Source organism: Pollachius pollachius, assembly GCF_949987615.1.
Source record: "Pollachius pollachius genome assembly, chromosome: 15".
Classification (NCBI taxonomy): domain Eukaryota; kingdom Metazoa; phylum Chordata; class Actinopteri; order Gadiformes; family Gadidae; genus Pollachius; species Pollachius pollachius.
The window spans coordinates 452,037-524,125 of NC_136948.1; the positions used below are offsets into that span (position 1 = coordinate 452,037).

The 72,089-nt window shown below is 44.5% G+C and overlaps 3 protein-coding genes across 5 annotated transcripts in view; 1 reads left to right on the forward strand and 2 right to left on the reverse strand.

Moving 5' to 3' along the window:
- Positions 1-1,936: 1,936 nt before the first annotated feature.
- Positions 1,937-8,878, reverse strand: LOC307086842 (thyrotropin receptor-like; the record flags this gene model as incomplete). Its single annotated transcript, XM_079752190.1, has 7 exons — positions 1,937-2,077; positions 4,873-5,887; positions 6,170-6,358; positions 6,751-6,819; positions 7,747-7,821; positions 8,204-8,278; positions 8,754-8,878. The coding sequence occupies 7 exons, from the start codon at positions 8,876-8,878 to the stop codon at positions 1,937-1,939; spliced, it is 1,689 nt and encodes a 562-aa protein (XP_079608316.1).
- Positions 8,879-28,684: 19,806 nt separating this feature from the next.
- On the forward strand, positions 28,685-30,961 carry dio2 (iodothyronine deiodinase 2). The gene is made up of 2 exons (XM_079752847.1): positions 28,685-29,151; positions 30,373-30,961. Exons 1-2 carry the CDS (start codon positions 28,873-28,875, stop codon positions 30,946-30,948), a joined length of 855 nt encoding a protein of 284 aa, XP_079608973.1. The 5' UTR covers positions 28,685-28,872; the 3' UTR covers positions 30,949-30,961.
- A 23,131-nt stretch (positions 30,962-54,092) lies between these two features.
- Positions 54,093-72,089, reverse strand: part of nrxn3a (neurexin 3a) — a gene marked incomplete at its 3' end in the record, with an annotated part of 139,230 nt that continues 121,233 nt past the window's right edge. For 2 of the 3 annotated variants that reach the window (XM_079752065.1, XM_079752064.1), the window contains 2 exons: positions 62,593-62,674; positions 54,093-54,697 (listed from right to left, as the gene is read on the reverse strand). In XM_079752065.1, coding sequence (XP_079608191.1) covers positions 54,093-54,697; positions 62,593-62,674 — 687 coding nt within the window. The remainder of the gene's footprint in view (positions 54,698-62,592; positions 62,675-72,089) is intronic. The other variant, XM_079752066.1, reaches the window with a different exon arrangement.

Consider the following 72,089-nt stretch of genomic DNA (forward strand, 5'->3'; position numbering starts at 1 on the left):
TTCGATTCATTGAAAATCAAAACAAGCCGTAAACGATATTGACATAATGGTTAGGGAAGGCTGGATGTACTATAGAGGTGGGGTTGATCTCTCAGTGCTCTTAACTCTCCACTAGCGGGCGATGCTCATAACTCTCCACTAGAGGGCGACGTTCATAACTCTCCACTAGAGGGCGACGTTCATAACTCTCCACTAGAGGACGACGTTGCCCCCTCTTGTTCCGATACCAGTTTGGTCACAAGGTTCTCACGTACATTGACATGTAAAGAGGGCACAATTGTGTTTATTACCCTCTAAAACGAATTATGGAACTTTGATTAAATGCTTGCTACATTGAGGTAGCTCAAAAGTTAAAGTTTGATGCTAAATATTGTTATGACAAACAATAAGCTAGTTAGCAAGTGTGTTATATTACAGTAGGCCTACAGGACATTGTATGAGAAAAACAAACTAAACTGCACTTTGCTTTTAGCATGACACATTAACCTAAAGTCTTAAATTGTATTTTTTTAAAATACGTGACATATCCACTGAGAATTCAGAGTAAACAAATGTGTAGCTCAAGTATGGGTCTGTAACTGTATTGGGCTATCATGGACACAACTATTGAGGTAGCCACTCATGTTCTGGTTGGGTTTAATAAGAAAGTTCAATGTTCATATTTCATGTAAGTTGTCTAGTAAATGTGAAACATTTTCTGATTAAAAACTGCACCAACCATACTAATCCAAAGGCTAAAATGCCTGTATATATAAAAAATCTCTCCATCTGGCTAAATCTCACAGATGTACACAGATCACAAGATGGATAAGATGTATAATTGGATATATAATTGCTTTCAATCAAATGATTACCTCTGCTAACTTAAAGAGATTCCATCCGACTACAAGACAGAATCCTTCTAGTATTCACTTCGGGGACAGAGGCACAACTCAGTTGTCCTTCAAGCAAATTACAATTCCAAGATGGAAGAGTATTGGGATGATATATTAACTCCTATATTAGAGATAGTGACATAGTAGTTACTGTAGGTGAGATACAGTTGTTACTCTAGGTGAGATAGTGTCCTGTTGACAGTAGTTACTGTAGGTGAGATACAGTAGTTACTGTATGATAGTGTCCTTTGGAGACAGTAGTTACTGTAGCTGAGATTGTGTCCTGTAGAGACAGTAGTTACTGTAGGTGAGATAGTGTCCTGTAGAGGCAGTAGTTAATGTAGCTGAGATACAGTAGTTACTGTATGATAGTGTCCTGTAGAGACAGTAGTTACTGTAGGTGAGATAGTGTCCTGTTGACAGTGGTTACTGTAGGTGAGATACAGTAGTTACTGTATGATAGTGTCCTTTGGAGACAGTAGTTACAGTAGCTGAGATTGTATCCTGTAGATACACTAGTTACTGTAGGTCAGATTGTGTCCTGTAGAGACAGTAGTTACTGTAGGTGAGATAGTGTCCTGTAGAGACAGTAGTTACTGTAGGTGAGATAGTGTCCTGTAGAGACAGTAGTTACTGTAGGTGAGATAGTGTCCTGTAGAGACAGTAGTTACTGTAGGTGGAACAAGAAGTACACTACTGTATAGGGGGTCATCCCTATGTTCCCCAGGTCCTATGTTCCCCGGGTGCAAAGGGTAAGGGTCAGGTTTAGGGTTATGGTTAGGGTTAGGGTTAGGGTTAGGGTGAGGGTTAACCCTCACCCTAACCCTAACCATAACCAATCGGAGGAGAGCCATTCTAACCGATCACAGGCGAATCAGGGGTGAAAAACGGGGTACTTGCCCCTACCATCCTACGAAAAAAAGATTTGCTCACAGGGTCTATGGTCCCCGGTCACACACAAAGGGGGGAACATAGGAGCCGGGGAACATAGGACCCGGGGAACATAGGAGCCGGGGAACATAGGTACGCTCCCCTGTAGAGACAGAAGTGTAGGGGGGGCTTCAGCAGAGCGGTGCCTGCGGCCTCCACAGCCCGATCCGGCTCAGCATGGCCGCGGCGTCCCACTGGAAGGCCCGGGTTAGCAGGGCGTACAGGAAGGGCTGAGTGCAGGAGTTCAGAGGGAAGAACAAAACCAGCAGCACCTGGGGGACCAAGGTTAGCATGGACAGGGTTAGCATGGACAGGGTTAGCATGGACAGGGTTAGCATGGACAGGGTTAGCATGGACAGGGTTAACATGGACAAGGTTAGCATGGATAGGAGTGAGCATGGACAGGGTTAGCATGGACAGGGTTAGCATGGACAGGGTTAGCATGGACAGGGTTAGCATGGACAGGGTTAACATGGACAGGGTTAGCATGGACAGGGTTAGCATGGACAGGGTTAGCATGGACAGGGTTAACATGGACAGGGTTAGCATGGACAGGGTTAACATGGACAGGGTTAGCATGGACAGGGTTAACATGGACAAGGTTAGCATGGACAGGGTTAACATGGACAGGGTTAGCATGGACAGGGTTAACATGGACAAGGTTAGCATGGACAAGGTGAGCATGGACAGGGTTAACATGGACAGGGTTAGCATGGACAGGGTTAACATGGACAGGGTTAGCATGGACAGGGTTAACATGGACAGGGTTAACATGGACAGGGTTAGCATGGACAGGGTTAGCATGGACAGGGTTAACATGGACAGGGTTAGCATGGACAAGGTGAGCATGGACAGGGTTAGCATGGACAGGGTTAGCATGGACAGGGTTAGCATGGACAGGGTTAGCATGGACAGGGTTAACATGGACAGGGTTAGCATGGACAGGGTTAGCATGGACAGGGTTAGCATGGACAGGGTTAACATGGACAGGGTTAGCATGGACAGGGTGAGCATGGACAGGGTTAACATGGACAAGGTTAGCATGGACAAGGTGAGCATGGACAGGGTTAGCATGGACAGGGTTAGCATGGACAGGGTTAGCATGGACAGGGTTAACATGGACAGGGTTAACATGGACAGGGTTAGCATGGACAGGGTTAGCATGGACAGGGTTAACATGGACAGGGTTAACATGGACAGGGTTAGCATGGACAGGGTTAACATGGACAGGGTTAGCATGGACAGGGTTAGCATGGACAGGGTTAGCATGGACAGGGTTAACATGGACAAGGTTAGCATGGACAGGGTGAGCATGGACAGGGTTAGCATGGACAGGGTTAGCATGGACAGGAGTTAGCATGGACAGGGTTAGCATGGACAGGGTTAACATGGACAAGGTTAGCATGGATAGGAGTGAGCATGGACAGGGTTAGCATGGACAGGGTTAGCATGGACAGGAGTTAGCATGGACAGGGTTAGCATGGACAGGAGTTAGCATGGACAGGGTTAGCATGGACAAGGTTAGCATGGACAGGGTTAGCATGGTGAACCCTGACATTAGCATGGTGAACCCTGGGGTTAGCATGGTGTACCCTGACGTTAGCATGGTGAACCCTGACATTAGCATGGTGAACCCTGGGGTTAGCATGATGTACCCTGACATTAGCATGGTGAACCCTGGGGTTAGCATGGTGTACCCTGACATTAGCATGGTGAACCCAACATTAGCATGGTGAACTCTGACAGAGTTACGAGGTGAAACCTGTCCGCCTATTTAAGAAAGGATTAAAGGTGATTTAAGAGCTATTATTTCTTTGCAATTTGCTAAAAATTGAATAGCCATCCTTCAGCTATCATTGAGGGAAATGTGCTGTGAAAATATCAGTTTTGAGTTGACGGCCCTTGCCTTTGTATGAGGCAATTTGGATTTAGACCACTCCCGGCATAGTTCTGTCCAATCAGGGCATATCTTCACTGATTATTATGGTTATTATGGTATACTGGTTATTGCATCCCTCCTGGCCTCATTAAAACATAAATTACCAAAGTAATTAGGCAATATGACTAAGTATATGACTATGAGTAACTAAATGACTCGCCACCCCAACAACGGTACAAGGAAGACCATTTCCACTGAGAATCCAGTGGAGACGCTCCGATGGTCTGATCACAGACATCACTATCACTAACTCACCTTGGGTCAGTGATGGTCTGATCACAGACATCACTATCACTAACTCACCTTGGAGTCAGTGATGTCTGATCACAGACATCACTATCACTAACTCACCTTGGAGTCAGTGATGGTCTGATCACAGACATCACTATCACTAACTCACCTTGGAGTCAGTGATGGTCTGATCACAGACATCACTATCACTAACTCACCTTGGAGTCAGTGATGGTCTGATCACAGACATCACTATCACTAACTCACCTTGAGTCAGTGATGGTCTGATCACAGACATCACTATCACTAACTCACCTTGAGTCAGTGATGGTCTGATCACAGACATCACTATCACTAACTCACCTTGGAGTCAGTGATGGTCTGATCACAGACATCACTATCACTAACTCACCTTGAGTCAGTGATGGTCTGATCACAGACATCACTATCACTAACTCACCTTGGAGTCAGTGATGGTCTGATCACAGACATCACTATCACTAACTCACCTTGGAGTCAGTGATGGTCTGATCACAGACATCACTATCACTAACTCACCTTGAGTCAGTGATGGTCTGATCACAGACATCACTATCACTAACTCACCTTGAGTCAGTGATGGTCTGATCACAGACATCACTATCACTAACTCACCTTGGAGTCAGTGATGGTCTGATCACAGACATCACTATCACTAACTCACCTTGGAGTCAGTGATGGTCTGATCACAGACATCACTATCACTAACTCACCTTGGAGTCAGTGATGTCTGATCACAGACATCACTATCACTAACTCACCTTGAGTCAGTGATGGTCTGATCACAGACATCACTATCACTAACTCACCTTGGAGTCAGTGATGGTCTGATCACAGACATCACTATCACTAACTCACCTTGGAGTCAGTGATGGTGATGAGCGGCCGGTGGAGCGCCGACAGCCCATAGAAGGAGATGGGCGCCACGCACAGGAAGTTGGTGAAGATGAGCACGGCCATGCGCTGGGCCATGCTGGCGTCGTGGCGGCTTGACTGGTGAAGGGGGTTGTGCACCATGCAGTAGATGTGCAGGTAGCAGGCGACCACCACAGCGAAGGCCAGGATGTTGAAGGTCAGCACCAGGACCACGTAGACGCGGGCCGCGGCCGTCTCCACGTCCATGGGGAGGCAGATGCTCACCCGCTGGTAGCTGCTGACGCCGACCAGCGGCAGCAGCGCCAGCGTCAGACACAGCAGCCAGCCGCCCAGCATGGCGGCGGCGGCATGGCGGAGCCGCAGCCTGCGCTCGGGGCTCATGGCGAAGTAGATGGCGTGCCAGCGCTGCAGCGTGATGGCGGTGAGCGTGTAGACCGACAGCTCGCAGGAGAAGATGGACAGCGTGCCCGCCAGCTGGCAGCCGGCCCCGGTCTGCCAGGCGATGGCGTGCTTGTAGTAGTGGGAGCGCGTGTAGATGTCCACCGCGGCGATGAGCAGCAGGTACACGCCCATGCAGAAGTCGGCGAAGGCCAGGTGGCAGATGAGGAAGCGTGTGATGGAGAGCCGGCGGTGGCTGGTGAGCAGGACCACCAGGACCAGCAGGTTGGCCAGGATGGCCAGCAGGCTGACGGCCCACACCGCCACCCGGAGGAAGCCCTGGCTCATCACGTCCTCGCAGGGGTTCAGCGCGTCCGGCTCGGGCACACAGGCCACCGCCCTCTGGTGGGCGAGCGGGTCACTGCACAGCGCGTAGTCGAAGGCCTCCTCCGGCGGCTCGGTGGGCAGGTCCACGAGGTACGGACCCTCGTTGGGCCACAGCGCGGGCGGACGGAAGCGGTCGCGGCAGAGGAAGTGGTGGTAAGGGTTTGCAAAGGTCTGGAGACTGCTGTTGTGCAGAAACTCCTCCTGCTGGGTGATGGTGTGTCTCCCAAAGCGCCTGGGGGATCCCCCCTGGGGAGACCTCGGTCCCAGAGTCTTCGTCAGGTTGCAAATTACTTCTTCTGTTTGTCTTTGATATTAACAGTGAGGGTAAGAGGCCGTTAAGTGCTTATTTCGTAAAAGTATAGACAAGAAATCCTAATATTTATGGTTTGTTCAATACTTGATTCTGACCTCTAGTAGAAAGAGCTACTGGAGCTTTTTTCTGGTAAAAAATTCAATATTGAAGATATCCAGTCAGTACTGTGAGTGTGAGGGGCAGAGCTTCTTTCTGACTCACCCTCTCCAACGCTTCAGCTTCCAGAGGCCGCAGCAGTGGCTCGGGAAGGTCAGCTCAGCACTCTGGAGATGCAGAAACGCTGCAAGGGGGGGCAGTTGCTTGAGGCCCCAAGTGTTTTTAGCTTGGAATTTCTCCACGGCTCCCAGTCCCATTGAGGGTAAAGTGGTCACCCTGGTCTCTGAAAGGTCTCTGAGGATCCATACAGAGGCAAGTTCACTTCAGAAGGAGACAATACTGAGATTGTTCCTGGAGGTTGTTTGAGTTCAATGGAACACATTGAACTTTTTTTGTGGTAGGCATTGGGGAAACAAATTGCATGCTGCACTAACATTCTTGAGTTTCTTGTAGTAGTAAACATGTTTATGTTCAAACACACAATATATTTCAGCATCTTACAGAAGTGTTGGACCGTGAATGACTCCAGAAAAGGCCAAAGCGTCAACTGTTTCCAAATCCACATTCCTGTTGAGATACCTAAACAAATAGAAATCAGAAAAGAGTGAGTCCCCCATTCCAATATTTCTGTCATTTGTTAACGTGCTGTACGTGCCCACTAAAGGGCCACATGGTGAAGGGCCTACACTTCCTCCAGGCGGCTCTCGTTGAAGGCAAACGGCTGAATGCTCCGCAGGCCGTTACCATTCAACATGCTAATACGAGACAAAAGAAGATGGAAAAGTGTTACAACTCTTTAAACAAAACAATTCAAGTAATCCATACATTATTGATTATAATTATTATTAGTGATATTTTAGTAAGAAATTATGGTTGACTATGAAAATGTATGGATAGATGGTGTTGTCAAAGTATCACTGAATCCCATAATAGGTATTTGAAATCAGTTTAAAAACAACTTGACTCAAACCACCTGCGACTGAAAACACATGTTTTGCAGTTGCTCTTGCGGCTCTATGCAATTGCTTGAATGGGTGATATCCATGGGGTTTGCTTTTAGCTTTCGGATACACTTCAAGGCTTCCAGGGGGCATTTGACTGAAGTGTTGATTCTTGAAATGTATATCAATAACCCCAACTAGTGATGCGTTCACATTGAAACTGAACCATCCCACCGAAAATATAGAAAACGGGGGATATTTCTATTGACCTTTATTTAAAGAATTAAGTTTTTCTTTATTGAGAGTAAGCTAATTAAAATGCTATACTAGAAGCAAAAGACAGGGAAATGGCTGAAAGTGTACTTACATTGTTAAATAATTCTCAGATAATCCATTAAAAGCATTAGCAGGTATCACTTCTAATAAAGTATTATCCACAATCTCCCTGGAAGAAAAGATAGAGATAAGGTCAACACGACACCTGAGCATCAAAAATTGAACATTAAATGTGTACAGTGTGCAGTTGAATGCTTTCCATACAAAACAAACTCCGCTTGCACTGATAGGATGAGTTTAAGGGCAGGGAAGAAGCTGAGACCTGTGTTAAGTATGCCGCTGTAAAATAGACAAACATATGAGTCCAAATGAAAGCAGATCACCAGGACATGGCTTAAGCAGTTTGTTTTGTGTTATGTTGGATGGACGGTTTATGTTCTAATCAACAGAATGTTGGGTCCTTACAGATACTGCAGCTGAGGAAGGTCCTTGAATGCCTCTGGGTGGATGGAGAACAGTTTTCTGAGGCTTCGTAGTTCTCTGCAAAATGGAGACACACACACACAAACATTCAGACCCACACAGACACACACACACGCACACACACACACACACACCAATGCATGCAAACACACACACACACAAACAAACAGACACCCATGCATGCCAACAGAACACGACAGACAGTAAGACAGACACACAGACACACACACACACATAATTGGTCAGCTTTATGCCTTCTAAAATGAATTCTCACTTTTCCATGCAGCATGCCTTCTAGATGTTTTTAGCTTTTCTAGATCTATCCAGTATATATTTGAAGTCATGTCAATGTATTTATCGTATAGCAACAAGGCAAAGTAGGACGAGCCAGGGTGAAGCTTGGAGCCTAGAAGTCCGGTCTGAGAGAGGTTGTGCTCACATGTGGCTCATCCTGGGATGGTTATAGAAGGAGTGCCGATCAAGGCCTCTTAAAGTTTTATCCTCAGAGATGTAGCTGAAAAACCACACATACACACGCAAGCACGCATGAATATACTGTATATGCCGGTAATAGCTAATCATGCAAGCTTAATGATTTTTTTTATATATTGAATACATTATATTATAAATCATCAAGATAGAAAATAATGCACGGAGAGGCACATGAAACATGGGAAAAATATTAGGCTACAGAAACATAAATGTAGATATTCAGGAGAAATTACAGTCGCATTTAACACAGACAAATAAATATTTGATAACATCCTTACATGTGGGAAATGTTGACCAACTTGGAAAAGGTCTCCTGTGGGATTGAGGACAGACGTGTTCCTTCAAGCCATCTTAAACGCAAAATAATAAACATCATGTTACCTCATTTTCATATTTTCAATTGTATTAATACTAAATAAGGAATGTTTTTTACACGCCTATAGGCATCATATTTAAAAACAAACGTAGATTCCAAAATGTCCCGTTTGGTCACTTACACCTCCGCGGTGCGCGGATGGAACGCGGGCAGCAGCTGGAGGTCGGAGCAGGAGACGCTCCAGGACGTCCAGTCGCACTCGCAGTAGAGAGGGCAATACTCCAGGTGAAGCGTTGCGTCGACCATCGTTACGAAGACGATAATTCGAGCTAAATAGAGCATCTTCAGCGTTCGTTTCGACCCCGCATTGACCGGCAGTAAGGCAGCGCAACAAGTGCACGTTGTGGTGAGAGGAGTGGGCGCGAGCGTCGACCCCGCCCCCCCCTCTCTTTCTCAAAGGTCCCTCTTTCTGTTCGTCTTGTGTCATACATAAAATAGAATACTTGTAGATCGCTTTTATATTTCTCAAAAGATAATCGTGTATTTTTTTTATAAATTATATTAAAATTATAGGGCTCAAAATAAACTGCTACTGAGATGAGTGTGAGGGGTGCATGTTTTACGTCATGGGGTCAGGGGTTTGATGAGTGGGAGGGGTTTGGTGAGTGGGAGGGGTTAGTGGGAGGGGTTTGGTGAGTGGGAGGGGTAATGGGGGTTATGTTTTATAAGGTTTCTATAGGCAGGTGTTTTAGGATACGGTTGGGGTTGGTGTTCAAATATCATTCGATAATGGTGGTGGTGTTTCAGTTAAAGGTCCCGTGGCATGTTACTTTATGGATGCTTATATATAGGTGTTAGGGGCCCTTAATACAGTATTTGAAGACGTTCAAGTCCCACAATGAGCTCTCCACCAACGTGCCGTATTTAGAGGCGGGTCAAGGAGGAGGGTGGGGGTGTGGCCCTGAGCAGCTTGCGGCCACGGTACCATGCGCTCTGTTTACAGTGGATGTATCGCAATGGCGAGGCGCACACAGCCTTCGGCCGTGTTCTGTAAATATTCTAGAACATTCCGGCGGGAGTCCTGGAGCTCTAAATCTAAATAATATATTATACATAGATATCTATATCATATAATATATATTATCATGGCCAAAAGCTGTGTGCGCCTCCAGACGATATTGTGGCGAGCAGCACGGGAAGGACGAGACGGGAGCCCAGGTTCAACCAATGATGCAGTTCCGTGCCCCAGACACGACACGACACGACACGACACGACACGACACGACACGACACGACACGACACGACACGACACGACACGACACGACTACGGACTGCCTTTATTAACGACCAACCACAAACATGGAAACCAGCGCACCCAGTAAACGAACACGTCACTCTCGGTGACAGTGGCGGCAACAATGCACACAACATGTCAACACTCAACAACACACAACTAATGAACTACCCGCTCCCATTAACCCCACTCAACCCAGCAACCACACTGTCCCCGAAAGGCTCCAAACCCCCAGGATAAATGAACCCCCCACAATCCCTTGCACAGGTGTAGGCGAATGAGTGCCTACACCTGTGGTCGCCACAATATTATGAATCTCAAACGACTGCGTCTCTGGTTCTTCCACGTCCACGTCAATCTGAAGTAGACTGAACCGCGACATGGAGGAGAAAGGGATTGTTGCCCGCTTGTCTCCAGCCGGAGCCCCGCTGGAGACAAGCGGCCAGCGGCGGTGGTGCCCCGCGGTGGCGGCCGTCAAAACTTTCTGCAGTAATGCAACACTTGCATTACGGTGTGCGTATTCACACACACACACACACACACACACACACACACACACACACACACACACACACACACACACACACACACACACACACACACACACACACACACACACACACACACACACACACACACGGTGCTCGCACGGCCGTAGCTCATTGGGCAAGGCAGAGGAAGGGGAGGTGACATGTCCCCGTATGACGACATACGGGGCGTCTGAGATTTGTTTTTCCAAAGGCAGACCAAGAGGGGCTGGTGCTCGTTTTACACCTAACGCCATTTCTAACTACTGGGGGACCATAGGCAGGCTAGGGGAACTCATATTAATGTTAGAAAACCTCATAAAGTCACATTTCCATGCCATGGGACCTTTAATGCTCTCAAAGATGGCTCAGAGGTGGTCGAGACATGATGCTGCATTGACGTCGGTGCTTTTGGGGCCAGCAGCGAGGAGGGAGCCAGGGTAGAGTCTAACTCAACAGGAAATTAACCTGTACATTAGAACCGTCTGAGATAAACACAACCGCTAGGGCATCTCAATATTTGGATAAAGTGTACTGAGTACCATCTTGGGCTAACTAGCGTTATGATTTACCTTACCTGTGCCTCACTTCTTTTTTTTCTTCTTTTTTTAAATTGCAATGACATTTTCAACTAATTACGTTCAGATAATGGTGCTTGAACTACAGCATCTTCACGAAAAACACATCACAAATTCTGAAGGGTCGGTTTTCAGAGACTTCAGAGAAGTCGAGAAGCTAAAAATAAGTGCCCTCATTAAACGCTATAAACAAAACCTCCACTAGAGCGCGCTACCAACCAGAGCTATGTCTAGACATCGTATACCCTATGTCTCGATATCATACCCCAAGTATATATATTATATACTATACCCTAAGGAGACCAATTCAACTGAAGACATTGGAACAGGTCTCGTTTTAACAAAAATAGGTATGTGAATTGTGAATAGGCACCCAATACATGACTAAAGTCTACCGGATCTCAGCTATTCACCACTATACCACATCATGGCTATTTTGTCTACGTTTTTCATGCAGTAGCATGAAAACCCCCTCGGACAAATGTGGCATTTTCATGATATCAGAAAGAAAGCTACAGTAGGAGGTCATTTCCCCACAGTCTGTGATAAAAGGTAATAAATACATAATGACATAACACTATATTTCAGGGCCAGGGTGTTGATGGCTCAATGCATTCAAATGGCCATTTTCCCAAACCAACCCACAAGACATAAGCAAACCTATTTACCAAATGCAACCAACTTAATAGTAATTGCTGGATTGGAATTCCTTGTGTAGAGAACAAGGTGAACGACATTGAAACACTATCTATGACTATGCGTCATAACACCGAAGGCCTTCTGAACCAAACCTACATCACTTCCTTGTTTGGTTAAGCACAGATAAGTGCCTCTAACAAAGAGCTCAACCGAATACAATGTAATGTTATTTTTTCATAACCGTGATTATGGTCTTCTTCTTTTGGTGTTTGTACCGTTCTGATGCCCTGCTGTATAGCGGTTACCCAACACATGACCACAAGAAGCATCCCATGAACACCTCACCACAGGTTCTCATGTCTTACTATATTGTTAAAATACCACATCATTTAACTACAATTCTTCTAAATTGAGGATAATTGGACTAATTGTTCAACAAACTTTATTTTCTATTGTCACATTGCAATATTCGTTGGTCATATTGTAATGTTTTAATTATATGTGCAATGTCCCCGGATTGATAATAATAATAATAATAATAATAATAATAATAATAATAATAATAATAATAATAATAATAATAATAGTAATAATAAAATATCGGGTTTTTTACAGCACTTTTCTTGGTACTCGCTTTACACTTTACAAAAAGTTCAAATTCAAAATACTTTATTGTCCCCCAATGGGGCAATTTGTTGTGCAGTAGATAGTATACAAATCGAAGTCACACACACACAATAAAAAACACTATACAATCAATAAATAGTAGTCAATAAATATATAAAAATAATAATAATACACAAATACTATATATATACATATATATATATATATATACATATATATATATATGTATATATATATATATAGAAAGGCAGAGGCTCAGCATATCCAAACGTGTGAGTTGGGGGGGGAGTTATCTACGGTTCTTTTTATAATTTAGAAGTAGAGTGGCTGTGGGAACAAAAGAGTGTTTATATCTGTTGGTTTTGAGTCGTGGGAGTTTAAAGTGTTTAAAACATCTGAAATTCAGCCTGTAGGGGGTGAGAACTATTTGGCAGGATAGATCCAACCCTTTTTAGCATCTGCTTCTATAAAGTTCCTCCAGGCCTTTCTGCTCAGAACCTGTGATACCGCTGCTCACCTTAATTAACTTGGAAAGGGAGTTTTTTTGTTTTACGGTGATAGACCTATACCAGCAGATTAAGGAGAAGGTGACAACTGACTCAACAAAGGACCGATAGAAAAGGGTCATCAGGGTCTTGTCCACATTAAACTCGGCCGGCTTCCTAAGGCAATACAGGCGCTGCCGGCCTTTCTTGCAAAGCAAGCTGGTATTTTGCTCAAAACACAACTTGTCATCAATTATGGATCCTAAGTATTTGTACTCTTTAACAACCTCTATTTCCTGACCATTTACACTAGTGTTTACCTTGTTAATGACATTACGCCTAAAGTCAATACACATGTCCTTAGTCTTTGAGGCATTGAGTTCAAGAGAAGCATCCTGACACCATGTTGCAAAGTGGTTGATTATCGGACCGTGTGAAGTTTCCTCATTGTTCAGTAAGCTGACACTAACCGTATCATCAGCAAACTTCACAATGTGTCGGTCATCAGTCACAGAGCGACAGTCATTGGTGTACAGAATGTAGAGAACACACTCCTGCGGAGAGCCAGTTGATGTGAGGGCCATGTCAGAAAGGTGACCATTTACTCTAACTCGCTGGGATCTATAAGTGAGGAAGTCTAATATCCACAAGGTTGGCCTCCAATTTGAACTGATGCAGCAGCTTCTCAACCAGCAGGATGGGCTGAATGGTGGTAAAGGAATACTTACAGATAGCACGGACGCTCAACTATGTATGTTTCATGAACGTTTCTGTGGATATTCTTTAGTTTAATTATTTAACGTTTATTCCTGACTTTAGTTGTGTGTTTATGTTGTTTATTCTTGCTTCAATGTGCATTTGGATGAGGTGTGTTCGGTCATGCCGGCTCCCACCCTTCCCTGTCATATCAGGGTTAGAACACATCCCCTGCATCTAATCTGATTACCAGGGTGACCTTGATTCAGACAGCACGCCCCCATGGACAGTGATGTGGGTCCTGATCTCTGTCAACCATCACGCCCGCCTTGTCATTTATCATTGAAGCGGTGAGGGAATGAGGAAATGAGGGAATGTGTCCCGTTGGAATGTGTCCCTCACCCTCACCCTAACCTGTTGGGTTTCTCCATGCAGAATCAAGTGACTGTTTCCTTCAATGAAGGTAGCAAACAGAATTATTCCATGTTTGTGTGGAAAACGGATTAGGGCATACTGACAAATCAGTTGTAACCATTCTAATCCAGTTCTAATCCACCATTCTTGATCTGATGCTAATCCTAATTAATACTGGTCCACAGCCGGGTCGCCCGGAGTGGAAGAGGATAGGTGTTCACTATCCCCCCCCCCCCCCCCCCCCAACCATCTCTGTTTGGCCTGTCCCTGGCTCCGCCCCCTCTGGACCCCTCCCCCGGCTCCGCCCCACAAGCGGTACGATTCCTGGTAATTCGGCGAGCCAGATGTGTAAATCGATGGGTCTGTCTGACAGGGGACCGAACCCCATGGAGGGACAGACGGAATGCAAACAGAAGACAGACACAGGCAGAACACGGATATAGGAAGGCAACACCATTTCAGAATGGAGACTTATTGTAGAAAGTTTTGATAATTTATATTTTGTTGTTGGGAATTATGATTCTTGTAAGGGATAGTTGTGGAAGCTCTAAATGAATGCTAGTTTGTTCAAACTGCACCAATACAAAGCAACTACATACACAAATTGATATGGAGCCAACATATCAAATGTAAAGCAATATACTTTCCATCTGCTGCAACTATGCACCAAGGCTCCAGGTCAAGGTACAAAGACAACGATAAGATGCTAGATAAAGCATTTCATTAAATGTTTCCACTGCAGTGTGAGGTTTTATCGGGTAGGATAGTGGGCTGGCACAATGCCCACATAAACACAATCGACATTGGCAATCGATCGTGCTTACGTTTCAGTTCTTGCTTTGGTCCTGGGATTCCAGGGTTGGTGAATAGACAGCTGAATTAAGGTGTAAGGTAAGGGCACACCCTGAATGACAGGCCATCAGACGCCTTCAAAAGGTCAGACAGAGACAAAGTCACGGATACAATCGGTGACGGCTGGAGCTGCCTGGGTACATTAGCTTCTCCTCGAGAGGCATGTCCAGGCAAGACGAGCTGGCAACACCTTGGTGTACTGAAGAGCAGAGCTATCGGCACCCCAGGCCTCCCACCGAGGCCGGCCCAACACCGAGAACGGCCTCATAGTGGAGAACTGTCCAATAAGGACGCTGTGTTATGTAACCATCATGACGGGGCAGAACCCTTCTGACTGGAAGGCTCCCGGTGGGTCCTATCTGTGTGAATGGACTGAAGACCAGGCAGTCGTCATGGGGGTTGGCTGGTGAGAACCCCCGAGACAAACCCTTCTGTTGGACAGTCAGATGGGCCTGGGAACATATCGCCATCTCCAGGGACAAGTCGGGATATATAACCTCTGGTTTGGACGGCAGCTCCATCGAGTACCAGGTCTCTTTCGCTCTTCAAAAGACAATTAAAACACATTCACATTTCAGAAAATGACATAGTGATAGTAGATCATATTTGATCATTAAATGATTAATAACCAGAGCAATCAGAGTATTATATATATATATATATATATATATATATATATAAATAACCTAAAAAGATTAAATTAAAATAATTACACTCTGCAGTAGGTATAGCTGATTTAGTAAAGGAAGGGGGAGGGATCAGCTACTGCAGGAACCAGATGGAACTGGTTCCCGGTTGGCCGTGTGTCCGATGGTCACACTGCCGCCCACTTTACCGTCACCTTCTCCCCGTACTGCATTCACATCATTCAGAGACTCTGTTGACACACTGAATGGTTGTCACCGCATGGAGCCGTAGAGGTCATGTGACCTCTGTATTGAGGTCCTTTGTCCATATGCATACATTCATATTTGTCATTTTGCCAGTAAACCCATATGTTCTTTGGTCGAAGTAAACCTCAGGATCATCTTAGTAGAAGTTGCTTAGAATTGAGTAAACAAGATTGTAGTTTGAGAAAAACATTGTTTACATACACACACACACACACACACACACACACACACACACACACGTGTGTGTACACGTGTACACACACTTGTAGGTGCCATGTTTGCACTTTTTTTCCAGACGAGACAGGCTGGCACGATGCCCGGTCGGATCCAATATCAACTTTATTTATAACAACCTTTGGGTTATCGCCCACGGGAGCGAACACAAACACAACACAAACACAACACAAACACACACACACACACACACGCACACTCGCACACCCTCTCTCTCTCTCGCTCTCCCACACATACATCCACACTAATAGGACACATTATCCTACTAAATAAACCTGTCCATGGATGTTAAAGTGTGTAACACGGCACAAAGGTCAGTCCAACAGCAGAGGACTATGGTCAATGGCCTTGAACATTGAGAGTAGACCATAAAGGAGTGATTTCAACTGAAACAAAAGTAGATATTATACATTCAAATTAAGTATGCATAATCACACTCACACCATACAAAGATATTGCTGGTGAGAATAAATGGCTAAAACACCCTTTCCGGGTTGTGTAATATTTATTAGATAATATTTCCTCATTCCAATGTAATATAAACATGGGAGATGGCTGTTTGCACATGGTTGTGTGAGAAGGACACCATGTCATCTGATATTGATAAGAACATTTGAGTAGCACGTCCCGGTCACCCCAGACTGAGAACCTGTAGACTCTGGGAGCTCATGTTTTATTGGCTCTGGCAGATGGTCTGCCCCCGCCCCCCCCAATAGGCCAGGTCTCCAGACAACCTGGCCCTGGCTGATCACATCCGTTCATATCTGGCAGGTTCGATACGTTAGCACTTAGATGCCTTTTCGTAAACGACGAAGATGGCTGCCTTGGACGTGACCGATCTGTTGAATCCACTTTGTGACAGTTTAAAACCAACTGGACAGGATGTTCTCTCTATAAGAAGAACAAACAACTGCACTGAAAGCGTTTCTTGATAAGAAGGATTGGTTTGGCAAAGTTTGGTAATTGCGACAGGATTTGGTCAAAGTTGAATTTCAGCTCAGGGTTACATCACACATTTTATTGCTCTGATTGGGGTGCCTGATTATAATTCCCCTTGGGAATATAAAATGAGTTGCTTTCACTAACAATTTTGTATTTACATCTACTACCAACAAAGTGGTTTTGCATACACAACTTTTTATGAAATCTTTTTATGAGATTTATGAGAACTGCCTGTAAATCATATAATGCAATGAGAGATGCAGTAGTATCAAATATTAGATTATTATCATTGTAACTTTTTTTCTCCTGCAACTTTTATAGACGCACTGTGGTCCAAGATCAGGAGAGGGTTTGAGTGCAGGTGAACTGAATATACTAATAACAAGACTTTATATTATGATAATGTTATATGTTTAAAAGGCAACAGCCCATTTACACAGGGACATTAACATGGATGAATGGTGCAGCCGCCACAAGATAGTTCATATCTTGTACTGATATGTAGGACAGAGTAGAGAATATTCATACTCATTCACCAGTCTCATATGTTGATAAGAAGTCTTTATACTGATCCATTTTCCCCATTTTAGGTTGATTGCATTTGAATTAAATGCAATGTGCATCCGATGACGTAGTCGTGGGCAAACACTAAAATGTATCTTGGGCCCCTGTCGTCCCTCAGGAAGGGACGACAGGGAAAACTCCCAAATAGATTGTTTATGTTCTATTGAAATTAAAACATTTCATTTAAAGGATTTTTTTTATTTTTTTGTATATGTGCTTACGAATAATTGTGTGTTTTATTGTTTCATCGTCGACTGAATATTATTACTATTATCTACGACTGATTCATGTTATTTGAGTTGTATACTCATTTAAGTGTTGTTGTTTTGTATTATTACCATTCAATTAAGTTGACCGAATTGAAATACGTTGCTAAATGTGCCCTCACTTTCCTAAGGTGGGATTTCTGATGGGGAAAGCGCGCTGAATTTTCCAGGGGAAAATTCATAAAGGCTTAAAGAATAAAAGACAATCCCGGTGGCCAGGCGACGTCCTAATGTGATTGGGTCTGCCTGATGAAACTACAGCGAGTTGTATATTCATTTAAGTGTTGTTGTCCCGGTGCTAAGAGGCCAGGCGACGTCCTAATGTGATTGGGTCTGCCTGATGAAACGACAGCGTTCCAAGATGGACTCCTGAAAGCGCCTCGTAGATACTGTGGTCGTGCGTCTTATCCTTTTGCTTCATGCAGGCTGTAGAAGCAACCCAGTGGAAAAAAAAGGTTGGAGTTTAATTAATTATTTTAATAATCATTTATTAATAGCTGTCACATTGAGAATGGTTGCTCACGCTCACTCTCAGTAATGCACCTTCCTAAGCAAAAGACATTTGACTGCAACCTTACGTTGAACCTAAACCTCCAAAGGTTCCTGAAGCGCACATGCAACTTTCCCACATGTAGGCAATTTACGTTTTTAATTAGTACATGTAGAAGTTGTACATGTATATCGTAGTATATATAATGTGGTCTAGTTGTTGCTAAGAAGCCTCCATTCAACGGTTCAATATGGTTCCTTTGCTCAGTCCCCGAGGGTGTTCCAATGTTTTATAAGGTCTGTAAATCAACAGAGAGCAACATATGACACTTGACTTGAGTTGTTGCAAGTTCATTTAAAGGACAATATTTTATTTTGTCTTCACTGTCTTAAGGAGGTAAAATAACATGAGGGTCAAAGGTTAGAAAAAATGTGCCAGACTTAAGGATAATGTTTTGGATGTGGATCTCCTTTCCCTGTTTCCTGTCCAAGGCCCTACAGCCTGCCAAGCTCCACCGGGGGCTCCAGCCACCGGGAGCAACACCACACACCAACCAGGAGGACCTGGGGTCAGGAGATGAAGACACACTGAGGCACAGCTGGATGTAACGATGGAGTCAGCTCAGACACAGCTGGATGTAACGATGGAGTCAGCTCAGACACAGCTGGATGTAACGATGGAGTCAGCTCAGACACAGCTGGATGTAACGATGGAGTCAGCTCAGACACAGCTGGATGTAACGATGGAGTCAGCTCAGACACAGCTCGATGGTGACAAAGTGACTTCAGACACAGGCTCGAAAGTAACAATGGATTCACTTTCATGGTCATGGGAACGTGTTAGGGCTCATAGAGTACAGATGGATAGGTTCCTGACTGACTGTTTTCATTGACTGTGATGCCAAAGAATCAGGGCTTGAAACTGATAGAAATAAATTAGGCATGGTGAAAAGACATTTTGGAAGACTTGAATGATCTGTTTCCTGGAATTGGGTGTTTAACACCAAATCAACTCATACAGAGACCCGAACACTCCCCCAGTGATACATCCACCCTGCAAGGTTCTCATCACGCTCAAAGAAAACATTGTGGTGAGATCGTCAGACAAGAAGAACCAAGCCAGGCATGGCAAGCCAGTTTAAGTGGTATCAGACAATGGACCACAATTTGCCAGTGCAGAATTCAGCCAGTTTACAAGTGAATGGGAATTCCAACACATCACTTCATGCCAAGGTTATGCATAGTTGAACAGATGGCCCGAACTAACTGTTCAAACTTCAAAGGATCTATTCAAGAAAGCTCAGTGCAGCAAAAGTGCCTTACGCTCATACCGAAACACACCACTAGATGGTTCCTCACCAGAACAACTGCTAAAAGGGTGTCAAAGATAAACTTCAACAAGCTGCTGATACCTGGGAGAAGAATCAACTGAAAGAGGGACGACAGAAAAGATACCGAGACCGACAAAGAATCGACCTGACCTTCAACGTGGAGAGTTAGAAAATTCAAATGGGAGATGAATGGCAACCTGCAGTCGTCATTGGCAACAACTACGTCCACTCTTCATCGAAACAGCGTATGGAAGCACATAGAGAAGAATCAGAAAGGACATTCTGAAGACAGGAGTAGGAAATACAAAACCAACCCCAGCCGAGAAGACAGCTTACGTATGAATCCTTAGTTCATCTGACTAGACACGTAATGATGGAGTCATTTTAACATAGCAAACATTACAGCTAGCAAGATATATATAGCAACAAGCCTTGAACCTTTCATACATTGCATCTTAATATGTTTGGCTCCCAGCAGCAGCTGGGTAACGTTGTGGTCTCCAGCACAGCACTTCATTGTAAAGCTAGCGTGGAGAATTGAAATACATCTGTCCTGTCAACTCTTCCTCCGCCAAAGATGCTTTATCTTTTAATCGGAAATGTATAAGGTCCAAATCTACATTTTTGACTTTTTACAGTCAAGTTAGCTTTTAGAGTTTAGCTGTCTGCTTCTGGTCACTGTCACAATAGATGTGGACATTTTTCATTAAACCTTGACTTGAAAGTGTAACAACGTTTGATGATTCAGAATATGAATACTAATATAAGGGTTCGTAAATATAATAACAATAAATATAAAACTTATATTAAACAAGAGAAGTTATTAGACTTCCTTTAAATCTTTCCATCGACTTCAACAAGGCAATGAATTCACTAGCAGTGCTGTCAGTCTGATGCTGGGCTGTGTCAGACTGTCTGGTGTCGCTTATGATGGCTTCTGGTAACATTGTCTGGAAAAGTGCAGACTTTGATCCCAACTCATACCCTGTCTGTCTGTCTGTCTGTCTGTCTGTCTGTCTGTCTGTCTGTCTGTCTCTCTCTAAAGTGTCACTCTTTTCATCAAAATGTTGGAAAAGCCAGTTATTGCCAGTTATTTCGTTTTTTGTGTGTGTGTGTGTGTGTGTGTGTGTGTGTGTGTATGTATGTCTGTGTTTGTGTGTGTGTATACATGTGCGCATGTGTGTGTATCAGGATAGCTGTGCATCATTTCCAAAGCCAGCCAAACAAGCTATCTTAAACACGTATATATTGTTTTCGGCTGGGCTTGAAATTATGTCGCAAGCCGCCAGTCGATAGTCAAACACAGACCAGACAACCTCTGTCACCTCCAGCTGTCGTTACATAACGTTATGCATGGCACACTTAAAGCCACTCATGTGGAAACAAACAGCTTCGCCGGGAAAACACCACCCGGGAAATACACCACCGCCCGGAAAAACACCACCGCAAGGACAAACACCAGCACCAGGAGAAACACCCCCAGGGGATCACAATAGAGGTAGCGGGTAAGAAACACCATCTGGAGAAACTCCACTGCAAGGAGAAACACCACCCGGAAAAACACCACCACCAGGAGAAACAATTAGGGCATTTAGCAGACGCTTTTTCCCAAAGCGACTTACATTGGTTGATACACACATTGAGCACCGACGGCAGGGACCATGCATTAGGGTTAGGAGTCTTGCTCAGGGACACATCAACACTCAGCTGGGGATCGAACTAGCAACCTTTCGGTTACAAGACAACTGCTCAACCTCCTGAGCTAAGCTGACCTAACCACTGAGAACACCAGCAGGAGAAACACCACCAGGAGAAGCACCAGCAGGAAAAACACCAGAAGGAGAAACACCAGAAGGAGAAACACCAACAGGAGAAACACCACCAGGAGAAGCACCAGCAGGAGAAACACCAGAAGGAGAAACACCAACAGGAGAAACACCAGCAGGAGAAACACCACCAGGAGAAGCACCAGCAGGAGAAACCCCAGCAGGAGAAACACCACCAGGAGAAACACCACCAGGAGAAACTCCACCAACTGGAGAAATACCAGCAGGAGAAACACCAGCAGGAGAAACACCAGCAGGAGAAACACCACCAGGAGAAGCACCAGCAGGAGAAACACCACCAGGAGAAACACCACCAGGAGAAACTCCACCAACTGGAGAAATACCAGCAGGAGAAACACCAGCAGGAGAAACACCAGCAGGAGAAACACCACCAGGAGCAACACCAGCAGGAGAAACACCACCAACTGGAGAAATACCAGCACATACACAAACATACGCAAACACCAACACCAACACCAACACCAACACACACACACACACACACACACACATTTATGTGAAAAGACCAAGACAAAGTCATCCCATTAATTGAAAGGTTGTGTGCTGTCTGAAGTAAGGGACAATCTCACAAAACCATCCAGTTAAAAAATGTAACATTTCACAGAAAGGACACAATACTAATAATTAGTTTGGCATGAATAAATTACTTAGACTGAATGGATGATGCACTTTATAGTATATCTATATCTTTATCTATACATATATAGATATACATATATATATTATCAGAACAGGTGATTTTTGTAGAATATTAAGTCATTTAAATGTAGTTTATATTACTTTTGATTGCAAGCACATATTTAGGAATAATTTGTGTGTATTTTATAATATATAAATATATATATATATATTATTATACATAGGCTATGTATATTATATATTTGGTGTATATTTGTTATGTTGCTACGAATATTTTAAATGTTTCCTGATTTTTATTGGCTAGTAACCCTGTCTGAAACAATTGTATTCAGTGCGACTTAACAAAACATAAACCTGAGAAAACGATGACTTTACAAGTAAAGAGTGTAGTAAGGTCAAAGACACAAACATCCCATCGCCCTGCCTGTGTGTGGCAGAACAAGGACGTTTGGTAATATTAATTAATGCGTGGAGAAACAATATTTCCACTGTCGTGAGTTTCTGTAACGATGACCCAATATTTGTTCAATGAAATGGCCTAATTTTCTGTCTACAGACAAGCCTGTCCAGTTCTCACCAGCACATTAACCAATAGATAAAGGCTTCAGTAGTCCACAGCTTCCCTCGGTGCCGGCCGGCTGGCTGTGATCAACTCTTACTCAATGACCCACTTCAAGCCATGCTCATGATATTATTGGCATTGTTTCACAGATTGTATCGTTAGACTGCAAATAAGTTCAGAGATTTTCCCAAAAGCTTAATATCCAACCATTAAAAGATATACAATAGATTATTCATATTTTAATATTTTACAATAATATGTGTACTTCATAAATTACATTTACTTATACTATTATATAATGTATAAATATTAGTTATACATTTGACATGTTGTACATTACATATATTAATGAATATACTTTTTTTTACTAAAGTAAACTAGTGCTGAAAAGTTGTATTTTATTTTTTCATTTTTCAATAGCTGAATAATTCTTAATTGAGATGAAATACATCATCTGATGATCTTTGATCTCTGAAAGAAATGTAAATAAATATCTTATTCAATAACGGCAGTTATTGAATTCAACATCTATCTAGATTCAACATTTGTGTGAGGCCATTGTAATAAGCACCCAGGGTTAGGGTTAGGGTAGGGTTAGGGTTAGGGTTAGGGTTAGGGTTGGGGGGTAGGGTTAGGGTTAGGGGGTAGGGGGGATGAAACCGTGTCCCCTCTGCTCCCCAAAGAAATACCAACCTGCTTCATTCATTCTCCCTACTCTTTAATCTGTTAAACAATATGATTCTACAAAAAAATGCAAATAACAACTGGCATTCTGGCTCCATGTACTCTAGGCTTCACCCACTAAAGCATCGACGAGGGTTGGACCACAGAAGCACGGAGAGGTGTTCATGTGCCAACAGAACTCTCTAGGAATATCTAAGGAGGTACATGAGGCGACCGGATACATCTGAGCAATCAGCACCTGCCCTAGTGAGGCTAAGGATTTAAACTAAGAAGAACCGATATGCTCATTTGGCCTTTGTAATGTTGTCAACCTGAATCTGAACATTCCTGGAAATGTCAGAATAGATCTTTCTAGAAAGTTGAGACCTAAATGATACTCGACCAAATTGATCAATAATTGGCTCCTGACCCAAACAACATCAACAACAACGCTCTGCCCAACTGAACCAAGCCATATGTGGCAACAGCCTGACCACAATAATCAACCAATGTTATGCTCCCATGGGTCACCCGTCCCTGATCAATGCACATCTACCTGCTCAATGATGGACACTGAATGTCCCAATGTATGAACTTATCCTTGTTAAAGTAGATTTGTGTTAAAAGAGCCATCATCTTTCTGGGGGTCATTGAGGTCATCCTGAAGAGGGAGAGGAGAGAAGAAGGTGAAGGTTGACTTAACTGCTGGTGTTCTGTGTGTGTGTGTGTGTGTGTGTGTGTGTGTGTGTGTGTGTGTGTGTGTGTGTGTGTGTGTGTGTTTGTGTGTGTATGTGTGTGTATGTGTGTATGTGTAGGTGTGTGAGTGTGTGGGCGTTGGTTTGTGTGTGTGTGTATGTGTGTGTGTGTGTGTGTGTTTGTGTGTGTATGTGTGTGTGTGTATGTGTAGGTGTGTGTGAGTGTGTGGGCGTTGTGTGTGTGTGTGTGTGTGTGTGTGTGTGTGTGTGTGTGTGTGTGTGTGTGTGTGTGTGTGTGTCTGTGTCTGGAGGGTTTAAAACAGCCCTTCATGTGAGGTTGTGAGATTGTGAGAGTGAGTGTGGTTTCCATAGCGTCATCCTGGTTTTTAAAATCAGGAACTGGTGAATGTGAGAATGCAAGACTGTGGTGTTCCACAGAGAAACAAAAATAATCATCATCCTGCTGTCTTCATCTCCTTATTCAAATGTACCAATCCCGCCCCTTCCTCCTCAATAACACACACACACACACACACACACACACACACACACTCACCAATTCACAAACATACACATAGACAAACACACACACGCACGCACATGCACACATGCACACACTTACAAAATCTACAAACACCCACACTCACACACACACCCCTTTGATAGGGAACCATCCAGGTCAGTCTTGCATCAATGGATATTTGACCGTCTGACTCACTGTTTATCTTTCTTTAAAATAATTTGGTCTGTGTGCACATGCACCGTAGTGAATGTCCAAAGGTCACAGCCTTCGCCAGAAGCTATGAAGCCATTAAGCGCCCAGCCTAGATTTTTGCAGGCGCTTTATTTTCTTTGAGTACAATATATACAATATATAGCACACTTTTGTGTGCTTTTGTGTGTGTGTGTGTGTGTGTATGTGTGTGTGTGCGTGTTACACACACACACACACACACACTTAAATTGTGTTGCTTGTTGTATTACATTTATAATTAGTCTTATTTAGTCTATTAAGGCAGCCAATCCACTCCTAGTTCATCAGGAGCTTTTCCTTTGAGTGGCTAGGGCTAGGGACTGCACCTTTGATTCGGGGATATACAAAAACAATTGAACTGGATAACTGCAAGAACGAATCAATTAACTTAATCATAGGCATTATTCAATTCTTGAATATCAATGAAGAAACGTAAGGAGGCTTTCAATTCAATAACTCGAACCTTTCAATGAGTGAGGGTGTAGTGACCGAGTGTGACACCAGGCCACAGGGAAGGTGGGAGGTGTTCCGTTTCACTCTATTGATGTCTGATTTCACCCTTTGTCAACATTTCATCTCATGTTTAGTTCACAACTATACCCACCTGGCAAGTCTCACTATATCACTGCCCACAAAAGGCTGGTTCATTTTGAAGAAGAAAAAAAGGCAGATAAAATATGAACTTCCCTATTTAGGAATTCACCAGCAGCACAGTTGTTCTACTGCTCAATCAAACAAACAAATAAAATAAGAATAAATACGACAAATATCTGGCAGGCCAACCAAGTGGTCGGTACATGTATTGTTTGGTATCGGGCAGTACAATGACGGAGAGTTGGAAAGAATGTTCAATGGACAACGTTGTAATGTGGGTCAAGTCTTTCGAGACTGTTCCTGTGGTGAATGGCTTCACAAACACATTTAACTTGACATTTTGCTTGACATCCACCCAGTGATGATCAGATAATAGACAATGACACTTCCAACCGCAGGACTGAGGGAGGGAATTCTAGTGGAGCGATGCCACAAGACATTTTTATGTCTTTTGATAACACAAAACTGGACATTGGAACTTAAGAATAAATATTATACTTTGACAAATGGAAGTCAATCTATCCAATGTTTATTATTATACTAGGGTGCGCTATTTGCACGATTTCCCCCCCCCCCCCCGCGTTAGGGGTAGGGTTTCCCACTTCTTGTTTGAGGGGTAGAGCCAAGTGGTCGGGCTACGGGGTCCTCCAAACTGAGATTTCTCAGAGGCAATATAGAAGCGAACGCTGTACATGTCAGGCAACAAACTTGTCGAAAAGCGAAAGGAACTCGAAATGATGGGATGGGGGAAGAATAAGAAATGGGAGTGGGCGTGTGACTTCCCTTGTGGAGAATAAGTTCACTTAAAAGGATTTGGGATATAAAGATTGATTCCTCCACTGCAGCAGCCTACAGGATGAGCTCCGTGGGAGCGATACCATTTTGGTATTCTGACATTGATTTCATGCTAGCTTGAGAACCAGATGAATCTGCAAGCTCATGTTTTATGTGCTTTGGCATCTATGTCTGGCAGAGAGGGGACTTGAGTTTGCGATTTTGACTCGAGTCACACTTGAGTCACACACACAGTGATTACCAAACAGTGTGACTCGCACAAGTCTCACACACAGTGACTTGAGCCTTGACTTCAAAAGACTTGAGACTCGACTCAGACTTGAGAATTGGGACTTTTGCATTAACATTAAGGAAATGTCTAAAGAGATGTATTTCATTCCTGGCGTAACCTTATGCCTCTGTGTGATTACTGGCATGTGAATGCACACGCAGACGTCTGAGTTTTTAAGACCAATCCAGAATCGTGCCGGCAAAAGTGTTGAACAATTTATTCTATATAAACACTGAATACATAAATGAGCATGTCATTATTTGTTATCCTAAGCTTAGTGATCACAATAGAGGTAGAGGACCGAGAACATATCCTTATCGTCTATGCATGGTATTATCCATAATAGCTCCTTTCATTAACTAGTCCAATCCGAACTCCATAGAGCTCTTTCTTTACCTGCCATATTTTTTTTTCCCAAAGGCATAAAATGCCTCTACGTCATGCAAAGAAGCAACAATAACTCAAATGACACAGCGCATATATCACACACACAAACCCTGAAAATAATCAGCTCACAATGATTAAGATAACAAAGAGACTTCACATAAATACTGAAACAAACAAATACTAATAACATACTCTACTTATGTAAAATATGTAAGTATATATCATTTAATTTAGCAGCTACAATTGTTATTTGTATGTGTGTGTGCAATAAATATTATATTTATTTCAGTCGGTTTAGCCATATTGTATGTATCAATTGACTTTATTAGTATTTTACAATGTTTGGAAATGGGCTATCTTAATTTTCTGCTTTTTATTGATAGAAAAAAAAACTTGTGTAGTAGTAGTATCGGCCGATTCAAAGAGGTGTTTCTCGGAATCGGTATTAGTTACATAATGTGGTATGGGTGCAACTTTAGTTGCACCCATACCACATTGGGTCTAATGGGTGGATCTAATGGGTGGGATGGGTGCAACTTTAGTTGCACCCATCCCACCCATTAGATCGGTCCCACCCGTTAGATCGGTCACAGGTCAAACCTAAGTGTGTTCTAGGGCCAGTGTTGAGCTGGTTTAGATCGGTCACAGGTCAAACCTGAGGGTGTTCTAGGGCCAGTGTTGAGCTGGTTAAGATCGGTCACAGGTCAAACCTGAGGGTGTTCTAGGGCCAGTGTTGAGCTGGTTAAGATCGGTCACAGGTCAAACCTGAGGGTGTTCTAGGGCCAGTGTTGAGCTGGTTTAGATCGGTCACAGGTCAAACCTAAGGGTGTTCTAGCGCCAGTGTTGAGCTGGTTAAGATCGGTCACAGGTCAAACCTGAGGGTGTTCTAGGGCCAGTGCTGAGCTGGTTTAGATCGGTCACAGGTCAAACCTGAGGGTGTTCTAGGGCCAGTGTTGAGCTGGTTAAGATCGGTCACAGGTCAAACCTGAGGGTGTTCTAGGGCCAGTGTTGAGCTGGTTTAGATCGGTCACAGGTCAAACCTAAGGGTGTTCTAGCGCCAGTGTTGAGCTGGTTAAGATCGGTCACAGGTCAAACCTGAGGGTGTTCTAGGGCCAGTGCTGAGCTGGTTTAGATCGGTCACAGGTCAAACCTGAGGGTGTTCTAGGGCCAGTGTTGAGCTGGTTTAGATCGGTCAAAGGTCAACCTAAGGGTGTTCTAGGGCCAGTGTTGAGCTGGTTAAGATCGGTCAAAGGTCAACCTAAGGGTGTTCTAGGGCTTTCATCAGTGGGCCACCGGCTCCATCACATCATCCCTGTGTTACCTCCTTTGGTGATAGATAGCGACTTAACAGACAAATGTTCGAGATTGCAACCTGCATGCACATTTGTTTTAGGTACTCAACATCATCCAAAATATTTAAAAGCCTATTTGAATATAAGTGCACCTATTTTCTTTATTTTTTCAATACAAAACTGAATGTATGAAATCATATTTTTCATTTGCGTTAGCGATGATGACCGTGGCTGCTTGTGATTTGATTGGTTGATTCGTATATTGTCGTGTGTACTGATTTACCAACCTGCTATTGGTCCGTCATTACCAAAGCACATTTGTGTCCATCAGGCTCCGTGTTACATGTACGGTGAATAAGGGGCGGGGTCTATTTCTAATGAATAGGACGAATAATGCCCTCCATTTAAAACATCAACCAGGCTCAAAGTCGTCTTCCAAATGTTAACAAACTCCAATTAGTTTCCGAGTTTCCTAAGTCTCGGTAGAGAGCTTCGGGCGAAAGGCTGTGTGTGTGTGTATGTGTTGGCGCGTGCCCGCGTGTGTGCGTGTGTTTGTGTGTTTTGTGTGTGTGCGTGTGTCTGTGTTTTTTGTGTGTGTGTGTGTGTTTTGTGTGTGTGTGTGTGTGTGTGTGTGTGTGTGTGTGTGTGCGTGTGTGTGTGTGAGGGGAGGGGGGGGTTGGCAGCGAGACGGGGGTATACTACGTATGACGTCATGATCTTTCCACCAGATAAGCCTGGCGGCTCTGCCGCTGAACACAACATCAGTATAAAAAGAGTGGGATTGGGCGCCGCGTCCGGACATCATACCCGCGGCGCGCGGAGACGGAGACGGACCTTTGCGTTGGAGCCGCTAGTTGAATCCCCTGTTGATGAACACAGCGAAGCCTTCCCTGGGAGTACGGCGTGTTTAAGGAGCTCCACTGTGGGGACAGCGAACATGGCAGCAAGTTCAACCAAATACACGAGGTTATGAAATACGCGCCGCGCGTCGGTCCGCCCGCGTCGGGGCCGAACCGGACGATGGGGACGGGGCCAGAGGACCTGCTGGTCGCCCTGCAGATCCTCCCCGGGTTCTTCTCCAACTGCCTGTTCCTCGCGCTGTACGACTCGGTGCTGCTGCTGAAGCGCGCGGTGTCCCTGCTCCGTGTCTCCCGCTCCGCGCGGGGCGGCGGAGAGTGCCAGCGCGCGCTCACCTCGGAGGGGATGCGCTCCATCTGGAGGGGCTTCCTGCTGGACGCCTACAAGCAGGTCGGTTAACACGGGTCAAGCAGGTCGGTTAACACGGGTCAAGCAGGTCGGTTAACACGGGTCAAACAGGTCGGTTATCACGGGTCAAACAGGTCGGTTAACACGGGTCAAACAGGTCGGTTAACACGGGTTAAACAGGTCGGTTAACACGGGTCAAACGGGCCAGTCGAGACCGAGCGCTCCACTTAGGGAAGGAAAGTCTAAACGAAGCCTCTCTTTTGATTTTAAAGAGGATTTTCATATATGTTAGATATTGGATATGAGCAGTAGCATATCAGCTCTTTTAAGCTTCCAAATAATTTGTTACGAAAGTAAAATCCTTTTTTTTCTTTTAATCAATCTCATGTGTATTCTTAGCCAGTGATCATGTTGTGAATGATAATGAACAACGAGTTTGCGTTCATTCACTTAAATGAAAGCATTGTCACCCTTAACTGAACTGTATGTGTGCATATAGCTACACACACGCACACGCCCGCCGCTCCCTACACGCAGAGCACGCAGAGTGCGTAGGGAGCCAAGTACCTGGGGCACCAAAAATTATGGTTTGTAAAAAAAATTAAAAAATAAAGAAAAATTATTACATTATTGAATTAAAAAAATATATAAATTAGTTATGAAGAGGCCCACCGTTGTTTTTTCTTAATTGCATAACCTATCACTCAATTTCGGCAATTATATGTTTTTACCTAATATATAAAAAGAGGCCCCCCCCCGCTCGCGTAGGGCACCGAAATGGCCAGCAGCGGCCCTGCACACGCACACACACACACACACACACACACACACACACACACACACACACACATGTATACACACAGATCAATAAAAACATTAATAAACAAAGCAATAAAGTCAACAATTAAATAAAGTCAATTAAGTAGTTAATTTAAATGAGTGACTTATTAGGTTCTTTGGGTAGGGGATAGTAGCCTAGGACGGCAGCTCAGGGGTCCCTCTGAATCCACTTTGTGCTTTGGTCTCACAGTGATTACTGCAACTCTTTGGTTGACAAAGAGCCAACTGGTCGGAGCACAGAACTGGTTTGATGAACCTTTCTTTGTGATGAGAACCAAAGAAAGGAGGGACATAAGGCCCCGTGTCCATCCAGCGCAGGAACAGGAACCAGGGGCGTCAGGATACTGCCCTGTACTAATGTCAATCAGACCGAAGTGTTTCTCCCTCCTCCACCTTTGTGACCTTTGAACCCTGCGTCCCTAGGTCAAACTCGGCGGCGAGGCGCCGAACTCCAAGGTGGTCAACATCCCGGGCGGCCGGCCCGGCGCCGGGGCCCCGGCCAGCGGCGGCCCCGTGCGCGGCCCCGGGGGCGAGTGCCACCTGCTGGACTTTGAGTCGTCGGACCGCCCCCTGGTGGTGAACTTCGGCTCAGCCACCTGACCCCCCTTCACCAGCCACCTGCCGGCCTTTCGGCGGTTGGTGGAGGAGTTCAGCCCCGTGGCGGACTTCCTGCTGGTGTACATCGACGAGGCGCACCCCTCGGACGGCTGGGAGGCGCCCGCCATGGGCCAGCGCTGCTTCGCCGTGCGCAAGCACCGCAGCCTGGAGGAGCGAGTGGTGGCAGCACGCACACTCACCGAGCACTTCGGCCTGCCGCCGCAGTGCCGGCTGGTGGCGGACAGCATGGACAACAACGCCAACGCCGCCTACGGCGTGGCCAACGAGCGCGTCTGCATCGTGCAGCGCCGCAAGATCGCCTACCTGGGCGGGAAGGGACCCTTTTTTTACAACCTGAAGGACGTCCGCCAGTGGCTGGAGCAGCGCTCCGGCCGGCGGTAGGGTGTGGGGTCAGGGGTTAGGGTCTGGGGTCAGGGGTTAGGGTGTGGGGTCAGGGGTTAGGGTGTGGGGTCAGGGGTTAGGGTCTGGGGTCAGGGGTTAGGGTCTGGGGTCAGGGGTTAGGGTGTGGGGTCAGGGGTTAGGGTGTGGGGTCAGGGGTTAGGGTCTGGGGTCAGGGGTTAGGGTGTGGGGTCAGGGGTTAGGGTCTGGGGTCAGGGGTTAGGGTCTGGGGTCAGGGGTTAGGGTCTGGGGTCAGGGGTTAGGGTCTGGGGTCAGGGGTTAGGGTGTGGGGTCAGGGGTTAGGGTCTGGGGTCAGGGGTTAGGGTCTGGGGTCAGGGGTTAGGGTCTGGGGTCAGGGGTTAGGGTGTGGGGTCAGGGGTTAGGGTCTGGGTGATACGTAAGAAGCAGCAGGATACGCTGGGGGAAGGCAGCCCAGAGGAGGGGAGCTGTCCCCGGGAAGGGACCAACATGACGCCTGTTTTCACCACAAGGCGACGCTCCCGGCCTAGGCGTTTATTATGGGCTGGTTGATGCAGCGAGTTGACGGCAGAGATGCTTCGTATGCGTCTGTGACGGCTGCACATCCCTTAGTTATGAACAGGAAGGCTTTTATTTTATCCACAGAAAGTCTTTGAAACTTATACCGCTGTTTGAAGAACACCAAATTAAATGAGAGAAAGAGACCAGCGTTGTGTTCATATCTGTATACATATTTAAATATGAACAAAAATAATTTATTTTTAAAGTGTTTTTAACAATGTTTTGTCATTTCACATAGGCAAAATGTTTCTAGTGTGCAATTCGACACCCTTTAGGTTATTTAAGATGGCGTGATTATGTGAGTCTCTTGTCATAGTAGGACGCCATTCAAGAGCATCTTGGATCCATCCCAGGATGTTTTAGAGGTCGTAGTGTCAGCGTGTTGATGGATGACAGTCTTACATGTGACTTTGGTTTAGTTTCAACACAAGCATCACAACCATCTTTAAACAACACTGCATTACAATAATATACATTGACTGTAGTTGACTTCTACTTTTCAGTTCGGTTTCACAAAAAGTAGGTAAGAACGTTCATGTGACATTAACGGCCTCTAAATCGCTTCTGGGGCAGCTGAGAAAGCAACTTTAAATTGCTGGCAATTTCTTGAGGAAGCAAGTGATGGTGGTGGGGGCTGGAGTCATGAAGGATAAGGGAGACGATGCAGATGTTTCCATAAGAGCAGATAATATTTTGAGTTAAACAGTGTATCCATGACTACTTAGACACAGAGTCCGACCAGACACAGCATGTTGACAGTATTTTCAAGACTCATGTATTCGTCCAGCGTGTAATAACAATGGTGTCTGATTATGTTAGGTTCGGTTATGTTTTATGTTATGTTCCTGAAATGTTGTTTGAGCATTCATTTCGGCATATTTTAGCTGTAAAGAAAGTGGTTAAAGTAGCCTTCTCTGAGCACAACTTCAGCCTCAAGACTTTCTGCGATGATGCATTTGCATCTTTAATGAACTGAAGTTGTCAAGCAAACAAAAAAATCTATTATGTCTTTCAAGAACTGATAAATGTCAAGACATTTTCCAAAGATGACCAACGCATTAGACTTGTTTCACTGTTTTGCTACGATCCAAGGGCTTGTCATGGTTGTCATGGTAAATTATGGAAATAAATGTGTTTCTATTTTTGGTATACCAAATTATTCACATGGTTTGAATCCTATTATTATAGATCATCCCAATTTGGCTTCTGCCCCTTGAACAACACTTGACCTGTATTTGGCAGCAAACTCACAATTAGTTTGGTAATCTGTTTATGTCAAGGAGCCAGAAAGTTGCCGGTCACATTTAGTCTGAATCATGAGGATTAGGGGGTTGCTGAAGGGGTTCTTAAATCAGTGGTTCGGGTTAAGTCAGTCAGTGGTTAGGGTTAGTCAGTCATTGGTTAGGGTTAGTCAGTCAGTGGTTAGGGTTAGTCACTCATACTGAGCCTCACCAGGCATCGCTGCTAAACCAACCGGTTGATATGTTTTGCTTCAACGGGACCAAAGGTGTACGAATGAAAACCTTAGACGAAAGGGTTCCTGACCCTGTCTAAGGTTGGAAAGTAAAGCCACACCATCGTCCTGGTTGGACAGAACAGTCACTGCTGTTCATTTTGTACAAAAACAATATCTTCGATTTGTATTTTCACTTACTGAAAACATAACCACTTTCCTTGTTTTTGTTGTAATCTATTGTGTTTTTTCATTACTTTTGAGGGCAAGCCTGCGTTTTCTATGTCAAAGAGAGATTAATGAAAAAATTGAATAAAGGTGAATGTCTGATATCGTTGTCTCGTGTTCATCGACAGCAAAAAGTGAACGCAATGTTCCACAACAGTTAAATATCCTCCCATTGGAACAATTTGATTTTCAATGTTTTGGGTGTGTTCGGGAAATTCCAAGCACACCCCCACATATCTGCTTTGATAGTCACCCTTCAGAAATGTTTGAACGTTTAAAGCTATGGCAACGACAACATCCACATCCAAACATATTAAGTTGTGCTCACAAACAAGGTTAATCCTGCTCCCCATCATTAATGACGGCTCGAGACAAGTTCTGACTTGTGTCTCGTGAGCGTTGGAGGGGTAGGGCCGGGGGGGTGTGAGGGGTGCTGACTGTGTGTGTGTGTGGGGGGGGGGGGGTCTGGATGTGAGGGGTGCTGACTGTGTGTGTGTGTGGGGGGGGAGGGTCTGGATGTGAGCGGTGCTGACTGTGTGTGTGTGTGTGGGGGGGGGAGGGTCTGGATGTGAGGGGTGCTGACTGTGTGTGTGTGTGTGTGTGGGGGGGGGAGGGAGGGTCTGGATGTGAGGGGTGCTGACTGTGTGTGTGTGTGGGGGGGGGAGGGTCTGGATGTGAGGGGTGCTGACTGTGTGTGTGTGTGTGTGGGGGGGGGGGGGGGGAGGGTCTGGATGTGAGGGGTGCTGACTGTGTGTGTGTGTGGGGGGGGGAGGGTCTGGATGTGAGGGGTGCTGACTGTGTGTGTGTGTGGGGGGGGGGGGGGGTCTGGATGTGAGGGGTGCTGACTGTGTGTGTGTGGGGGGGGGGGTCTGGATGTGAGGGGTGCTGACTGTGTGTGTGTGTGTGTGGGGGGGGGGGGTCTGGATGTGAGGGGTGCTGACTGTGTGTGTGTGTGTGTGGGGGGGAGGGTCTGGATGTGAGGGGTGCTGACTGTGTGTGTGTGTGTGGGGGGGAGGGTCTGGATGTGAGGGGTGCTGACTGTGTGTGTGTGTGGGGGGGGAGGGTCTGGATGTGAGCGGTGCTGACTGTGTGTGTGTGTGTGTGTGTGGGGGGGGGGGTCTGGATGTGAGGGGTGCTGACTGTGTGTGTGTGTGGGGGGGGGGGGAGGGTCTGGATGTGAGGGGTGCTGACTGTGTGTGTGTGTGTGTGTGTGGGGGGGGGGGTCTGGATGTGAGGGGTGCTGACTGTGTGTGTGTGTGTGTGGGGGGGGGGGTCTGGATGTGAGGGGTGCTGACTGTGTGTGTGTGTGGGGGGGAGGGTCTGGATGTGAGCGGTGCTGACTGTGTGTGTGTGTGTGTGTGTGGGGGGGGGGGTCTGGATGTGAGGGGTGCTGACTGTGTGTGTGTGTGGGGGGGGGGGGAGGGTCTGGATGTGAGGGGTGCTGACTGTGTGTGTGTGTGGGGGGGGGGGGAGGGTCTGGATGTGAGCGGTGCTGACTGTGTGTGTGTGTGTGTGTGTGGGGGGGGGGGGTCTGGATGTGAGGGGTGCTGACTGTGTGTGTGTGTGGGGGGGGGGGGGGGAGGGTCTGGATGTGAGGGGTGCTGACTGTGTGTGTGTGTGGGGGGGGGGGAGGGTCTGGATGTGAGGGGTGCTGACTGTGTGTGTGTGTGTGTGGGGGGGGGGGTCTGGATGTGAGGGGTGCTGACTGTGTGTGTGTGTGTGTGGGGGGGGGGGTCTGGATGTGAGGGGTGCTGACTGTGTGTGTGTGTGTGGGGGGGGGGGGAGGGTCTGGATGTGAGGGGTGCTGACTGTGTGTGTGTGTGTGGGGGGGGGGGGAGGGTCTGGATGTGAGGGGTGCTGACTGTGTGTGTGTGTGTGTGTGTGGGGGGGGGGGGGGTTCAAGCGGGTTCGTCTGACTCAGGGACTTCTTGCTGAACTTGCTCCCCTGAGCCGACCAATTAGAGAGAGAGAGAGAGAGAGAGAGAGAGAGAGAGAGAGAGAGAGAGAGAGAGAGAGAGAGAGAGAGAGAGAGAGAGAGAGACGATGGGAGGGACAATGGGAGAGCTAGAGGGAATCAATGTAGATAATGATGATAATGAACCTGAAATAGAGTCGGGGGGGTTGGTAGTTGTTTTCTGATCATTGCAGTCACCCACAAACAACACAACCACATAATCCCACAGTGGTGCCCAATCCGGGACCACCAACGCACTAGAGGACCGCAATGACAGCTGCAATGTGGCAAAAAATACGCTGTAATTCACACAAGAAATAACCCTAACCAAATAAACGTTGGAGTTTGGTGATTATGGGGTAAAAAAGAGTGAAGGTCAATAGGTTTCAAATGAACGTGCAAAATTAGGAAAAATGTCAATTAAACACACCACACACACACACCTGTAGGTGAACGCGTTGCCTTATCGTAATTCTCCATGGACACTACTAGAGAATAACGCAAAACACTGATGAAAAGAGTAGGAAGCCAGATCTGTGTGTATATGTATGTGTCTGTGTTTGTGTGCGTACAAACACACACACACACACACACACACACACACACACACACACACACACACACTCCCTGTCTGTTCAAAGTCTAGGACATGTCAGTGTATAGTGATGCAAGTACAATCTGTCTGTAGCCTATTTGGGTGCACAAGCCTCCCACTGCCTCCTGGGATGTCTTCGGTGTCAGCTGGGCTACTCAGGAGCTTCTTGGTAGTACTAAAGTCCTCACAACACTCTTCAAATGTGACAGAGAAGACACAGCCTTTTGCTTAAAGGCAGCAACTGTTGTGAGATAGACAGTACCTGTCTCAAACATCACCACTTCTTGGGAGGAAACAACTACAAAAGAATGTGTGTTGAGAATGTGTGTGAGAACATTTAACGAAGCAAGAACACACGTTTACTTAATATTAATAAAGGACTGATATTAAAATAAACTGGTTGTTTGGATTCTGTTTTTGGGGAGTATCTGGGGGGAGTAGCTCACTAAAGTGTGCTGCTCATATAGCCTCTCTGTGACCAAACGTTCTACATAGAGAGCACACTGTGGAGTCCAGGGAGAAGGTCTTCCATATTCTAAAGCCTGTCAGCCTCCATTACAGCCTGAGTCAGACCATTGACGTAGATGCGTTATCATCTCTCATCACATGACATCTGATATTGAACCTATTGACCTGAAGGAAGTTACTGCGTGGAGTGATATATGCTTTCCTCTCGCACGGCAGTGACGCGTGCAGAGTGCACAAAGTCGAATAGTACGCTGATTTTATGCTCATACTGTGTTGTCAACAGCTCAGCAATAATCCATAAACCGCTAAGAAAACACATCCTTTCCTAGCAGTTCTACTGAGAAAAATAAATAAGTTAGTTCAGACTTCAGTTAAGAGATGTCTTAGTTTCTCAGAAAGACTTATCCTCTGTAGTCATTGAACATCTGGGATGGCCCAGATCACAGATTGCAGTCTAGGATAATCATGTCACATTCAGGTCACTCAATGTGTCTAGCCAGGTTGTCACCACTTTTTGTTGTTGTTTTCATGTGCAATTCCTTCCTCATATCCTGTGCTTTGGATTCAAATAAACGCAACATCATCTGCCGGAAGTAGCGTTAATCCCTGTGATTAAGTGGCTCGCCCAATCATGTGCCAGCAGCTGGGCCTGGGCTCGAGTGACCGCAGCAATGTGTGTGAGTCACGGCCGATAAGAGCGCACGTTGCTGTCTGCAGATCGAGTTCTGATACGAAACGTAAGACTGCAAGGAAAGCACAAGCTGCTTCCCTCCTTAACGTACGTACGGAGGGGTGCATTAAAACGACCTAGATCAATTTCCAGATACATCAACATTTTTAAAACCAGAAAGGAGAATTTCATTTTCGGGGAAGAATTTCACTCCAACTCAAAGCAAATACACATCTAGATGACCGAGGAACTGCAACATTTCCAGGACCATTTTAGCCTGTGTGAGACTTGGTTGATTGTATAGACCGTTTGCAAAGCTGAGCGCTAAAATCCCAGACACTTGTTGAGATGTATAAAGTTAATGCATGCATGGAGAAAGTTCTATTGATTTTTACAGATTTATTTTGTTGTATTATAACTACTATAATATTCCTTTCCATGTTTCTTGTTTGCTTTAATAAATGTTCCACTGGCTGGAACACATGATTGAGGCCTACCTAAGAATGGACACCTCCTGTTTCAACACACCTGCAAAGGTTTGGCATGAGGGCGGAGCTATGGGCTATGTTGCTGCTTTTTCTACTTAATCAAATAAATTCATGTGTGTCTAATTTGCCGCAGTGCATGATGGGTACCATATCTGCTCTTTGAACGTCATCTGACATCAACTGTAGCCTCCAGACTGTAGGCTGCTTGCTCACTCTCAATTGACCATTGGCCAATCATTGGCCTTATTGTCGATTGAGAGTAACGAGCAAGGAAGCTCGACATCACACAAATTATCAACGACTCTGCTGAACGCAAGGCTCGTCGAATGCCTTTTCAATAAAATCGCAATGAATAGGTAAGGTTAAGCCTGTATACATGTGAGATTGCAAAATGGCATTTGGACTTTTCCTCACACTCAAACTACCAAATTCTGAACACAACATATAAGATAGATTATAGGCTATAAGAAAATATGTATATCTAAAAAACACCACAACATTTTTAGGCTTATTATATTATGCCCCAGTCAGGCCTTCTAATCTGTTTATTTATAATTTGTCCATATCTATACGTTCTTAAAACTTCTGATTTCTTAAAACAAATTTGTCAAATATTTTTGTTGGACGAGCCTACTATAGGCCTATATTTCAGATGTGATTCAGTAGAGTGTATGTGGCTTTATTTAGTTGGAATCTTTGTAACATATGTCTATAGTTTAGCCTAACCAAGCCATTTAAGGGGGCAAGTCAGCTCAACTAGGTGCCGCTCTAAGCCTGGATTAATGGGGAGGGTTGGCATTAGGAAGTAAACACTAGTAATGAGGATAGCCTACATGCACCTGAAAGGGAGAAAGTAGGCTGATGATGAGTTTAATGTAGGCCTACAGTGTTGCACTCCACTCTTCTCACTGGCAAAGGCCGCATATGAGCACTGTGTGTGTGTGTGTGTGTGTGTGTGTGTGTGTGTGTGTGTGTGTGTGTGTGTGTGTGTGTGTGTGTGTGTGTGTGTGTGTGTGTGCGTGCGTCTGTGCGTGCGTGTGTATGTGTGTGTGTTTGGGGGGCCTTGACCCATTTCTGCCATGGCCCCTATATCCCCTGGACGTCTCACGGTTCTTTATCAAAACAAAAAGCACAATCGCTAGCAGAGCAGATCGGAGCCATGGCTGACAAACAAGCTCTCTGTGAGCCCCCTGGAGTGGGAGCGAGCCCCTCTCCTGCTGAATGGGGGACGTGTTGAGTGTCCTTCTGAGCAACTGCACCCCGGGTATGGGAAGGCTTTAAGTGGAGCGAACACGCTGGATGCCAGCTGGATCGGCATCTCCCTAGAGAACACGGTGAACTCCTGCTGCTCATTGGTGGAGAGGCTGGTGACCTGAGAGGACAGGTGGACACGACAGGATGTGACCCGTGCACAAGATGTGACCCGCTGGGCTCTACAGGATGTGACCCGCGCTGGGCTCTACAAGATGTGACGCGCTGGGCTCTACAGGATGTGACCCGTGCACAGGATGTGACCCGCTGGGCTCTACAGGATGTGGCCCACTGGGCTCTACAGGATGTGACCCGTGCACAGGATGTGACCCGCTGGGCTCTACAGGATGTGACCCGCTGGGCTCTACAGGATGTGGCCCACTGGGCTCTACAGGATGTGACCCGTGCACAGGATGTGACCAACTAGGCTCTACAGGATGTGACCCGCTGGGCTCTACAGGATGTGACCCGCGCTGGGCTCTACAGGATGTGACCCGTGCACAGGATGTGACCCGTGCACAGGATGTGACCCGCTGGGCTCTACAGGATGTGACCCGCACTGGGCTCTAAAGGATGTGACCCGCTGGGCTCTACAGGATGTGACCCGCTGGGCTCTACAGGATGTGGCTCGCTGGGCTCTACAGGATGTGACCCGCTTGGGCTCTACAGGATGTGACCCGCGCTGGGCTCTACAGGATGTGACCCGCTGGGCTCTACAGGATGTGGCCTGCTGGGCTCTACAGGATGTGACCCGCTGGGCTCTACAGGATGTGACCCGCGCTGGGCTCTACAGGATGTGACCCGCTGGGCTCTACAGGATGTGGCCCGCTGGGCTCTACAGGACGGTAGCTGCTGAACAACCCGTCCCCTGATGACTCAAGCTGACACCACCTCTGTTACCTCTCTACCTGAAGCCATCAGTGAACAGGGACGACACCGACAGCAACAAAGGTTTTACAACCTTTGATTGGAATGTCCTCTTGCGACTAGAGTTGATTGGGGTTTAATGATGGGGTTGATTATCGGAGCAGATTGTGGCACCAACTGGGTGGAGAAGATCGGTGTGAACTAGTCTCCCAGATCAGACTTCAGATTAATACCTAAAGTCTGATGGCAGAGCATTTTTTGAGACCAATCCTGTTGTTGGAGGCGGGGATCTGTGAGCACGAAATGGGTGAACACAAACTGGGCCTAAAACTAAACCAAAGAACATTCTCCATAAAGCTTTCAAATCAACAACATGTAGACTGACCAGTAAAAATACAGCCTCATCCAACTGTACCAATTAGTAGAAAACAGGAAACAAGTCGCTCCAGGATGTTGGTTCCATCTCAGGCTCTAAGCTATAACCCCCAGAAGTCCTGCTATAACTAAGAGGACTGCTGGATCAAGGAATGGTTGGAACTCAATCCTGAAAGGCCGGTGCCAATCCCTGTCCCATCAGAGGACTTCAGGCGTGGTCACTGCCTGTTCCGTCGGGCTCCACCACATGTATAGACGTACTGGAACTGCCAATGCGCCTAAACATTTACCGAACAACATTTACTATATCATCCATAAACAAAATACATAAACAGGGTTAACATAGCTACTAAAAAGGGTTGCATACCTAAAATAAAGAGCTCCTTAAACCAGCCATCCTCCACACACACTCCCACACACATATGCTAGAAACACTAAAATGAACACCGTGAGAGCAAGACCGGGAACCAGAGGAATATGCAGCCCATGTTTGATTTGCTCTGGAATCTGCTTCCACTACGCCTCCAGTCCAGCGGACCTGACCTCGGAAAACTCAAATGAACCGAGAGGTTCCAGATTAATATGATTTAGCAAAGTGGTCTGGGGATGTCATGGCAGCAAATACAAAAATACATGACTAATTTTCTTAATTTGAGGGTGTGTCAGGGTGTGTAGAGTCCACTTTTTGTGCTTAACACAAACTTTCCCAGGGTCGGTTGGCCCTTCATGTGTTGGTCATATAAGCACTTTCCTCCAAAACTATCTTGAACTAAAAAAAAACATGCAATTCTTATTTGCATTGGCGACTATGCTCTATGGCTCTGGGATGCTGCATGAGTTTTATATAGCAGCATAAATGTCCTTATTGCACCATTTGATTCAATATGAATGTGTTCAGTTTGAGGCCCTTGCAGCATTGAGTGTGTGTAATGTGTATTCTTGCATTGTATGGATCCCACACCTGACTCCGGCCCCTCCTACCCCAGGTACCAGGTGTGGATGCTGTCCATGTGTAAAGCTCGTTGACAGACACTAACCTCCCCCTTTGATCTGAAAGCATCCCAAAGGGAGTACCTAGGTTGCCTACCTGTGCATTAAAGAACTTTGTTAAAAAACAAACAAATTTGAAGTGCATGTGGAATTTAACGTATATATAACAGATTATATTTAATTTATAATATGTATTTTTCATTGTGGCATATTGTTTCATTTTCAGATCCTTTGATTCAAGTCTATGACCCCACTTGTCTCGTTTCCAGGAGATGCTTTGAGGTGCATGTCTGGCTTAATCCTGCCTCCATGTAAGCCAACAATCTATTAAATTGACAAAAGAAGTATAGTACTAATGAGTTGATCCACACTTATTCACCATACTCTCTAATTCAGTAATCCATCCTTTATAGTAGGATTTGTCATGTCAAGAATATGTCTTCACAATACAAAGAGCCTTAAACTAATTCTGAGAAATAAACTGTAGAGTTGGAATGTACATAGACACTGTGTGGATAAAGGACGTGAGCCAATCCCTGTCCAACCGTTCCACCATGAGGATTAAACACATAAAGAGTGGCCTCGCCTTTTGGCCCATTGAACCTATTGGTGACAGAACAACAGGGCAGGGAGAAGTTAGGAACGTTTGGAAGCATAATGAATGCCTTCTAAGTGGAATTTGTATGAAATGATTATGGTTTTATAGCCTACAGCACATGGTACGGAAACAATACTTCAGTTAAGCTACAAGAGAAAAAACAGTTAATCTTCGTTATAAATATGAATTGCGACACATTAGCACAGAACTCGGCATGAGCTTATAATGTCCAATGAACAAGGAGTCTTTTAGGAACTCCGGTTTCCACAGCAGAACTGAAATCGAAACAGTTCAACCCTGGTTCACTCGTATTGTTGTGTCCTTCAGGTTTTTCCAGGAACAAACTCCTATCGCCTACCAATTTCGCAGTAATGGCAACCATTATGCCACTCAGACAAAGCTCTTTTTCTTTTTTCTGTGTGTGTGTTTTTTCATCCCTCCGGCCCAAGGAGGCCAGCGCTCGGGATCCCACTGGTTTCTAGGACAGTGTGTCTCTCACCTCCTCCTCAGTTGGCAGACGCTTCTCTGTTCGTTGTCATTCCGCAGCACGCTGTATGTCAACAGTCTGGATGAAGATAGAGGGCAGCACACACACACCCTTTTATTTATTTGTGTGTTGCATTATTATTTTTGTATTAGAGTGCACACTTTATCTCCTGAATGCTGGATTGCGGGCTTATCTCAATGTAACTGATATATTCATATCCTCCATGGAGAATATTTTTTATCATATAGAGAGAATCTATGGTTGTGTAACTGCTGCAGCTGCCAAATGGAAATAATGAATACTTATATATACTTATAGATATTGAATACTCAATATCTGCCTCCAGATTAAGCTTGGGAGAGAGTTGGGAACTGGGAGATATCTATCACCCCCTAACTCCGGCCATTAGCTGTATTTTAGTATTTCAGTGCGTATTCATTTCATGAAGTCATTATTTTCAAAAACCTTCAACTAATTTCCCTCCCACATTTGACCACATGGAATGAACCCGGGGGGGAAGGGGGGCGGGGGGGAGAAAGAATCCAAACTCTTCCTGTGAGTCCATCCTCATCCTCACAGAGCCACACTGTGGCTGCTTGTTCCAAACCATCATGCAGACGAGAGCTCTGGAAGCCACTGCTTCAACGGCAAATTGTTTTACGCAATTAATTTGACCACCAGGCAGCAAGACTCTTTAGATCCTCAGTGGCAAGTTTAACCAGTTCCACTGTTCTGAACAGCTTTTTGTGTTACAGTAGCATAGCAGTTATTTTTGTCTTTCATCATCGTCATTTTATATTTGATGTATCTTATTGAATGAAGTGCCTCCCCCCCCTCTAAAGCTCCACCAAGTTGTGCTCCATTAGGCCTCCTGAGTGTCAACATCAACATGTTCTGCCCTCATGTCACTGTCAAACCTCCATCAAACTCTCCCTGAATTGATTTACATAATTGTGTTAGCGTTTGGGTATTGAGACACTGAAAACGTCATCGTGGTCGCCGAACGATTGCATCTGTTTTCTCTTTTTTTGTGTTTTCTCATTGTTAACTTTCCTCGGTAAGCTCGGGACACGTGAGCAAGTAAATAGAGCAAATCTGGACAGTGTGACTGACGTTGATACCAACCCCTAGAGGTCAAACGTCCGAACTGCAGCTGTAAGGTACTTACAGAATAAACCATATTTGTGCAGAAATAGACTGACTTTTAGAGAAATCCAGTCCTGCAGAAAGTCGACTCACATCACGTGGACGGAAGGGCATTATCAAATACATGTTCCCTCACATGGACCATTATGAAACCTTTGACCGTAGGGCGTTATCAAATACAAGGTTTCTGGACATACCTGTTATGTGTCAGTCGGATCTGTTCAGGCGGGTTTCTTAAAGAATGACTAGGTATGCATCTGTCTGTGATTAAGTAAGGCAATCTCTCTTTCTTTTAACTTTTTATTCCCATTCCCACTCGCTTAATTTGTATAGATACTTTTTCTATTTAATTTGATCTTACAGCCATTTCGCAAACATTTCATTGTCTAGAATGTCCTTTTTGTTTACTGTGCATTTTATTAAAAAAACACTATGAATTTAACATTAGGTTGTAAGGGTAATATTTCATACATTTAGATGGATTAAATTAGGTAAAAAATACAATTCCTCTAAAAAACACGAGCTTCACCAATAGATGGCGTCAGAGGTCGGGATTTAAACAACATGGAGCAAATAGCTAGGGGTTCATGAAGCATCACCCATACTGGGTCTCACTGAGTCCTCAACGCAGCTTCACACCACACAGAGAATGTCTCACCAAACCTAGTCATTATCTAAACGTATCAAACATAGTATGAAGCGACAGTCAAATAACCCCAAAAATTGGGTAAAAGTTCAAAGAGTTTGTTACCTGTTGGGCGCCTGCCGCAATATATAATTGTATTGTTGAATAATTAATTGAAAACACTTTCAGCAAATATTAGTCGTTGCCAATTCACAACTTATTTATTTGTTGTCTGTGGGATAAACGGAGCGGGAGGGGCAAGGTGTGGACGTTTAGTGCAGCTGTTGGCAGTTCAGTCGCACTGGTTTAAATGTTCGGCGTTCTGACCTGAACTGCAGCAAATTAAAAGATCAAAGCCATCGCGGTGCCTTTTAGGAGGAAAATACCTTGCACTTTTATTTATTTTGTGTTGGGTTTATAAGATTACAATTGAAATATATTATTAAAACATATCTAACTGCATTTAGGCCAACTGTGTACATTCCCCACAATTGAGCTCTCCTCTCAGTGTTTGCACCAGCCAGTAGAGTTGAACACGCACACACACGCGCGCGCGCACACACACACACAAGCACGCACACGCGCGCGCACACATACACACACACAGGCTTATTATAGGCTTGTTTAATGTCATGGTCAAAGACGGGGAAAACACCACACCCACACGGTCAGCTGAGCCACAAGTCAAAGCGATCGGAGGAGTTTGTTAGTTAGTAGAGTTAGTTGCTAAATACTGTTGATGAGATTCAAGAGAGAACAGGGAAGAGAAGAAGCTAGATATGGGAACTTACTCAAACAAATCGCCCTCCTATTCTCTCCCCCACCCACCCCATGTTTCTCCGCCATTAAGAAGTGTCGCATTTAACGAACCCGTGATTGACAGCCAAGATGGATTCACTAAACCAATCAGGGAAGTGATGCTTCGATTTAAAGATGAGGTCTAAATCGTCTAAAATCGAATCTTTTGACGATACAGGCCAGGGGCAGGTGCAACGGTTCAACTCGAAACAGATATAGGATCCTACTCACACTCAGAGCAGTTTAACTACCTATAGCTGACAGATGGTTACATTATTGTTTTAGATTTTACCTTAAAATAATAGCTCTGAAATCCCACTTTAAAGGACGTTTCTGGGGCACGATGCTCGGATGGAGTGATGCCGTTAGGAGTGAAAGTAATGTCGAATATCTATTTTTACAAATTGTGCAAAAAATGTTTTTCTTCTCTTTCTCATAGGATTTCTTATCCATCATATCGATCCAACCGTAAGCTGGGGGCTGCAGGCTGCTGCAAGGAGGGCTCGCTCAAAAGAGTCCAACACGTGTGTGTGTGTGTCTCCCCCCTCCCCCCCCCCCCCCCCCCCCCCCCCCCCCCCCCCCACACACACACACACTGATTTCGATGCGTTTCGATTAGCCAGTCATTGTGTAATGGTGCAGGGGTGGTGGTGTCGATGAGGCTCAATAAGGCAGCCAGCTATGTAATGAGATGTTCAGAGAGAGAGGGAGAGAGAGAGAGAGAGAGAGAGAGAGAGAGAGAGAGAGAGAGAGAGAGAGAGAGAGAGAGAGAGGGGGGGGGGGAGAGGGGAGAGAAGAGAAGAGAAGAGAGAGAGGGGAGAGAGAAGAGAGAGAATAGAAGATGGGAGAGAGAGAGAGAGAGAGAGAGAGAGAGAGAGGGGAGAGAGAAGAGAGAGAATAGAAGAGATGGGAGAGAGAGAGAGAGAAGCCAGAATAAAGCATTTCGGCAACTTTAAATATTTCTTCAGCACTCTTGTACTGCTAGTAGTGATTTTAGGCATCACTGGACTCTGCTCATGTCTGCTGGCCTAATGCTCCTCATAAAACTAGACCGTCATCCTGCTGCTCTATACCTTCTCCTGCTCTCAGTCGTACAGCCGGTCACTGGGCTGGGGGCTCAGTAAGAATTAGTCACGCAAGCCGCATCCTAAATGGTTGCTAAGGGTTCGTTGAGGTGATTTCCTCCTCGCTCCTAGGAACCCGTTTTTAATGTATCTTCAAGTGATGCGAAGTTCAGATATCTTTTTAGGACTCACATCTTTGGATCTCGTTCATTCAAATGAACTTATCTTTTCGAGTTGGATCATATTAATCTAATGGTAATGGTAATCTAATGCTTGTGCATTAGATGATATCGGGTAACTTAGTGATGACGTAGGCGCTACGTTAAAAGGAATTTCAAGCAGATAAATCGTCCTAAAGTACACGATAGGCAACATTCTCATTTTCATAATCCATCGCCATAATTCTTTTTTTGGCACATGAAGAAACAATGTGTCTGAGAATCAACGTTAGTTCAGACATTTAAACATCACACAGAGAAAAGGTCAGTTTTAAGTGATGAGCACAAAACCAAGATAAAAATGGACGATCCCCTCGCAGATACGGATCGTACAGACCGGATCCATGGACCTATTAAAGAAAGGACAGCGGATTAAAGAAAACTGAAAACCTCCGCAGAAAACCTCGGACACGAGAAGTTAACGGAGCCGTGCACTGAGCCCTCTCGGATGCCGGGCCGAATCAACAATTGTGTCTCAATTCAGCGGACGCATCCTTCGAAGGCTGCATTCGAAGGTCGATTGCGTCGCGTCAAGGCTGTCCCATTTCGAAGGCTCCTTCAAATGCGGCCGACAAATGCAGCCTTCTTTTCCCGGATTTGAAGGATCCACCGGCTGGATCCTTCACGGCTCAACGTATCCCAAGATTCATTGCGCGTTGGATTTTTTTTTCAGAAATGGCGTCGGAGAGAGCAGAAGCAGCAGTTGCAGCAAATTACATATTTAATGACAAAACTATGTAAAAACATTTTATTATATTAAAATAAAGTTTGTTTTCTTTTTAAATTTCTAACTTTATTGTCAAAGTTCAATGACATTAACACAAGCCATATAACGTTAAACTAATTAACGTTATATTTAATATAATTATTATATAACGGCTCCATATTTCTCCTCCGCCGTCCGGTTTGAACCGCAGCTGTCAGGGTTGCTAGGTGAAAGAAGATGCATCCCCTGAAAGACACAGCGATTGTTTCACTATGACTCCTTTCAGCGGCACACCCCTCCTTCTCTAGCCTGATTCCCAATGTGAAGGAAGCATGCTCAACGGCTGCCCTTTTAAGGACGCTACGTCAAAGAACGCCGACAAGCAACTGTTCCCTTTTCGCGTCCTTTATTTTTGAGAATTCCGCGATTTTCCAAGGATCGATGAATCCTCAACGAGACAAAATACCCACAATCCTTTGTGTTCACACGCTGCGCGGGATATTTAAAAATTGCGTATAGAAAGCAATACACATTGCTTTACACAAGTGAAGTTATTTGAACGTTTCAGAATTATTTTTGGCCGCATTGCTTTTTATAGATTAATTATGTAAATGCAATTTTTTTTTTTTTAATCGTTACATTTTTGCAACGTAATGATTGCTCTTTAATATGTAAGTAGGTGGTGTTTAAACAAACTACTGTCGCCAGTAACAATTTCAACAATTAAAATATTAAACACTGGAGCAAAATTTAAAAAGCGGAAGCGGAAGCGCTTCCAGACTAGCAAGTCGTTCCAAACTCTGAACGCTACAAAATCTAGGCAGCACTCCAGCCTCATCTCCATAGGACGCGACTAGCAAGGAAGTGTTCTAGCAAGGCTGCGACATTCACTTTGGGAAACAGCCCGGGTCCTACCAGACTCCCGTACTTCATTTCATTTATACAGAGAGTCTGGACCTACTCAATTGACTAACGTTAACTCACTTGAAGTGAAGGCGTGTGTCTGTTGAAGTTTAAAACTATTGGATCTGCCCAGTGCCACTCTGGATCTGCCACAACCAATCGCTAACGTTTGGCCAGGAATCACGTTGCGTGCAGGCTGTAAACAAACCAATCACCATGCGTGAAGATGTCCGTCAACGAGAGCTGACTTTAACGTCATTGATCTCAGCCACTCCCTCTGTTCGCTGATTGGACGCAGAAAATTTAGACGGAGAAAACCCACTAACATACCGCAGACCCAGACCTAGTACTGAAGGGAAATTCTGATTAAGCGGAAGAAGTTAGGAGGGCGGAGCCAGGCTACTCCTTCTCCTGCACAAAATGAATAAATAAAACGGCTGATAAAACGCTGGAGGTGGCGTTTTAAAAATAGAAAACTTACATTGTATTAGTACATGGTATAAAGATAATTATGTGCCTTTGAATGATATCCAGACATTTTTTGCAGAGACACATTCCTGTTCCCCACTTGTATTGGAGTGAACGGAGAGATCTACTTCTGGGCCCCTCGAATGAGGGACCCGTCCACAGCCCGCTAAACAGCTGCAATACCAGGCTCGGCCGCTGAGCACTGGTGGATTGCGGAAGTATGCACTGTTCCTGGATCGCACAAAGGATTCATTCTTTTTGAACGATTCGTTCATGAATCACGCATCACTAGTTGCTTTCAATTATTTAAGAGCATGTAAGAAAGCAAGTATTAAAAGGTGTTTAACAAACCATCCTTTTATAGTGATGGAGAATCTGCTGGCAGTGCAAGTGTGAATGGCCAAAACGCCACTGCAAACAGAACGCCCGAAGCCTTTGTTTAACGTTAGAGGAAACACTGGAAAGCAGGAGCGAGGACAACAAAGAGAATCCCATGAGGAGAAAGTTCACAGCCGCTCTTTTGAAATGTGCCAACGTTGGGTAAACAACTTTTAACATGTAGCCAATTACAATTTGTTCAGGTTAGAAATAACCATGAATAAAAACGATTTATTTCTACCGGCCAAACTGACTTCATACCAAGGCAGCAATAGTGAAATCACTTTAGCGTTCAGGTTAACCATTTAGCAACCTGACCAGGGTGCTAAATGGTGGGTCTCGGCCTTTCATGGAAACAAACCATCGTCATTACATACAATTATCTTCATCAAATCATACTAAAGATTTATGTCCATAAATATGAGTGGACGGGAGTGTCAGTGTGAGCAACCATTCTCACCGTTGCATTAGATTTACCAGACGCTTTTATCCAAAGCGATTTTTTTTCATGCACACATTCACACACCGACAGCGGAGTCAACCACGCAGGCCGACAGCCGGCTAACCCTAACCCTGACCCTAACCCTGACCCTAACCCTAACCCTGACCCTAACCCTAACCCTGACCAGGGGGACCTCAGCACTCAACCAGGAGGGGACACGCACCAACAAAAGTCTCCACGGCAAACTCAAAATGGCAAGCTTCAACTGAATTAAGCGTTTACAAATCTTGGAGAAGTACTCGACCGCTGATTTTGTATACAGTTGTATTTCGTTTTTTTATCTGTACAAAAATGAGCGAGGTCCGGCCTCAGGGACCTCGTAGCTGGGTACAGGCGGGGGCTGAATGTCTCACCTCTGTGGGTACTTTATCAACCTACAAACTAACTGAATCAACCATGCGGGGGGTCTATAACTGGGATTCTCTACGGGGGGAGACTGCACGGCACCAAACCACCACTTCTGACCCCTGCTGTGGAGCCCTCAATGGGCTGCTCCAGGTCAGCATGGAGAACTAGAAGGCACTGCAGGCTGTAGCGTCCAGCTCCTACACTGTCTGCCATCTGTGGAGTACCACAGACACCAGCCCCGTCGGGGTTAGGACAATACCAGCAGAGAGAGTCCTGCTGCTTCTGCCACCACGGGGAAGAGGTTGTCCAATAGAGGGGGCTTTATGGAAACACAAGAAGGAGATGGAAACTGTCCAAGAAAAATAGGGAAAAATAAAGCCATAGGTAAAGAGTTCACAAAGGATCTTAAAGAGAAAGAGTTGTGAGCGTGATTACATCAAAAATAAATCCTTTGACATATTCAGGTTATTTCCTATCAAGACAAATAGCAACACAAGTCAAATTCAAGACTTCCATCTTCACTCTTTTTTCAAATTCCCATTTTGCAACAAGAAATGTATTATTTCCCAAAACTGACATGCATCAACGATTTAGACAGCAGTTACTACGTTTACCCTCTAAATTAAGACACGTGACACTTTTCTCCTTTGACAATCTTCAGAAAAGATGTTGTTTCAGTGTTATACTCAAGTGTTATATATAAGTGTTATACTCACCCAGCAAAGTCTGTTTCTCTCACTAGCAGCTGGACCTTCCTCTTCTAAACTGAACGGTCGGCACGTGTCCGTACGCGAGGTGGACCCTAGGGCAGTACTGTGGTATTAGGTGGTACTGAGTGGTATTAGGTGGTACTGTGTGGTACTGTGTGGTATTAGGTGGTACTGTGTGGTATTAGGTGGTACTGAGTGGTATTAGGTGGTACTGAGTGGTATTAGGTGGTACTGAGTGGTATTAGGTGGTATTAGGTGGTACTTTGTGGTATTAGGTGGTACTGAGTGGTATTAGGTGGTACTAGGTGGTATTAGGTGGTACTGAGTGGTATTAGGTGGTACTGAGCGGTATTAGGTGTGGTACTAGGTGTGATACTAGGTGTGGTACTGTGTGGTACTAGGTGGTACTAGGTGTGGTACTAGGTGTGGTACTAGGTGGTACTAGGTGGTACTAGGTGGTACTGTGTGGTACTTTGTGGTATTTGGGGCCGTCCGGTGCGTCAGTAGGGAACTATACTATACTAACCCTAACTATACTAACCCTAACTATACTATACTAACCCTAAGCCTAACTATACTATACTAACCCTAACTATACTATACTAACCCTAACTATACTATCCCTAACCATACTATACTAACCCTAACCATACTATACTAACCCTAACCATACTATACTAACCCTAACCATACTATACTAAGCCTAACTATACTAAGCCTAACAATACTATACTAACCCTAACAATACTATACTAACCCTAACTATACTATACTAACCCTAACTATACTAACCCTAACCTTAACTATACTATACTAACCCTAACCATACTATACTAACCCTAAGCCTAACTATACTATACTAACCCTAACCCTAACTATACTATACTAACCCTAACTATACGGTGCCGCCTCATGAACCCCTCCACTCGTCAGAGACACTGGGCTGCGTCTCAACCACGAGGAGGATTCCTTGATCCTCATTTCAAGAGATTCCTTAAAAAAGGGTATCAAAAAAATCACACACATCAATAAAACTTGATGTGATGTTGAACAATGTATTTAGTTCAGCTTAGCATGTGCTTATCTAAAGGATGAAGCAGACATGTTGGTCTGTGTTTCAGACGGTCTGGTGGGATATCCCACCAGACCGGGAACGAGGCCTCGTTGAACATTTAAGGAAACAGATAAGGATGTTTCCTACACCAACCTATGACCTGTATAACCTCTGTAGGAAGCATCCTTCCACGAGGCACAGCCTCTGAGTTCTTTAAGTCGATTGAATAACAAGAAAAAAAAACGACACATGCTTGTTAAAATGAATTAAACAATAAAAAACATGAATATGTGTATTATTGATTGCAACAATATACCTCATCATGAATAAATGATTGGGGTGAGATGCAAATAGATACTATGTGGAGAGAGTTGTAGATTCATGTGTGTGTGTGTGTGTGTGTGTGTGTGTGTGTGTGTGTGTATATATATATATATATATATACACACACAAATACAAACACACACTGTACATATATAGAGAGCAAAATGGAGAAATAGAGGTTAAACAGATACATAGACATTATATAAATATATCTTGTACTTGTACGTGTACTGATTTTCTTTAACATGATCATCTAGTTATCATTCAGAGCCGGGAAATACATTTCATAAAAAAAACATTTCTGGAAATGTGTCACATTACAATATGATGTAAAAATTGCAGTTTAAGTTTCCTGTCGTTGATTACATTAACATTAATATCAGGAATTGATATACCATGAATATATATTTGTAACATACATGAAAAGCAATATAAAGCTATGTTTATACTACATTTTTACAATCACACCACAGGCTAAGATGTTTTCATTTGTATACTAATACTGCGGTCAGCAATTGTGATATTATTTCCTTCTGACCTGATGTTCTATTTCTTTGGTATTAGAAAGCTCATCCAAATTATTTTCACATTCCTCCAGAAAGTGCTGAACAGTTTCAAGTTGTCTGCGTAAAAAAAGTACTTTGCAGAGTAGTATTTGTATAGAGTACTTTGCAGAGTAGTATTTGTACAGAGTATTTGCAGTTCGGTATGCAGAGTGAACACAATGCCGTCACGATTCCCTTGAAACAGATTCTCCCTGGCGGTCTCAGAACAGAAACCAAAGGGGTCGATGGTACAGGAGAATGAGAATGAGGCGTGCTCATCACACCTGCAGCACTACGATACTGCAGAATCATCATGAAAACAAAAAGCATAAAACCACAAACGAGTTAACAAATTTGAGGTTATGTATATAGAGATATTTTATTTATAAGCATTTTACTGAAAAAAATGTGAAAATGTGTTCATTTGTAGTAACAAAAGAAAGAACTCAAAATAAATTGGCAAACAAATAAAATAGGCATGTTAATGGTACGAAATGAATAAGAACCAACATAAAGGCAGACGTCTGATGCAGAAAGAGAAGGATGTTAAGAAGCACTCGTGCCGTTCAGTTCCTCCCATTACGACGCTCGGCTCAGTCCCCGTCCACTCTGATCCACAGCTATGTCTTTATTTGTCTCTTTCAGAGAGAATAACACTTCAGGTGTCGCCCAAGAACAGGAAAGCCACGGGTAACAAGTTCAGGACGGTGTCTGGTGTCAACAACTCAAGCACTCACATGCCACGACTTCTGTAACATCTCTGGTGAAGAGCTTCTACTTCTAACAATAGATTCCTCTCTGTACAAAATGCCTCTGTACATGATACCACTATTTTCCCCGGTCTGGGTTAAAGTCTCTCTCCGCACGTGATTAACAGTTATAGATTTTTGTCATGAAATACACTGATAAACCATATGCTCAGTCTGTACAATAGAGGTACTAAAAAATTACAACTGTCATGGCATATGTACAATATCCTACCTACAAAGTACAACGCCTAGTATGTAATAAAATATGTAAACAAATTTTGTTTTGACACAGTCGACTGTGACAGCAAATAGAATTCACACTTTTTCACATTAGGTTTATTTCTGTATAGTTAACAGTGTTATAGTATCTGTTGCCCTCCAGACAACACCATAGAAAATAGAACCGTAGGCAATGCACCCCACATACAGAGCTGAAGGAAACACCAACCACTGGCTGCAAATCAACAAAAGTATGTTGATATATATATAATTATATATATATATATATTTATATATATATACTTTTTTTTTCCTGTAGGGGACATTTTGGGAAATGAGGATCAAAAGAGCTGCTTAAAAAAATAAATAAATAAAGGATTGTGTGTCTGATGATGAAAACCGTTTTGGCCTGGAGGAAAACCCAAAGTCTTTCGTTGAAAACATTGTGAAATGTACTTTTCACTGTACTGTACTGCACTGTACTGTACCGTTCCAGTAGTATCAGGATGGCATGCATTTTACAATCAGTTGCTTATTTTTATTTTTTATAAACCAGGACAAGATTAACCAACCACTTCTTGCCACAAGCAAACTGTGTGTCCCAACGCGTTGCTGCGCCAGACAGTGAGAGTAATAGTTGTTAAATCAGATGCCACAGAGCTAAAAGATCCTACGAGATCTGCCCTTATAATTTGCTCACTTGATTTGATACACAGTAATTTTCTTCTTTTTTTTTGCTTACAGCAAAAAAGGAAATAAATAAGACACCACACTTGTATAATGTATAAACAATACAAATTTGTCATATTCTGAAATGGAAAGAGTCCTTTTTTTTCCCGTGTGTTGTCTTTTACAATGATCTCGTGTCTTGACCCCCCTCTCGTTAAGCACGACATGTTGCTTACATGCTGAAATCGGTCAAGATAAGATGAGCTTATTCATCATCAACACGTATACAAAAAATCTATTTTTTTTGTTATTTAACTGAGGATCACATAGCTCTAAAAGTCACTTAGGAGAATGATGTAGCTGCTAATTGTTACTACACTGATAACGTCTCTGAACTGGATTGAAGAGTAAGGTCACTAAAGTTGCTAGTTAGCCGTTTTGCTGTATGCTTACAATAGTAAGTGTGCTTTATATTACAGTACATGTCAGCAGTTGTCCTCTTGGCACAGAGATCCAAGGTCCGTGATCATACCATCGTCATGTGTCAACAGCTCCCTGAAACAGGAACGCCGAGAGTTAAATGTTCTCATCATTCCTCCTTAATCTCTCTCAATCAATCTCTCTCTCTCACTCTCTCGCTCTGGTTCTGCTCGAGAGCAGGCCGCTCTCTCTCTCTCTCACTCTCTCGCTCTGGTTCTGCTCGAGAGCAGGCCTCTCTCGCTCTCTCCTCTCGGCGTGCTGCCCTAGTGCCTCACACTCACACGTAGTACTCCTTGTCCTTGTTCTGCTGCTGCTTCTTGCTGCTGCCCTTGGAGCCCGGCTGCTTGTCCTTCAGCAGGGCGCCGTTGCTCTGCACGGCCGAGTTGGTGATGTAGTTGCGGCTCTCGTCCACCTGGTAGGAGCCTTCGTCCCTGTTCCTGTACTTGTACATGGCGTACAGGAGGATGAGGATGCACAGGGCGGCGGCCGCCACTATCCCGACGACCATCCCGGTGGTGCTGCTGGCCTCGCGGAGAACCTCCGCGGACCCAGGGACGCGCCTGACGCCAGGATCGGTGGGGAGTGCTGTGGGTACATTACGGAACACGGGGGAGGTTATTAGAGGGCCCCTGGAGGCGTCTCGCTCAGAGGGCGGCGGGGGCGGGCCTAGGCCGGGCCGGGGCTTAAGCGGCCGGTGATTCATTTTGCCCGCGGGCCGCTCGGGGGTGCGGAGGGTGGAGGCGGCGGTGGTCTGGTCGAGGGAGGGCGGCGTGGCGCCGCCGGGGCGGGGGGGCTTGAGGTTAGCTCTAACAGTCTGCGTGTCCCACTCGGGCGGGAGAGTTTTGTAGCCACCTTCAAAGGCCGGTGAGGAAAAGGTCTTATCTGTTACCAAGGAGAAGGTGGTGTGAGAATCTTCATCATCATCATCATGATCAGCAGCGGGGGGGGCGGGTTGATCGCTGCCCCAGAGCCAAACCCCCAAATCACCAAGCCAGCATCATCATCATCATCATCATCACAATCATGGCTGCCTCGGTCCGACCGGCACGGGGGCCTCGCCGCCGGGGCCCCGGGCGAGGGCTCTTTGGTGCTCTCAATAACGGTGAGGAGTGGGGGGCTGGGGGTGGAGGGGGGCGCTAGGGGGCTCGCTAAGGACTCCTCAACATGTACCGGCATCACTAATTCACCTCCTAGGGTCAGAGATAGACAGACAGACATGTTAGAGAGAAGGACCACACCGCATCCCGCTCAAGCTCGTTACCGTTCATGCAGACCGCTCAAGCTCGTTAACGTTCATGCAGACCGCTCAAGATCGTTAACGTTCATGCAGACCGCTCAAGATCGTTAACGTTCATGCAGACCGCTCAAGATCGTTAACGTTCATGCAGACCGCTCAAGATCGTTAACGTTCATGCAGACCGCTCAAGCTCTTTAACGTTCATGCAGACCGCTCAAGCTCTTTAACGTTCATGCAGACCGCTCAAGCTCTTTAACGTTCATGCAGACCGCTCAAGCTCTTTAACGTTTATGCAGACCGCTCAAGCTCGTTAACGTTTATGCAGACCGCTCAAGCTCTTTAACGTTCATGCAGACCGCTCAAGCTTTTTAACGTTCATGCAGACCGCTCAAGCTCGTTAAGTTCATGCAGACCGCCATGCGACAGACACAACCGCGGACAGCGGCAAACCAAGAGGTTGACGCAGCACAGCGCTAGAAGAAGTGGATGACTGGGATACTTTGACTAGCGCTTGGTTCTTTACTTTGGTCGTGTAAATGCCTATAGGTTTACCTAAAATATTCTGAACATTTTGCCTAAATGATTACATGTACAATGTTCAGATTGGAGTATGTTAATACCTCCATAGGTGGAATGCATCTAGAATGTATTGATCTACAACATGGGTTAAACAGGGCGAGGGGAGATATGTTTAAATATGTTTATCAATGAAGGCCTAGTAACCAATGATTGTCTATAGTTGTTGTCTATATATAATGGAGTTACTGGGACTAATTGTTAAATATATCTGTGAATACTATTTGCATAAGGCATAACCTAAACCAAAAAGATCAATTATAAAAAAAAAAAAAAAAAAATCGCATTGATACGAACATAACTGATGACGTTTGCGAACACAAACACAGATCTATTGGCGACAGATATAAAATCGCTGCTTAACTTAAAACCGAGAGATGCAGTTTTTAAGGACAACAGCAAAGCTCACCGTGATTGGCTCATTTATCTGTGGGTGTTATTTGGAGATGTTGGTACTGATTAGTCTTCAAACCCAATCAACTGATGCTACGGTACATTGTACATTTTTTATTTGGACTTTTTCAGTGGGGAAAACCTTAAAAACTGCATCTTAAACTGGCCCTTAAAGACACAACATAATAAAATATTTTGAATTCTCAACTTACATTGTCAGATTGCCCGTATGTTTGGCATGAGGAAAAGGGTTCACAAAGGAAAGTTGTGTAAATATGTTCTTTTGTAATTGTTCACTGCTGTTAAACATCGAGGTTTGTGTTGAATCTATCTTTAAACATGATGATACAGGGAGGCAACAACAAATACATCCACACCACGTAACATAAAAAATAAACTTCACCATAATTCTGTTTTGTTTTTTTCCTTGACATAAATAATTTCTGCTCTTACAAAAAAACTGTACATCTACAAGTTTTTTCGTTTTCGATAGACTTCTCCATAAATATCTACATTCTATTCATTGTTAGGATTTTTGCTTAAATTGTTTGTTCTTCATTTAGAATGGATGAATGACCATATATATATATATAGATATTTATTATCTCTAGAGACGAGGATAGACTTGGGGGGGCTGGGAGTGGGGAAGGGGCCTATGAACACTCTAAGTAGGAAATGAGGGCGATGATGGTGATTGTGTGAGTCAGTTGCCATGTCCATGTAAAGGCAGTACGAAGCGGTTGGGCAGCATTAGAGCTTGTGGCTGTAAGGAAGGGACGGGGATACAGTACAAACAATGAGCATATACATGCCCATTTATACAGAAAGAAAAATAAACAAAACAGGAGAACTCTTGAGACTCACAAGTCCGACAAACCCTAAACTGCAACTTCTCAGCCATGCAATATATATTTCGGGTTTTTAATTCAAAAAATATTTCATATTTTTGTGTCAAGGTAATCCATTTTTGGTAAGATTGGTTGTATAAAAGTTTAGCTCAGGTATAGCGAAATAGCTCAGAATAGACCTTCACATATGTGGATCTGGAACTTCTTCATTAGCTAATGTGTGGGCTTAGGTGAGCATAAAGGAAGAAAGAAGATTAAAACAAAGAGTAGAAAGGTTTGAATCAAATGAACAATAGAACACCAGTTCAAGCTGTGTGTTACAACCTGAGCACACACCCAGCCAAGGTAGCACCAAATCCACATATGAATAAATAATGTTCAAACTATAGTTCAAATATTCACAAGTGATCATTTACAAAGCAAACCAAACATACTCAATAAACCACAAATAAATATCAGAATCAGAACACAAATGCCATTAATAATTATAGACTGACTGTTGGTATCGGTAGAACATTGGACAGATTATAACTACTTATTAACTAAAAAAGAAAAAATTGAATGTGGAAAATGTAGAAGATGAAATAAACAAAGTAATTTAAAAAACATACTACAACCAGATGCACACGAAAGAAAACAGACACAGTCGAGAGAGGACTGACCCGCTCTCTGTGTTCCTGATGACAAATATATATCAAATGTATATATCAAATATATCCACTAATGGTAGTTATTACACATGAGGCGGCCGTGCGGTCTGGGTGGAGAGAGAGGGAGAGAGAGAGAGAGAGAGAGAGAGAGAGAGAGAGAGAGAGAGAGAGAGAGAGAGAGAGAGAGAGAGAGAGAGGAGAGCGAGGGAGAGAGAGAGAGAGCGAGAGAGGGGGGGGAGAAAGAGAGAGGACAGAGAGACAGGACAGAGAGAGAGAGGACAGAGAGAGAGAGAGAGAGCAAGGCAGACAGACAGAGAGAGAGAGAGAGGACAGAAAGAGGGGGAGAGAGAGAGAGAGAGAGACAGAGAGAGAGAGAAAGAGTGAGAGAAAGACAGATAGAGAGAAAGAGCGAGAGAAAGACAGAGACAGAGAGAAGGGACAGGCTGAGAGTGGCTTCATTTGATTTCTTGTATTATCCCTTTATTGATATTTTGGTTTGTACTGGCAGATGTTGGTGCATGCTTAAAGTTGCATTTAGGGAAAGTACAAAAATAAACAGACGACACAGTAATCTAGGGCCGATGGATGAGTTGGGGGGGGGGGAGTAGAAGGAATATATCAAGTTGTATTAATAGACGTGGGACAAACGTTTACAATGGAAACCCTGAAACAATGTGGAAACAGAAAGAGGTCAGATGATAGACAGGCCATCCAAGGCCTCAGGGGACCGTGTTGATGTAGGAGACAGCATCAGTCTGGCATCGCTCGGTTACACTATCTTTACCATTTAAAAGTGGCTGGACCAATCAGTGCCGGCGGGGCCTAGGTTGTAAATTACTCCCACCAATCAGGCTAAAAAAGCTAAGTAACCTTTTGCGCAACACTCCCTTAGCTTTGGAAGTTGGTTTCAACCTTAGCGGGGCCAGATTCTTCGATTTTTTGCGAGAAACTGAAAGGTAATTCCAGGAGGTCAGGGTTTTCCGGGAGGCCACACCAGTTCTATGCGGTCACTAAGAGTGTTCCAGATGACATCGGCTGCTGCTTCCTTCATATTGGCTGTATCCTCTTTAATGATTCCTTTAAATGGTTATTTATGCTTTGTCTGAAACCATGTGAGGAGATCCCAATGACTTCAAGCAAAGTACAAAGGTGGGAAGTTTATGTTTTTATTATGATCATTTTTCAGATTCATGAAAACCTTTCACTAGTTCTTAATATAATCCTCTTCCTTGTCGTGGATATAAGATGTATAAAGAAAAGTATGTGATAGCAGTAGGAGGCCATCCAAAATATCCAGGAACTTTTTATTGAAATGATTCCAGATTTGCTTTGTAGCAGTAATACATGTGTACAAATTTACATTAATGTAGCTCTACATGCATTTTTGTACTTTTTTACTACTGTCCCATTGAAATTATGCTGATAGTGCTAACAATACAGCAATATGAATGAAGCTTTAGCCAGTCAGGATTTTGACACATTCTCCAATACATCGTCTTTTGTAATGTTCCCACCACCTTTTATTTGCAGATTAAATGTAGATTCAAGTAAATATTTGGAAACAATAATTGCATATGATGGCATGTGTCTTAGCATTAAGCAAAAGAGACCTTTGGGTCACACCATTTTCCAGTTATCAAATTCATTGATGTATTTATGTATTTGACTGATAAACTGAAGATTTGAAGATACTCTAACATCTAAATCCTTGGGAGTACACGTACCCTTTCTGTAAATGCATTTGTCTGAGGACTGGAGTTTTTGATGAACTGGAATTTGATACAAAAAGCTGGGAAATCACAGTAATTAGAATAGATGAAAGATTCAAGAACTTCATCTGTCACTTGCTTTTTGTTTAATGCAGATTCCTTTAATTTAAGATAACTTGAATATGCATTTTGTACATAAGGGACTGCTTTCCTGCAGACAGACAAAAGACAAAAGATGAATTACATCTGATATATTTTAGGCTAGCCTACCACATTGTCCTAAAAGTCGGTTGATAATATCCAACTGTTTGTGTGTTAACACCTACTAGGTGTGTTCAAAGTGCTATAGCAGCTTGGTAGAATTTGAACGGTAACGCGCCATTCTTTGGGTATTACATTGTGATAATATTTGTCCAGTCATTTCCAAAGTCATCAGTTATATCATGTAGGCTGGAGTGCAGTGATACTTAGTTAATCAGTATCATTTGAATAGCCATCATATGTAATTATAAGGGGGTGCAGATGGTTAGGGTGGGGGTGCACAGAGAAAAATAAACAGACACCATTTAGAGAGTGACAGAAGGGTAGGGGGGAGGGGGAGAGGGGGAGAGGGGGGGGAGAGGGGGGGAGAGGGGGGAGAGGGGGGAGAGCGACTCAAACACAGAAGCAGCCGGTGAGGCCTAGATGAGACGGAGCTGGAGCCCCCCCAGGTGAAGCCAACAGAAGACATGCTGCACACCAACACCCCAGAACAGTCTGCTGTCACATCCCCCTAATGGAGCACATCAAAAAATGGCAAGACGTCTCATTTGGTGCAAAAATATTGTTTCACCAATCTGCAATTTGGGTTACTTAAAGATAACCAAATATTCAAATCTAACCCTAAAGGGAATGCACCAAAACACATTCCAGTAACCCCATTGGTGTGGGGTGAAGCCATAGCCTGGAACCACTGAGTGAATGGGAATGTGCATTTGGTTCAGCAGAGACAATCCCCAAGGTTTGATTCGCTCGAATGCAGAAAGGCGTTTTGGAGCTTTGGGTTTGGTTGGGAGGGCATTTAAATGACGTAAGGAAACGTGAGGGTGCCATTTATGTCACATATTAAATTCTTATGTAAAATCTACACGTTTCCTAAAAGGTTTGCGTCGTAAAAGATAATGTTGCCATTTTCTGTTCTGCTTTGGTAGAAATAAAAAATGTTGAATGTTTTTTTAATAAAAGCTTGATAAAATGTTTCAGCCACGAAGGAAAACATTGTTTTCATCTTTTGAAATTTCATGCTTCACACAATGATATGAGACCAGACAAGAATGTCAAATTTTTCTGGATAATAATTGGCTGACAAATGAGAATGATGGTTTTGGCAACAAACAAAAATAGTGAAGCAGCACTCCAAAATGTAACGAAACACACCGGAATCCTCGCTTCACTCATGATACAAAAGAAAGGAAAATGGAGAAATAGTATCGGCTCGCATCGGAACAAACAAAAGACACATCAAGTCAACAAAGCATGTGCCGGTCCACGGCGAATGATGTCAGGGTTAGAATGGGGTGAGCTTCTGTGTAAAAACATGATGATGACTGGGGCCCTGTCTGTGTCAGTCTTCAAAAGTCCCATGAGTGTTAGGATACAGGGAAGATAATTAAGCCCGTTTTCACTGCTATCTGTCACATATATTTTGGGAGAAATTGGCATTGACCTTAGGGGGAAGGGTAATATTATGTAACCCTATACCCAACTGAAGAGCAACACTCGCCTCATGTCTCTCTGAATTCAGACCAATCACTGAGACTCCTCTTTCAATCTGACAGTTTCATATTTGCATAAACATTTTCAAACCAAATTATGTTTTTTTTTAACTATTGTTAGTGTGTAAGTGTGTAAATAATCAGAAATCTCGTGGAATCAGGCTTTCAACATTGAAAATAATATAATAAAAAAGGTGTATTGTTATAAACCTAGGTGTCATTAGATGATAATGACTTACTTAAGGAAGGAACTTGCTTAAGGAACATCTTATTGTAAACTGGAATTAATGTCTTAGCTTAAATTGGGAAACATAAAACTTAAACTAAAACGTTAAACTGTGCTTTGCTGCAGAGACATGATGGAGACAGATTGCTCTTAAGATAAGGACCCGGACCAAATTCCCTCAAAAACGAACGTAAAATAAAACCAAATAAATATGATTTGTTTTGCCTCTACATTATAATGCCCTATTTTAGATTGTTATTGTTTTAGAAAAAGACAGAAGAAAAACAAAACCAAAAATAAGAATAAACTGAAACAAAATGTACACAGAAATCCGATGATACTTCTCAATTTCATGTATCGCCAAAACAAGCGTCTAAATATGGAAAACACAAAAAAAAACTACTTCATCTACTCAAGATTTCTTATTTCAGATTTTACTTATATAGAGAAAATCTTAAAAACTTAAATACATGTTATGTCACAATGTATCAGGTGAAGATGCAGTCACAGCGCCCTTCACAGCAGCGTTTGACTCAAACACGGTGATACATTTTGAAGCATCAATGCAGAGAACATGGCTCATCTCAATACTAATTTTGAACTCTGGAAATTATTTATGTCTTCATTTTAGCTCCATATGGGGCTAAATTAGTATGTGACCATGTTAACCACTTCGAAAAACCCCATGGGCAAGTGTAGCTCATTGGTGCTGCGTGGAAAGACCACCCAAGTGTAACATGCATTCTTTCACAGAATAAGGGATCTGGTTCCCTAGTGGAGCAAAAGGTGCATAAAAACTCTTTTTTTTTTCATTAATATTTAAATACGAAGGCCATAGTGGCGCTCTTGTCTCTTTTTTGTGACGCACTTCTGTAGCTATTTTTTTGCAAATTATCTTCAACTTAAAGATTTATTCCGTTGACGGTTTCCCCATGTAATGCAATTTATTTTGATTTATTTAATTGTTTTATGTATTTAAAAGGGACAATCAATTTACATTTTTAGTTTACACTCAAAATGTAAATGTGCCAGAGTTAGCAAAATTGCAAAATTTCATCTGTTGTCCCTTTGGCTAAATGGCTTTTAAATACTTTAAAAAGATTAAAGATTTGGAAGTGGAAGAAACTCTTTGACATTACATCCTTTGGTGGTCTTTAGTCTCTGGTTACCATATTCCAGGCTGCCATATCTCGGTTTTTCTTTTACATCCTCTAGAATTTGGGCCATTTGAGAGAGCTCCCAGCTGGCGTTCCTCCTCACAGGACCGCTGCGCTCTGACTCCTGAGTTACACTTAGAGCAGCCATGGGGTGCGATGCTTTAGGACGGATGGGGAAGAGCATGAAGGAAAGGAAAAAACAAAACAAGCAAACTGACCTAGCCCACCTGCATGGCCGGTCTCGCACTCCTCCAGGTCCTCGTCGTCGCTGGAGCACTCTGCAGAGGACACGATCTCATCCGTGGAGTGCTGTGGCCCCAGCGCCGTGGGGGAGAAAGAGCCCCAACAGACACAAAGGACACGAGACAGACGGACAGAAGAGACAGACAGTCAGCACGTTGGCCACCTCAATCCTGGCACTCTTCAAACTGTGAAACACAGAGGTTTCCTGTAAGACGACACATCCGGTAGAATGTCTGTCATCATTTGTGAATAGGTTCCATGGTTAGAAATGAATTATTTAGAATTTAAAAGATAGATCTATTAACTTCTGCAAAAGGGTTCTAGCGCTTTGAAAACTAAAATCCCAATCATTTAAAACATTGGCTGGACGTTCACTCTCATATCTTCAATGAAAGAATAAAGTCAATGTATTCACCTTCACATGCAGGATTGATTTCATATTATTTTTTCCATCCACTTTATTATTTTCGTTTTACTTTGTCGTAAAATTTAATTCAATCACTCTCCCTTCACCTTTGCCAGCGCCACGCCTTGAAAGGTTTGGTCTTTATTACAGAGACAGAGCCAGCGGGGAGGAGGTGTTATACCAGAGTCGGGGTCACTCTGACCCTGATGACGTCTTTGACCAATGTCTGAAATGTGTCCTCTCAGCTCACGCCCAGCGCCCTGAGGTCCACCCTCTCTGCTCCACCCTGAGGCCCACTCTCTCCTCCACCCTGAGGCCCACTCTCTCCTCCACCCTGAGGTCCACCCTCTCTCCTCCACCCTGAGGCCCACCCTCTCCTCCACCCTGAGGCCCACTCTCTCTGCCCCACCCTGAGGCCCACCCTCTCTGCTCCACCCTGAGGCCCACCCTCTCTGCTCCACCCTGAGGCCCACTCTCTCTGCTCCACCCTGAGGCCCACTCTCTCTGCTCCACCCTGAGGCCCACTCTCTCTGCTCCACCCTGAGGCCCACCCTCTCTGCTCCACCCTGAGGCCCACCCTCTCTGCTCCACCCTGAGGCCCACCCTCTCTGCTCCACCCTGAGGCCCACTCTCTCTGCTCCACCCTGAGGCCCACTCTCTCTGCTCCACCCTGAGGCCCACTCTCTCTGCTCCACCCTGAGGCCCACTCTCTCTGCTCCACCCTGAGGCCCACTCTCTCTCCTCCACCCTGAGGCCCACTCTCTCTGCTCCACCCTGCTGAGACCCACTCTCTCTTCCCCACCCTGAGGCCCACCCTCTCTGCTCCACCCTGAGGCCCACTCTCTCTCCTCCACCCTGAAGCCCACTCTCTCTCCTCCACCCTGAGGCCCACTCTCTCTCCTCCACCCTGAGGCCCACTCTCTGCTCCCCCCTGAGGCCCACTCTCTCTGCTCCACCCTGAGGCCCACTCTCTCTGCTCCACCCTGAGGCCCACTCTCTCTGCTCCACCCTGAGGCCCACTCTCTTTGCTCCACCCTGAGGCCCACTCTCTCTGCTCCACCCTGAGGCCCACTCTCTCTGCTCCACCCTGAGGCCCACTCTCTCTGCTCCACCCTGAGGCCCACTCTCTCTGCTCCACCCTGAGGCCCACTCTCTCTGCTCCAGACCTCCAGCCGCTCAGAGACTTTATTGGGAGCAGATTGGCCGGGTGGCGTGGTAGGTGGGCTTGTCATAAAATAAAAGGTTGTCATAGAGAGAGGCTTTATGAAATTATAAATATCACAAGGGGTAATGGAGTCCTCCGCCTCCAGGGGGATAGAAGTGGGACAGTAAATAATCCCAGCTTGACGCTAGGAGATAAAACAAGGCCCCCTCCCTCCAGAACCCAATGTCGTGATTCAGTAGGACGCGGTTTCAGTCTCTGAAAGGTTGATCGTTGGGCAACGTAAAAAAAAAAAGCATTCAAAATGGGGTTGAGATGAGTAAGCGCTCTGAATGCACACCTTTCTAGTGAATATGAAATTATTCATTGAGTTGAGATATACTGTGGAGGCCACCCCTGGCTCATCGCAGAGGGATGATAACAGATGTGAGAAAACCAATGACCACAGTAATTGTTCAATTCCGGGTTAATGTGGAGTGACTTCAGCCAATGATCTGATAAACAAGCAAGGAGCCTGGCACACACACACACACACACACACACACACACACACACACACAATCAGATTTGCAGATTTACATTTTGTGTTTGTGAACTCACTTTCTCATACTGTGGAACATGTGCTCATCACGTCAACCATCTGCGAGCGTACATGCTTTTGCGTCAAGAATTCATGTCCCCTGTTGAAGACCGACCTTAATGTCATTAGGGATGCCGATAGAATTAATTTAAGTATTGGTGTTGCCCGTAATATTCCCCATGCTCACATTTAACACTGATTGGATTACTACAGTCTTGAGCACCGTAAACAGGCTGGATAGGAAGCATGCTTTGCTCCTGGGATATCACTCCCACATCCGGAAATCCCGAGTAATGTAAGCGATGATATCATAGGTCGCTCTAGGATGTTATTTGAACTGAGGTCAAAATTGTCTCTAAGGATATTTTCTATGGATATGAAAACTCAGGTACTGGACATGCAAATATCTCCTATTTCCAGCTCTTGCCCGTGTTGTAGCAGATGTTGCAGGATGTGTCCATGTCTGTCTGTGCATACTTAGACCAGATAAGACTAATGGACATGGGATTTTCTCCACGGCCGGGCTGCTAACTGACAGAGCCTGCTAGCCATGCCAGGAGACATTAGCATCACACTGGGCCCAGGTTAGAAGGGGGAGGCAGGGTGAGGGGGAGGGAGACGGGGGAGAGACAAGCAGGCCAGCAATGCAGTCATAAGGACGGCATCTCAATTAGTATGTGAACGCATCTGCATACTCTGCTGCAGCTCTCTCCGGGTGACTGTCTCTATCCACAGATTACCCCCAGGCTCAATGAGTCCTGTTAAGATAAGTCTTGTTTGGTTGAATCAAGCTCTGAGATTGTCATATTTGTTCGAAATGATACACATATACCAAATGATGTGCTTTTTTCATAGTTATAAGAAAAGGTTTGGCCCTTTTGTCACGGTTGAGACCAAAAAGCGATGTGGCAGAAAGCGTAATCCATCCCTTAGGGAGACATTATTTATTAAATATGCTCAGTCTAAAAAAACGGATCAGGTATACTGATGTATATTCTGAAACTTATATTAATGCAATAAATGGAACATTTGTATACTTACTTCAAATTTCTACTAATTTCTGAGAATCTCTGAGGCTGTGACGCAACTTTTGCATTTGTGTTTTGTTTGAGTCCATTGTTTGAGTAATTCATCTGACCCCCATCAAATGTATAATTTGATTCCATTTGCCAAACACGCCTACATCCGTAGATATGTTTGGGAGAATATGGCTAAAGAATAAACACTAACAATGAGTTGAACCCAGAGTATCTGCAGAGTGGGTCTTCGGCTGAGTTAAGCTAAAACTGAACTGCTTGGTGCACAACGTTTGGCCTGCTGCATACGATACATATTAACCTAAATCCTATAGTTAAAAAACATCTAATGTGATTGGCTGCAATCAAAAACAAAATGACAAATTTAAAATGCATGTGTTGTATTTACAAACAAATACATTTTAGTTCACACACTACTGGCGATCTTTGTGTGCAGAAGATGCAAATGATTGTGACAGCATCCACAAACGATTTACATTTGCAAGTAATGTGTGCCTGTAGAATTTGTCTCCTTTTCAAATATATGAGTAGATCATTTCCTATGGATTTAAAAGTGAGTTGTGTGTTGTGTACAATATAACACTGTGTAAATCATGGATTCAATCATGGAACATTTTTTGAAGGTTGTTCGTTGGATGGATTTTGAGACTAACCCAAATTTAATATTTTCTGTGGGAACGTGTCCTTGTGAATATGATTGTGTGTCAATATAATTACGTTAGGGTTAGCTATTTTGTATGCTACACCACACATATTACATTCTGTTTAAGTTTACCTGTAGAAATGTATATGTGTAGGAGCCATTTTAGCCTCTTCTTTGTTTAACTTTGATTATAATGCATGACTCTTCTGTACTACTTTATTGAGATGTGGTGCCCTCTGCAGGTCAAAGGCCATCAATAGGACAGAGGCCGCGAGGAGGCGCGGCCAACTGAGAGCACAGCTGTTTGACCTGGTCTCGGCTTCGCTTGTTTTTTTTGTTGCTCATGCTGCTCTTTGTAAATTCTTTAGTTAATATATCCAGTCTGCCTTATTATTTATTGAACAAGATAAAGGATCTGTAAAACCTTATTTTTGGTAATTAAAACCCATCTATGATTGGAACACACATTTTTTGGTTTATTGCAAGTAATACAAGCGTCAAGGATTCACTCAGTCATCACAAGGAGAAACTCAGGACACATCATTCCCTACAATATGTATTACAGACATTTCAGTATGGGATGGTATCATGAGATGGGCCAGACAGACTGAGAGCAAGTGCATCTCATTGCTGTCGGTGGGTGCTTCTAGGTTCAGTGGCCCGCTACTTGGAGTATTATCTGATGTACATGTGTTTGACATTCTCCGGCAGAGTTGTGCCTCCCCTTGTTGTGCTCATCCAGGGACAGCTACAAGCCCAGCCGGTCAGGCGGATGATTAATGGCATAGCATTCGCTTAGACAAGCACAGCAGTCAAATAATCCCTTCTCCAAACCCATGGCCCCAAAAGTTCTCTCATATAAAAAATGTCACTTGTAATCTACTTCAAACTTTTAACATCAGTGGTATTGAGCACACTTTGGTACAATTTGTACAATTTGAATGGAAAAGCTGAGTGTAAGTTAGGCACATTTAAAAAAAGCAGTGTTGAGACACAGACTTGGGAATGCTCATGCCGTCATGATTGACTAATTATAATAAATGATGTGCACCCTTCGGATATTGTCGTTCCGCATAACATTCACCATGAAAAGGTGATACAAGGCTTTTTGAGTGTGCACATCTGTGGATTCAGAAAGGTTTGTTGAGAGAAAGAGAAATATCCTTTCTAGCCAGATGATCGTGATGTATTAAAAAGCACTTTAATCGGATGGGTAGAAGAAAAAACATTGTACCGCATTTCACCTACAAATCACCAAGCTCTTGCTCTACGTTAATTCGCAATGACAAAAACAAGTCCACTCTCTTTTTCAATCATTATATCACACTATAAATAACTGGTTAGTGATCATTTTTGCTATAAATATAACATTTAATTTAGCCAAATGTGATGTGTTGGTGGTTGTGTTAGAGTTATGAACATAGTTTTGCTGTTCCTGCTTAAAGGCCAAGTGTGTGTCAGTTCCAACGACTAGGGTGGCCTGTTCTGTACTGTACTGTGTGATATGTCCTGTTCTGTACTGTACTGTGTGAGGTGTACTGTACTGTACTGTACTGTGTGAGGTGGCCTGTACTGTATTGTGTGATGTGTACTGTATTGTGTGATGTGTCCTGTACTGTATTGTGTCCTCTACTGTATTGTGTGATGTGTCCTGTACTGTATTGTGTCCTCTACTGTATTGTGTGATGTGTCCTGTACTGTATTGTGTCCTCTACTGTATTGTGTGATGTGTCCTGTACTGTATTGTGTGATGTGTTGGGATAAGATGATGTTTGCAGTTGTATCGCAACAGATTTGTTTAGGATACCAACTTTGTCCAAAAGATTGAAAGCCAAACTTCAGGTATCAAACAGTGAAACTAATTTTTCTAGAACATGGATGTATTTAAGAACACACACCATAATCCCCCTCATCCACAAAGTGCCATCGCAACACTGTGTTACCGTCTGTGCGGCGGATGATGTTAATGTCTGGGAGGGGGTTCAGCTTCTAGGACACTTCTATACAACACCACGGTGTGTAGGGATGGGTGGAACTCCTGGCCAGCGGTTTGATGTCCGCATCAGTCCAAAATGGGTCGTTGCCATGGGGATCACAGCCCCATTCCATCCCATAACTCTTTCTTTCAAAAGGCGGACCTTTGAAGTAGACACTGCTAGTAGAGTGGATTCACTTGTATAGACAGAAGGTAATACAGAGATGACCCATTCTTACTAAATCCTCATCTCCACATGATCTCCCCCTATCTCCCTCTCTCTAACAGCTGCTCAGTCCTCCCCTGGTCACTGCTCCAGCAGGTGGAGGCTATGGGGGGCGTACATCATGTAGCTGTACTGCAGCAGCCCAGCAGCCTGCCGTCTGATTTACAATAGAGGAAGGGAAGGTGTTGGGGGGGACTTCATCCTCGTCCAGACCCAGATTGTGTCCACTCATTGGTGGCTGTTCAAACTTCAGCAAGCGTAAGCAGCCCTGACTGGAGGCGTTTAGCTTCGTGTTGTCGATCACGTGGTGACGTTGGTGTGCAACATTTGGCTGGCCGCTTTATTGACCACTGGGTTCCAGACTTTGATGGGAAATCAGTCTGCAGAGGTTTAGGGCAACAGACTAGACAAAACAAGTTTTCAGAAGATAAAAAGCAACAGGTGACACAATGTCTGTGTCGGCAGCACCTCATATAGGCCTTTGTAGGAGCCCATTATCCCTATTTGTATTATGTTTATATTTCAGTAAAATGGACAGGGCAAAGAGGAGGTCCCAGCCTATAGAGCGAGCTCACTTCAGCCTGTTGGGCTTAGTTGGGGGGGGGGGGGATGTCTCTGTACAGTAGCCTGTTTCACTGGGGTAAGGGGGAACACAGTGACAGCCAATCAACGTTCAACCGGCCGTTCCCTGCAGTCCGGAGTCAACCGCAGCATGGAGGAGAAAGTGATTGTTGCTGTTTGCGACTCAAGGAGCTCTATATCTAAATAATATAATATTATATCATATTATATCTATATCTATATAATAAAAAATATCACACCAAAAGCTGTGTGCGACTCCGGATGATATATGAATAGACTGCGTCGGGTTCTCCGACGTCTCTGGTGCTTCCACAACAACACAACTTCCTCATACACGTGCGACTAAATTTGCATGATAAAACTTTGAAGGCTGTACAGAGGTTCTAAAACTATTTTGATATATTAAGATGAAAGCTTAAGAGGTTATTCTCCTGGATCAATACCATCATTTGAAAGCTATTAAAAGGTTCCTAGACTGAATTCAAAAATATAATTTTCTCTTACCCACATTTTGAACACGATATCTGAACCACTGCCCCCACCGAGTTGCCACTGCGATGACGTCTCAGCTGTCTCCTCATTCCTCTAAGCAGGCAAATTAGTTAACTTCTCCTTCCCCTGTGGTCTGCTCTGCCAAGAGGGCTGGACTGATGGTGACGACTTCAGCCCCTCGCCATGTACCCCGTAACGTACAGCTCTATGATGTCATTAATCAATAGGAAGGGCCCAGCCAGGCAACCAACACCGCTAGATCCCTGTCCACAACCCCCAGCGCATCATCTCCAGGGATAAGAGGAAAGCTGTGATATTGAACCGTTGTCTGGACACCAGAGCGCAATGGGGCCTGCAGCCTGTAGAACAGGCGGGAATGAGATGGGCTTTCAGGGCAAACGTTGGAGGAAAGGTTGCAGTCTCCCAGGGAATCGTATAACAGATCAAAGATCAAATAAACACAATGGAGAAACAAAGAGATAATGAAAGGAAACATGATTTGAATCATCGACCGCTGTCATGAGATGTTCTGGAAGTAGAGTTGAGTTTCCCTCGGTGAGACCCATCTATTTGGGCTCGCGGACAAAGACCTGATTATAATTCTGAAGGTTGACAGATCTTTTGTGATACACCTTGGAATGGAACAGCGTTGACAGAGGGGAGCCTGGCTTTGAGGTTCAACATTTTGGGGGGATTTTAGGGATTTTCCATAGCTTAGCGTGACAAAACACCTTATCTAATAAATGAAAGCCCAAAAACACCATGTGGACCAGAAAATACCCCTTTCATTGTGTCTGATGAACAATAAACAGAGCTCTGCGGCTTTGGGCTTATTCTATGGGGGGGGGGAGAAAGAGAGAGAGAAGATGTGGTTTAGCTTCATCATTGCAGTGACATGGATGTATACTACTTAACCGTTGCTTTAATCTTGCTCTCAGGTCACAGACTCTTTGTTCTGATTGAACACTGAGTATTCAGTTCAGTAATCGCATCTCTCATCCAGGTGTGTGTGTGTGTGTGTGTGTTCATATGAGGAGAGGGACATGAGAGGCATCATGCCTTGCATAATGCCTTCTGCATCATGTACCAAGGGAGGTTAGCCACTCGGATCCTCTTGCAGTCGATTGGCATCGACAAATGAGGGGGAAAGATAAGAGAGATGGAGGGAGAGGGAGGGTGGGGAGAGAGCTTCCCTGTAGAGGAGTCAATTACTGCCCCTGAATAAAAGCCAGACATGGCCCCTACCTTAGGGACATAACAATAGAGAAGGACATAACAATATAAATAGTCATAGAAGCCATTTGGGGGAGATGATCCAAAGAATATGTCCTGGAATAACAAAACAAAAAAGGAAAACCTATTTGGACGTCTGGTCACTTATAATATTATCATCTTCATATGTTTTCATCCCCCCCCCACACACACACACACAGCTCTATGGGCTGTGTCCAGTCTGCTCGTGTTTGCATATGATTTGACTTCCATCCGCGCAGAGCAGAGGCTGTTACCTGAGATGCATGATCTGCTGCTTGGAGCATTTAGCACCATGGCCGACTGCACGGCTGCCTCCCTGAACGGAGTGCGTTCAGCCGTTATCAGACGGCTCTGGGAGCTGAGTTAGGTCTCAGTGCAGCATGTCATCACTGTGCTGCATGGGAGTGCAATCCTAGATCCTAGAACCCCGGCCACACAACATAATGTAGAAACAATGCTGATTAATGGCTTATGAACGCTGGCGGGACTGTAAACGCAGGGAAGAGGGACGAGGGACGAGGGACGAGGGACGAGGGATGAGGGACGAGTGAAGAGGGACGAGGGACGAGGGGAGAGGGAGTGTGGTCGCTACAGGGCAGTGGACGCGGGAGTGGCGCTATAATGAAGTGTACAATGAGTGCATCTGGAAGGGGACATTTAGCGTAGCCACAGTTAATGGGGAAGGCAAGGCCCATCACACACACACACACACACACACACACACACACAGCGTCCCTGCCATGCCTCTTGGGCATCAGGAGGAGCCCGTTGTAAATGCATTTGAACGGGGGAGCTGAAGTGCAGGCCCACCGGTCGGCGTAGGGGGGCCATGCCTCTGGGGGCGCCTGACGGGGGCTGACCACCGCCTCCCACAGCGGTACCCCCTGATAGAGCAGCGCTGGGGGTCACTGGAACCCTGTCCTCTCTCCTGTTCCGTTAGCCTGTGGACAGACGCCCAGACGGACCCCAGGCCAGGGACCAGCCAGAGCTCCCTGTGTCTGGTTAGAGCGGGGGGACACAGGGGGGCCGAGGTCTACACCGAGTATTAGTATAGTATAGCTACTAGATATAGTATAGCTACTAGATATAGTATATCTCCATCTCTACGGATGTTTATGATGGAA